Raw genomic sequence first — 72089 nt, forward strand, 5'->3', positions numbered from 1 at the left:
ATCAACAAGTAGAGAGATCATTCGTACATGATCCATTAATAACCTTGTATGTCGACAAGAACCTGAGATAATTTGTATAGGATCCTAACTAAACCCTATCTCACGATAGGTGCTTCTAACCAAACTCCATCTCTCGATAAGTACTTCTAACCAAGCCCTATCTCTCAATAGGTACTCAAACAAAAACCCTATCGCTCGATAGATACCTAACAAAGTCCTATTTTTTTGATAGGTATTCTCATTCCCATTCACGAATACACAAACCTATATGTTATAGTACCATGATCATATGTATATTGTTAGGATCGGGATCGACAATGGAGACGGGGTCTCACAAAGTTGAACGCTTACACACACTTCGTTTGATATTAACTCTGTTAGAAATTAATATTCGTTTCTATTCTACGCAAGCCGTCACAAACTCTTGAACCAAGTTCAAGTGCGAAAATGTTTGTTAGGACGTGAATTAGAAAATAAGAGGAAATGAAGGAAAGAAACACAAGACACAAGAGATTTATGGATGTTCGGAGTAAAAGTTCCTACGTCACCCCTTCTTCTCGACCTCGAGAAGGATATTCTTCTCAACCTTGAGAATAATATTCACTACAATATTTACTTTGTTTGATTACAACACGTATACAAACCTAGTCGAACAACCAGGACTTAGTTACTTCCTGTTTTTAAACTCCTAGCACACAACACTTGTTGAATATATATTATCTATTCAACTTGCAAATAATCACACAAATTTAAGGATTAATACAATGCTTTGTATGAACTGTCTCTCACAGAAAATTCTAAGGCAAAAGCTTGAATATATATTTGTAGAGAGAGTTTTTAATTAGTGAAGGTGTCCAGATCTCAAAGTCTGATTCTGTTTTTTTCCTTTGATCTTCTTTTATTTCCAAAGTACAACAATGATCATATCTGCCTCACCAACGGACATATTGACTTCAAAGGAATGGAGCCTATTGTACTAGAACTTTCAGTGCAGAGGATTTGAAATAATATTGGTATGTGGCAGTCTTATTTAGTTCTGTCTCTACTACTGCGTGCATCAGACTGCCCATCCCAAATTAGCGAAACGCTACAACAGTCTTCTTTAGTTCTGTCTATGCTGCTACGTGCGTTAGACTGTCCATTCCAAATTGGTGAAATAATGCTGTTAGAAAAATTAAGTAAGTTAATTTTAACCGCCAGAGAACTAAATTAATCTCAACTTTCATGTACAGGAACAGATAAAGCCGCATAAACCGGCTGGAGAATATATCAAAGTACTCTGACTCCAAACGATCAAGTCATGATCAAGAGGAACCGACTACAACATGTCAACCAGACCGACTAGCAAGAAGGTTCTTAATCCCAGCCGGACCATATTACGAGAAGATCAACCGGAAACTTCGAAATACAAGATGACGTAATATGACGAAATAGATGCTTCTTGGGAAAATGCAAGAAGATAAGATCCGGATCAGAAACATGCAATAAAAACAATGATGATCTACTTATCTGAAGATCCAAATCAGACAGCCGGAACGTGCATGTTTGACATGTGTTCAAAACTGCAAGCCGCTTACGTCATCAGAACCTGACCAGTGGACGCTGGCTTGCCAAGTATCAGAAAGATGAAACGTGCACGCAACATCTCTAAACCGGCGTGGTTTCAGAATGACCAATCCTACGGAGAGAGAAGAAAATGACCGTTAGGATAATGTTCACTATAAAAGGAAGACGAAGGGACTTCATTTAACACGTTCTAAAATCTTAAGAGAGAAAAAGAAATCTCATGCGAGCCTAAATAGCAATTCTAAATTACTGAAAGCATTGTTGTATTGAGTTATTTGTATTACATTAGAGTGAAGTGGTGTAACCGGCGAGTAGCGAGTTAGGCTCGTCTGGCATTCTGTGTGTGTTGTAACATTCAATTTAGTGGAGATCCTTCTCATAATTTGAGAAGAAGGGGTGACGTAGGAGGGTTTGCTCCAAACATCCGTAAAAAATCTGGTTTTGTGTCTTTTACTTATTTCCTGCTTACCTACTCTAAAACCGAACTATTACTAACCGAAACATAATCCTTAACCAAAACCGATCTATCGATCCTCCTTAACCGACTCCATATAAACCTCATTCAAATCAAACGTTGTGTGTTGCTTCAAGCTGAAATAGACATTTCCGCCCTTGAACCCGGTTCAAGAGTCTGTGACAGCTTGCGCAGTGTTAAGAAGCGATTTTAGTCTCTAACCGGACTATTACCAATCAGTGTGTGTATTGTGTTGTTGTAAGCGGTCAACTCCTTCCAAACCGGAACCCCGGTCCTCCAAGGGCGACTCCGATTCTAACAGCTGCTTTGCCAGACTGCTCATAAACGTGGCAATTTCGGTATTTGCTCAGCTTTCCTGAAATAATAAAACTCCAATTATTATTTGCGCTTAGTGAGATTCGAATCCTGATCACCTGTGTGACAGACGTAAGTACTTACCATTGTACTACAACACCTTGTTGTTATCTTTAAATATATTAATATACTTGATATGACTTAACAATTATACATATATATATATATATAATTTAACTTATATAATTGAACTTAGTTTTATTCATTCATTATTAAAACCTTTTCATGAATTATATTCTAACAATTTATCCCTTTTTGATTATTTAAAATAAATATTCAAAACCTGGTAGTTTTATAATCGTTGACTAATTATCATAAGTTAATTAACTAATTTAATCTAACAATTTCTCCCTTTAAGATTATTTAAACTAAATTATCAAAAACAAGCGAGTTTATAATTAAATTAGTTTAGGCATTATTGTAATCTAACAATTCTAAAATATTTCTAAACTAAGAAAACTTAGACTCGAGAAGTGGCTTCATGAGGATGTTAGCTACTTCATGTTTGTTTCCTTCATATGCTATGGTTGTCAGCATCCGACTGTCCATATGTCATGCATAATCTTCCACGCTGTAGTCCTGCTTTATCTGCATTCATAGACAATAACAAATATGGTACCCATTTTTCTATGGGTCTGTGATAGATTAGTCCCTTGAGAATCCATAATTTGATTATTTTGATGGACTTCCTGTTGTGTGTGTGCATACTGTATTTGGCAGATTTCTCTTAGCCTGCTGATGATTCTTTAGCTTCAAAGGATGATTTTTGGTAAACATTTATTAACTTTCTATCAAGTTTTTCCTTGCCATACCAACTGACTGTCATTCTCAGGTTTCAGCCAACTTGAAGTTGGCTTTACATAAATCATTTCATCCTTTAAAGTCAAATCATCACAGCTTGGATCAATTCTTTTATCATTTAAACTACCCCTGACAAAACTTATTGTCTTAAGCTTGTCTTTCGTCGGGTTTAACTTTTCACAAGACTTGTCTGGGATGGCATTGTTAAATCCTAAACCGGATTTGCATCCGGCAGGCCTCATCATACTTATATGATGTCTGACTGCATCTCCAGACCTTGTCCAGGAACTAACCACATAAGTCAACCGTTGGTTTTCAGACGAAAATGTTTGAATCTTTTCCTTGAGCTTCTCATTCTTAGATGAAAATTTAGCTACTTTATTTTCAAAATCTTTTGATTCAGAAGTTTGAGATGAAAAAAAATTATCAGTTTCATATTTCAATCTCATTTTATTAAAAGAGTTTAACAACTTCTTGTACTCAATGACCATGTCATTAAGTGCAGCAGTTAAGTCATCTCTTGTAAATTCTTCAGAGAAGAAATCAAATACATCAAATTCTTTCTCAGCCGTGAAGTAGATAACAACTTTATCATCACTATCACTGGATGATGAGTCGTCTGAATCGCTATCGACCCATTTTCCCTTGCTTACAGCAACCATCAGAGCCTTTTTCTCTTTCTGGTTCTCCTTTATTTGGTCGTTACACTCACACAATGGGATTAACTTCTCCCAAATTTCTTTAGCAGAGGAGCACGACTTGATCTTACTGAATATTTTTGGCAACATTATCCAGGTTATTCATCTTCTTTTCTTCAGTCGTCCATTTGCATCTTGGCTTCTCAATTTTTATCGGGACATTAGTGATAACATAGCACATGTCTTCGTCTTGTGAGGTCAGATGCATTTCCATGCAAATATTCCAATCAATATATTCTTCAATGCAGAACATGGGGGCTTATTGAATGAAGACATGATGATATTCGAATGCTTGAGAATAGAAACGGGCTGCTCTGATACCACTTGTTAGGATCGGGATCGACGATGGAGACGGGGGTCTCACAAAATAGAACGCTTACACACACTTCATTTGATATTAACTCTGTTAGAAGTTAATATCCGTTTCTATTCTATGCAAGCCATCACATACTCTTGAACCGAGTTCAAGTGCGAAAATGTTTGTTTGGACTTGAAGCAACAAATAAGTGGAAATGAAGGAAAGAAACACAAGACACAAGAGATTTATAGATGTTCAGAGTAAAAGCTCCCACGTTACCCCTTCTTCTCGACCTCGGGAAGGATATTCTTCTCAACCTTGGGAAGAATATTCACTAGAAGATTTGGTTTGATTACAACACGTATACAAACTCAGTCGAACAACCAGGACTTAGTTACTGTCCATTTTTGAACTCCTAGCACACAACACTTATTGAATAAATACTATCTATTCAACTTACAAACAATCACACAGATGTAAGGATTAATACAATGCTTTGTATGAACTGTCTATCATGGAAAATTCTAAGAAAAAAGTTTGAATATATATTTGTAGAGAGAGAGTTTTTAATTAGCAAGAGTGCCTAGATCTCCAAGTCTGCTTCTGTTTTTCCTTTGCTCTTCTTTTATTTTTAAAGCATAACAATGGTCATATCTTCTTCACCAACAGACACATTGACTTCAAAGGAATGAAGCATGTTGTACTAGAACTTTCATTGCAGAGGATTTGAAATAATCTTGGTGGACTTCAAAGGAATGGAGCCTGTTGTACTAGAACTTTCATTGTAGAGGATTTGAAATAATCTTTGTATGTGGCAGTCTTCTTTAGTTCTGTCCTGCCCATCCCAAATTGGTGAAACGCTGCTTTGCCAGACTACTCATAACGAATGCTCAATTTGGAGCTGAGATTGATCAGGTAGCGGAAAGCATTTATTCAGATGCCACATCTGATCAATTACTGGACGCCTCATTTAATACTGGAGCACCTCTTAAATGCCGAAGACATTTAATACCGGAACAAATAACTGACCGGCCGCGCCCTTGCAAACTACCAGACGCACATAATACCGGATACGCCCTTGCAAACTACCGGACTCGCCTACGTGGCAAATTCGGTATTTGTTCAGCTTCCCTAAAATAATAAAACTCCAATTATTATTTGCACTTTGTGAGATTCGAACTCTGGTCACCCATGTAACAGTTGGGAGTATTTACTACTGTACTACAACACCTTGTTGCTATCTTTAATATATTAATATACTTGATATGACTTAACATTTATATATATATATATATATATTTAATTTAACTTATATAATTAAATTTAGTTTTATCCATTCATTATTAAAACCTTTTCATAAATTATATTCTAGCAATTTCTCTCTTTTTGATTATTTAAAATAAATATTCAAAACCTTGTAGTTTTATAATCGTTGGCTAATTATCCTAAGTTAATTAGTTAATTTAATCTAACATATATGTTCTCTTTCAACCATTCCTGTTGGTAACACGCGTGGCAAGTTTGTTAACCCCCACGATAAACATATATATTATAGTACCATACTTATTTATATATGATCTCCCCCAACCTTACCTATTGGTATGTGGCAAGTTCGTCAACTCCTACGATAAATCTATATGTCGATAGTACCCTAATCATTTGTATATGATCGCTCAATACATTACTTGTTAGTAAGTCCTATAAGAAAGCTTGTCAACTCTCACCAAGACTCATCTATTGGTAGTCTCACGATCATGCACGTATGATCACCTTAAAATGTTACTTGTTATTAACCCACATGAAACGTTACTAAAACTTTCATGTTCCCCTTATGTCTCACGACCTTAACCCTTAGCCATTTATATATGACTAACTTGAATAATCTATTGATATTCATGATGAATAGGAATTGATGTTGCAATACCTATGATTATCTCTTTATCATTATCCCACAGATTTTAAGGGTACTTTGTTGAGATATATAAAATAGGATTCCCAAGAATTATCCTTGTTAGGATAATCACCAAGGAAGGATCCCTAAAGAAACATTTGGAAGCACCTCGACAAAATATTTTACATAACATCACAAGATCACTCCAACATCAGCACGCTACATGTTCCATCTTTCCAAACATCAGCACACACAAGATAACTTAGTGTTAGATGTCATACTTGAATTAGTGTTTTCAAAACCAGTTTGTTGTATTCAAACTCGATTCGAGAGGGGTACTTTGTAAACAATAAAAATCTGCACACCCAATTTATAAAATTAAAATAATTATTTTGATATATTTTCAAATAAATAAAATCGAAATAATTAACCCTGAGGCCAAAACCTAATTAAAACAATTAATTAGATTAATTATTGTGATAATTAAAATCTAATTAGTTAAAGAAAATGGCCAAATAAAATAAATAAAATTATTTGGGATAAATGTTGTACAAAATTTATCTCAAAATAATTTTAGAAAAATCAAGTGATAAAAATAAATAATTTAGGATGAAATGAGGTACATATTTCATGCCTAAAAATTATTTATTTAACCTAAAAATATTAAAAATAAAAAATAAAATAAATTGGCAAAATATTTGCCATATTTATTTTAATATTTGGTGTATTTTAAGAGATTAAAATTAAAGTCAAAAGGGTGAAAGAAAAATCAATATTAAATAAACCCTTAAGATTTAAAAAAAAATAAATCAATAATTTAGTGCAGTCGAATCCCGAATGATTCGATGCAGAAAGAATTCTCATCCAACGCCCAGAAGCAGCCCGCGTATTCCGCTGTAACAAAGAAAGTGCGTGCCCGCGCCTCACATGGTCGACTAATGTGCGCCTTAGCGCCGTTAGTCAAAACGTGACGGAGCACCCGAATCGTTGATGGAACGCAATGGAACATCAACGACGTATTCTGCGTTCACCAAATACGCTTGAAACGACATCGTTTAACCCTGATTCGTCGTCTTCCTCGCGTTCGCCGGAGGGTAAGAACATGTCCCAACCTTTGATTTCTCAAAGATGGAACTCAACCGTTAGTCAACCATTTCGGCTGATTCAAAAGGTGAAATGATCACTCTACTTCGGTGACCATTATCCATACATCTATAAGTATTAATTATACCTATTTCGACAAGTTGGATGAAGAACAACAAAAATACCATAAATAGATTTTGGCTTATTCAGTCCACTTGAAGCCATCAACCGACTTCAGGAGGCTATAAATAGCTTCCCTCAACTATTTTAAAGTCGAAGAATCCAATCTCTTGCTTCAAATCAAAAGAAATCAAAAATCCGCCAGTAAAGCTCAAACTTGCTAGATTTTCAAAACTCTGTATAAGTTCTTAAAGCTTAGATCTGAGCAATACCAAAGCTTTTCTAAGGTATAAGGAGTGTTCTCTAATCCTAGGTATGTTTCTAATCATCCTTTAATTCATATTTCTAGTTTCGAATTTGAAATTTTTATATTTTAATTTTCACAAGTTTGTATATTGTCTGGTTGATGGATTTTAAGATTGGAAATCGATCCTATGATCATTTCGAAGCTTTCTATTTAGGTTAGAATCAATAAATCAACCTAAAATAGAAAACCCAAATTTGAAATTTGAAAATCCAAAAATCGGATTTGCATTTCTTGGGCTAATCCTTAATAACAACAGCTTAAAAAGCTTCCCCACATGTTTCTAATGACGTTTGCCAACTATTTGGATCATGTTTGATCCATCCCGATAATGTTTGATCAAAATTAAAATTTTCAAAATAATTAAAAATTTTGAGTTCTTGAATTGGTCCAAATGAACAATTAGTGTTCATGCTTTGGTACCAATCAAGTATATGAAGTATAAGGAAGCTATTGGCAAGCCTCTTACACTTCAAAACAACTTTAAATACCAAAAACCAGTTTTTAACCATAAATTGTTTTCAATAAATTGATCATCATCCATGTCGACTGATACCTTGGGATGATATTCTAAATGTTCATAAGAGCTTTGTGAAGTTATCTAGGCCCTTGGATCAAAGAATTCATGCATCCATCAAAATTGCAAAATCTATAATTTTGATGTTCTTAAGGACCGAGAGGTCCAACTAAGACTTTTCATCTTGGACAGAGAGGTCCGATCGATGTTCTTCATCTAGGACCGAGTGGTCCGGTCGAGGATTTTTCATCCGATCATGAAGTCGAACATAGAAATAATGAGTCTCGCACCCGACCGAGAACTCCTGAACTTAGGACCAATTACTTCCACCTATGACCGATAGGTCCGACCGAGATGTCAGACCTAGGACCGAGGAGTCTCGCACTTGATCGAGAACTCCCAAACCCACGACTAATGACTTCCACCCAAGACCGAGGCGTCCGACCAAGAATTCTAACACCCGACCGAGAGTTTTAAACAAGGACCGAGAAGCCTTAGCACCCCGACCGAGGGACTCCCGCATCCCGACCGAGGGTTTTCCGACCTATGATCGATGACTCTTAGCCCTCGACCGATAAATGAACCCAAAACCTAGGACACTGATCCTAATACCTGTTTGGTTCCCATTTTCAAGCTCCAAACTTATTTTTGTAATTTTAGTACCTCAAACCATTTTATTAAAATCCTAAAAATTTTGAAAATGATTTCAAAATATTTTTGGGATATTTCAAAAAAAATATATTTTACAAAGGCTTATTTATGATTTATTTTTAAATCTTAATGCCTTCTAAACTGATATTCTTCAGGTATTTTTCTCTCTAGTCATCATCAACAACATGTACCAACATTTAAATAATTGTTTTAAATAACGTTAAAACCTACGCACGCCTAAGGCTTGGAGAATAATCAGTTAAAATAAAACGTTATACAATCGATTTTCAAAAGTCAAATTTATAAGTAGAGATCATTTTCAAAACGAGTACGGAGGATGAAGCGTAACAGCTATTTTCCAAGTATCACCAAATTACGAACTAAAAGAAACTCTAGCTAAAAATACGTTTATACACGTATGCAATTTTTATTAATTTTCAAAAATCAATTGGGACTCTTTCAAATAAATAATTTTTCAAATTAATTATTTTATTTTATTTAAACAACGGATTTCTAAAAAATCAAATTTTAATTTGATTACTGCAAATCTTCGGATTATTTAAATTTAAATCCAAATTAATTATTTTTAATTAATTTCAAAAACTGTGATGAATTATTTAAAATCTTTTAACATAATGTTTTATTTTAAAAAGATTTCTGACATGCAAAACGAGGTTGAAATTCTCGAACCTTAAAGTTCCACGTAATCAAAGAATTTTTTCGGGGTTACATGGTGGTGTTAATCAATACACACCTAACACATTTTTGTTTGTTAATACACAAACAAATATTTTAAATTATTAATCAATACACAAAAAATATTTTGGTGAGTATTAATCAATACACAACAAAACACATTTTGATTTGTATTAATGAATACACCAAACATATTTTGATGAGTATTAATAAATACACCAAAAAAAAAAACATTTTGGCTGTTAATGTATTTTCAAACAGAATTTACCGACTAAATACAAATCAATCCTTGTAGGTTAATTCAGACCAGAATTTGATATATCCCGACCAAAATTTGGTATATCCCGACCAGAAATTTGGCCTTTTTTTTCCTACTAGTCTTCCTCATAGCAAGACATGCAAGAGAGGCGCCTCTTGAAAACTCTCTTGGCTTTCTCTTTACTATCGAATCCATTTTCAAAAAGTCTTAATGCTAGAAGGTACAGTTTGGTTGATTTATAAACTGAAATGCAAAACCAACCATTATAGTCGGTTTGAGAAAATCTCATTATGTCCAGATGATTGTTTATTCGTTTCAATTAGTGGTGTAAATGAGCCGAGTCGCTCGTGATCTCAGTCAAAGTTCAATTTAAATTTAGTCAAAATCAAATTCGAGCCGAGCTCGAGCCAACTCGTTTAAGATTCAAGTCGAATTCAAAATTAGATAAGACTTGCTTGATGGTTCGTCAAACTTTTTCGAGTCTAATCATATAATTATTTTTTTATTACAATTTTACTTTTTAATCAAAATTTGAAATATACTCATAAAATTATCCATGGACTTATTGTCTATGGGCCTCCACAAAATATACTCATAAATTAAAAAATATATGTTATATAATACTTATAAAGAAATAAATATATTTAATATTAATTTAATTACATAAACATAATTTTTAAAAATCAAATTAAAATTTAATTATACTGTAATATTATTTAATATATGCAATCTCAATGTATTATATTTTATAAGATATAAATTTATTTTTATTTCACTATAAAGGAAATACATAGATTTGATATTAATTTATTTACATAAACATAATTTTAAAAAATTAAATCAAAATATAATTATATTGTAATATTATTTAATATATGCAATATTAATATATTATATTTTATAAGATATATAATTATTTTTATTTCACTATAAAATGTTATTTTTCAAAATAAACATAAGAAAATCTAACATGTTTTCAAGTTAATCTCAAATACAATACATGACTTGAAAATATTCTTCTCAAACTTGTTTGAACATGAATAATTTTTTTTTTATGTATTCTTCTACGTGTATTCTTACGCAAATTAATATGTTCATTCTTACGTGAACCAAGTCCTTACTAAGGAATAGTTACAGTGCGTAAGACAAAAAATACACGAAGAGTTGTACGTACATTTCGATGAATGAACTCTCGACTTCCATTATGTTTTTCTTAATATATAAATATATTTAAATTCGAGTCTTTCGAGCCGAACTCAAACCTATGATTATATGATCGAGCCGAGTTCGAGCTTAATATTTGAAAACTCGGTCGAGCTCGAGCCAATAAAAAACGAGTCGAGACAAATTCAAGTCAGGGCGAGCTCGATTCGTTTACACCCTTAATTTCAATAGTTTCATTACATCAAATTTGTTTATTTTTAAAAACTTATTTCACCTGTATATTAGCTTTGAATAGAAAAAAAAACTATATATTATAGGTTAACTGTTTTAAAAACTTAATTATTAACCAAAATTTTAAGTATGTTATAAATAAATTATATATTTTTAATTTTAATTATGATCTGGTTTGACAATTTGACCACCCCTAAGCAACCGAACAAAAAGTTTATTTGGCCATTTTATGAACGGTCAATTATTCGGTTTTATCAGGTCATTAAATTTTCAATTCGAATTAGACAGATTGGACAATTATGTTATTTTGTTTACATCCATAGATGGGGCCACAATCACTAAGGCCTCGTTTGATTAAAATATTTTTGAGATAAAATTTAGTTTTTATCTCAAAATTTAAATATTTTATCAATTATTAAATTAAATAATTTTATCATTTAAATATTAAAATTATCCTATAATTAAATTTAATATTATTTTTATTAATTACTTTAAATAAAAATTAAAACTCAATATAAATTTAACTTAACACACTATAATATCAAATATAATATTTAAATTTTAAATAATTCAAAAAAATAAATCATTATACTGAAAAATAAAATTAATATATTTAACTCACAAATAATAATTAATTTATAAATATACCTTATTTCTTATATTTATTTGATTACATTATAAAATTTATTTTCATATAAAATAAAATGATAAATTATTTCATTTAAAAAAATTATATTAAATAAAAATAAATTTAAAATAAAAATAAAATTATAACCTAATATATTATCTAATATAAATATAAATTTTAAATAGTTTAAATAAATAATTATACTAGAAATAAAGTTAAATATATTAAATAAAAAATATTAATTAATTTATAAATATATCTCATTTAAATAAAATATTTATTAAAAAAATTATTTAATTTTATTTAGGTATAAACTAACTTTAAATAATTATTCAAAATAAATATTCTAATAGTTTTTAGTTATTATCTTATAAAATTTATTTCATGTAAAAATTTTATATTAAATATATTAAATAAAAATATATACACAATATAAATAAAATTATAATATAATATATTATCTTATATAATATTTAAATTATAATAATAGTAATTTATAAAATTAATATTTATTTAATTTTTTATCTATGTATTAATAAAAATTAATATTAACATATCTGTAGTTTTTTTTATTAATTTTTTTATTATATTTTAAATTTTAATTTAATTTAATATAAATTAAATTAAATTATTTCATTGAAAAAATACTATTAATTATAATATATATATATATAGAGAGGAGGGTATAATTGAAAAAAAAAATTAAAAACCTAGTTTTTTTTATCAATTCTATCGAACAAATATTATTTGAAAAAATAAAAATAAATAAACAAGCTCTAATCTACTAGGTCTCTTCAACTTTTACAAAGTGAAAAAAGTCATAAAAAATAATTTATATACTGTTATCTAAAAATTTATCAAAATAACAATTTAATATATTTAAAAAACATGAATATATATATATATATATATATATATATATATATATATATAAAATTATTTTTTCTAATTTAATCACATTTTAAAAAAAAGTTTAAAAAAAATTGGTTTCTTTAACATATTTTAAATGTGATTGTGTTTTTTCAAATATGTTCAATTTATTTTTCATAATTTAATCACTTTCTAAAAAGAAAATTATTTGGCAAAATATTATCATTTACAAAAGTTTATATATCATGATAAAATATCACTTTTTATATAATTTTGACCGATTAAAGTTCATCAAGTTTTAACTACACATTTTATGTTTAATGTCTAAAATTAATTTCACTTTTTATTTAATTGTTTTTAATTTTTTTTAATTGATGTTAATGTGATTGTTATACGATCAATTCATTTTTGACATGTAATTCTGTTAATTTTTCAAAACCAAAATTGCAAAAGAATTATCATTTCAAAACAATTATGTATTATTATTCATAAGTTTATCAAAATTCACATTTTTATACATATTTTATTTCATTTGTCAATTCTTTAATATGACCCATATTTTTGCAGAAAAAATCAGTATTTACTTACTATTATAATATATTATGAGTGTGTGAGGCAACATAAATATGAAGAAAGATAAAAAAGAATATATTAAATGAATTTATATAATTAAAAAAATTATCTAACTTAATTAATTTCATTAATTTTAGTCAAACAAGTTTAATATGTATCTATTAAACAATTTTTTTTAAATATATAAATAATTTATTGATTATTATGTTAATTTAATTAGTTACACTTTTTTTATACAAAATTCAGAAAAGATTTTAAAAATACTTTTTGGGATTTTCAAAATATAAGTGATGAAATGTCGCGTCATGGGTTTATGGCACCTCACTGGATCTGAAAAATATAAGTACCAAAGACTCCATCGCTCATGCTTGTCTTCGTCGTTGTGTGTCGTTTTGTCTGTCGTTGTGTTCGTTTGTCGTTGCGATCGTGTCATGAGCAATGTCATGAGTTTATGGCACCAAAGACTCCATTGCTTACCAGATTCTGGGAAATTTGACGGAATGAGCACCAAAGACTTCATCGCTCATGATATTTTTCGCCGTTATGTGTCATTTTGTCCTTGTGTTCGTTTCCATTGTGTTCGTCGCTCGCCGTTTAGGGTTTAGAGAGAAGGAGGAGAACACCGAGAAATGAGAGAACGACGAATAAGAGGGGAAGGGAAAAAAATGAAAAAATAAAAGAAAATATAATAAATATTTAGGCCATTTTGTCAAATTTCGGTCCTTTCCCAAAAATGGGTATTTAGACCAGTTAGGCCATTTTGTCAAATTTCTGTCATTTCATTTCATTATTAGGCCCTTTAGGTCACGGGAATGATTCGGTAGTTTCATTAATAATAGGCCATCTTGTCAAATTTCTCCTATAAAATCACCAAATCATTTTCTTACCAAATGAATTTAGAAATGAAAATGTTGATTTCCTTACTCCATCCCACAACCGCCATTCCAATGGCGATCAAATCTCCATCTCCCCTAAATTTGAGAAGCAAAATTTCAAAAACCCATTCTTTTTCCAAATTCAAAACTATCAATTGCTTAACCAATAGTGATGAAGTCCCAATTACTCATCAAGGGCCCGACAACCGTTTGTTATTGGACCCATTCCGACCGTCGCAGTTAGAAACAACTACTTTGGGTCGGCATATTGCTCGTCGGTTGAAAGAAATTGGCGTTAGCGATGTTTTCACAGTTCCGGGTGACAGTAATCTATTGCTCCTCGACCATATTATGGATGAACCGGGGATGAATTTGATAGGTTGTTGTAATGAATTGAATGCTGGATATGCCGCGGATGGATATGCTCGAGGCCGTGGAGTTGGAGCTTGCGTTTTAACGTTTACAGTTGGAGGTTTAAGTGCGATTAATGCGATTGCAGGAGCTTATAGTGAAAATGTTCCTGTAATTTGTATAGTGGGTTCTCCTAATACAAATTATTATGGGTCCAATCTTAATCTTCATCATGCGGTTGACAAATTAGATTTCAGTGAAGAGTTTAGCTGTTTCAAGCATGTTACTTGTCATCAGGTTATTAATACTATTTATAAGTTCATAATTTTGGTATAGTTTTATACTTTATATTCAAATTATCAAAATTGTGATTAAATTAAATCAACAAGTTTGATTGTTATAAAAAACCTTGATTGATAAAAAAAATGTTATTTGGTTTTTAGTTAGTTTAATATTTTAAAATTTAAATTGAATAAAAGTTAAGTAAACATAATTTAGTTGATGAAGTGATTAGAAGGTTATGACGATAAGTTTTCAAAGAAATCTAAAAATCCCATATCAAACAAGCTTTTGTATATGATTAAGTCAAAAGTTGATTAGTTGCTAAATGTAAAATATGGGTTATTTTGTGAAATTACTAGTAAGACCTTTTGTTTGGGTTATTTGAATATATTTAATTTATTTTAAAAAATAATGAGTGAGTGATTTTGTTAAGGTGGGTATTTGATTTTAGTAAAATATCTAAAAAGTATAATATATAATGTAGATTTAAAAAAAAGAAATAGAAGATATATTAATATTTTGTTTAACTAATTGATTGATTTTATTGAACAAATTAAATGGTTTTTGAATTTTTAGAAAAAAAAAAAACTCAACTGAATAAACTCTAAACTGTTATTATTATTTAATTTATATTTTAGAGGATGAAATTACAATGCTATTGTATTAATGCTTCATTAATCCAATAACATGTTGGCTACAAAATTATTTCAACAATTTTGAAATTGAAAATATTTTAGTATTTTACCTTATCACGGATGAATCCGTGAATTTTTTTTTTGAAAAGTCACGAATTTGATTCCGATTATAAACCGATAGACATAACTGTGGGGTGGGGTGTTATTGTGTTATGAATAACGATAGTTCTCATAATTAAACAAAAAAATATTTTATTATTTTAAAAGTTTTGTTCATCGGAGGTCCTAAACACTCTTACTATAAAAAGTTGTCACCTACCATTCCAGTGATAGGGCGCAACAAAAAGTATTAAAAAAAGGTGCCTCCAACCCGAATTAGACAGTAAGTGGGATAAAATAAAAACACTCTTTATCAACATGAATGTATCAACAAAACTATAGCCGTAGCGATATAAACAATCATACTCATCATGTAGAGCTACATGAACATGTTACCGAAGACTTAAGAATAAAATGATATGGATTTGTTTGAGATTATTCGAACAATTTCAAAAAACATAAGATGAGTATTTTCAATCATCACATTTAAATGTGAATGAGCATTAACTTGTTCATTTTTTTCATTGAATCTTGTCTATTAAGAACATTGATCATGTGCAAGATTCTGATAATGTCTGTTCTCTTGTTCAATAGGCTGTGGTGAACCGTTTGGAAGACGCGGAAGAAAAAATAGACCAAGCCATAATAGCTGCTCTTGAACACTCTAAGCCTGTTTACATAAGCATAAGCTGCAATCTTCCTACAGTCTCCATCACTAAACAGAACATCCCTCTGTTCTTCTCTCCCAAGTATGTATATATATTAATTCTCATGTGTTTCATTATTTAGAGCTAAAATTGTAACCTTAATTATAGGCTTAGCAATCCATTATCACTAGAAGCAGCTGTTGAAGCCGCGGCAGGGCTATTAAACAAAGCTGTGAAGCCGGTTTTAGTGGCTGGTCCTGGCATAGGAACATCGAAGGCTTGTGATGCATTTCTAGGCTTAGCCAAAGCCTGTGGTTATGCAATTGCATACTTACCTTCATCAAAAGGCATTATCCCTGAAAATCACCCTCGTTTAGCTGGATGTTATTGGGGGGCTGTAAGCTCGCCAGCATGCAAAGATGTGGTGGAATCAGCTGATGCCACCCTTTTTGTAGGACCTCTTTTCGATGATATTCTTTCAGGTGGGCATACAATGTCGTTTGTTAAGGAGACTGCAATTATGGTTAAGGAAACTAATGTTGCTTTGGGGAATGGAGTTGGGAAATTTGGAGGTGTTATGATGCGTGATTTTCTTGAGGCTTTAACTAAGAAGGTGAAGATGAATAATGGGAGTTATGAGGATTATGTTAGAAGGAGGAGGAACATGTTGGATGGAGGAAGTAACGAGCTCCAGGTAGTGGCGCCGGGGTTTATAAAGACACGGGTTTTGTATGAACATATACAGAAAATGTTGTCGGATGAAACAATTGTTGTCCCTGATACGGGAGATTCTTGGTTCCAGTGTATAAAACTTGCTTTGCCACATGGTTGCGGGTAAACATACTAATTCCATTTAATTAGTTCGATTTTTATTTAAAAATACTTTAAATTGAAATTGAACATAAATAGAATGGATTGTGTTATATATTAGACTCATTTAGATACTTTAGGAGTCTTAGAGGTGATATAATTATCGGGACAATACCGTATAAAAGAATATCAAATTTATCGACATTTTTTATACATCCAACAAAAATGATACGGTACGGTGGTGACGTTATGAGTTTTTCAAAATTTTAATATTTCGGTATATGACGAAAATATCAAAATAATACTTATGTTTATTCATGTCAAATTCAATTTTTATAACTTATAAGTTTAGTTTCAAATCATTTGCTTGTTTATTGAAATATTAGTCTAAAAATAATATATTTTATTTTATGATAGAATGATTTAACTTTCAGTTTTGTCTATCAAGTTTTATGTAGTAATTATTTGAAATTGTTTTTCTCATGTAAATATGTTTTTCTTTTGTAAACGTTATAATATTGGTAGTACTGAAATCTCGATATATCGTAAATATTCGGTATAATCGGTATGTTACTCAGATCATACCGAAATTTCGATACGATATTGATATAATATTTCCTAAAACAAAAATTTCGGTATGTATAAAATTTTTAGTATACCATATTGATCCAATCCAACCCATGGTCTTATTTCTGTCTTGATAAAATATTATATATGAAAATTGTTAACTGGATTTCTTTTTAATAAGTGAGATTATTAAAATATTAGTAAATGGATTTAATAAAATATTTAATCATATTAATTTTTGGGTTTTCTCAAACTATTGTATTAGGTTCCAAATACAAATTCATTATGCATCATTAGGTTGGTCAATTGGGGCAACACTTGGGTTGGCACAAGCTGCACCAAACAAAAGGGTAATCACTTGTGTCGGGGATGGAGCCTTTCAGGTATGTGTTTAAACTAACCGCCTTAAATCAAAGTATTTTAATAATTTGATTAATAAATTGAGTGATTTAATAGTTGAAAAAATTCGTTATGAATTCTTAATGTTTGTGAATAATATTGACACATATATAGATGACGGGGCAAGAAGTATCATCAATGATTCGTAATGGACAAAGGAACATCATCTTTGTCATAAACAATGGTGGATATGGACTTGAATTCAAAATCCATGATGGTCCTTATAATGTCATCAAGAATTGGGACTACACACGCCTTGTTGATGCCATCGATAATGGCGAAGGAAAGTGTTGGACTGCCAAGGTAATTTCAACTATAAGTTATTTATGTTTCAATTATGTCTATTATAGTATAAAAATTTGAGTATTTCATTGTAACAGATAAGATGTGAGAATGAGCTAACCGAGGCTATTCATATGGCTATGGGGGAGAAGATGAATTGTCTATGCTTCATTGAGGTTATGGTTGAACCAAGTGATTTATGCAACGAAGCGGTTCAGCTTGGCGCTTTTTTAGGGTCTTCTAACAGTTTGCCGCCCCTTCAATCTTGACCTAGTGTCGAAGGTAAATATGGGTAATTCACAAACGGTTTTGTTCAAGAATTAGTGAGGTTTTTTTGTTTACTAATCTCTTTCCTTTTTTCTTATTCTTCAGACAAGTTCCTCGGCATTATCAAAAAATTCTAAGAAGGAAGGAATTTCAGATCATATGCTTAACTTATTATGTTGCTGGTTGGTCTCTAAGATATTTTACATTGTCTTATTTAATTTGAATTCAAAATTGAACTATTTATAATTTCTATGTTACAAGTATTACCAATTTTAAATAATCATTTTCATGAATTTATCAACTAATAAAATTATTAATATTTTGTTCATCTGTGTAAGTAAACAAAATTTATGATAAGTTTAATATATTGTTCATACATGTAAGCAAACAAATTTATGGCTGGTTTAATATTTTGTTCATTAGGTAAGCAAACAAGTTCAATTTTACTCACCTAATTTAAGCGACACCATTAATTCACAGTGTTAATATCACGACAATTTTTAAATTTTATTTTGAAAAGTTAGTAGAGTCGGTCGGAAAACTAATATTCTCCTTAAAAATATACAAACGTGTTTTGTAATTTTTTCTTCTTCTTATTTTCGTGTGTTTTATTTTTATAATCTTATGTCATGTTTGAGCAATATGTTTAAACAACTCTTATAATTTATTATCGACCCCTCTTTCGCGATTTTATGTGGAAAAAGTCTTTTTTGGAAAATGACTTATTGTCATTTTATTAAAAATCCCAAAACGGGAAAAGTCGGGCGGACATTGTCCGTTTGTATCATTGTAAGTACCTAAAATGATAACACAAGTTCGGAGTAAATGAAAAACGTACAAAATGCACATGTCTATTACATTATTACAAAATAATCAAAATAAGCTATTTTTCTCGCCTTAAAATCATTAAGCTTTGTGACTTTGTGTCCCCCACTTATCGCGACTTCTTTCATCCTTGAGAACTCGTCTCCACGTACTAATAAGAGCTCGGCAATCAATCATAACGTCTCTCCACACTTCCTCCACGCATTTTCGAGCTCTTCCGTACACTCTCGCATTTCTTTCGGCCAATGTATGGTAGAAGATCGAGGCAAAACCGCATCTAAACACACTTGCTGGAGAATTTTGAAATTTCTTTCTCTTTGTTTTACTTAGGGAAACTTCTTTGATCTCACCACATTCCCTCGAAAATGTAAACAATCCCATAGCCATGGCAAACATACCCCATATCACTAAGTAACGGCCAACCGCCTCGCCTAATAGGTGATCAATTGACTCCTCGTTTCCCTCGCATAATAGGCAGCTAGTGTCTTATATGTACATGTATCACTTAATTCTATCACTTGTATTCTACCTTCCTCGAAAAATTAACAAAAGTATAAAATGATGCCTCGAGATAACATTCAAAGACCAAACTAATAGAGCCCACTCAACAACCTGCTCCCTTTCCTAAATTACGTTCCATACTTTGCTGAAAATTAGTCTCCCATCTTTTTCGGCCTCCCATGAATGTGAATCAACTGTATCATGAAAGTGAATACTATTGAGCTGCTCGAGAACCCGTTACCCTTCTGGTATACGCCTTAGGAGTGAACTCCATTGCCCATCTCTAATGTCTCTTAGCGTGGCAGCCAAGCAATCTTCTTATACGAATACCTCAGAACTCCTCTTTAAGAACAATGGGATGGTTTTCAAACCAATGATCATGCAAAAACTTTTTTTAACGACCAGTCCATTCCATCTTTGATCTTGCTTTCCAAATGTTCGTTTCCCGTTTCATAAACTATGAGTGAACTCATTTAACCCAAAGAGGATCTTGCTTTCGTTCTATCACCCACAAGTGCTTAAACGTGAGCGCTTTGTTCCACTCGATGCAACTCTTTAAACCGATATCGCCCTCTTCTTTCGGCTTATACAAAGCTTTCCACTTGACTTTCTTACCCCCTCTTCCTTGACTGCTCCAAATAAAATTAAGCATCAATGAATCTAACTCTTTCATAATCTTTTTCGAAAGAATCATTTGTTGAGACCAATACCCGATAACCCTCATAACGACACTCTTAACCAATTCAGGCCAGCGTACGAGAGCTTCCTCGCTGCCCATTCCAAGATAGTGTTCTTGACCTTTCGATTAATGGACGACACTGTGTGATTTTAATATGCTTCGCTGTCAATGGGATTCCCAAATACCTAACCGGAAAACTAACCTCCATAATGCCCATAATACCGTAAATCTCCGTCTTTGTCTCCTCCTTAACTCCTCCGTAGAACGCTAAACTCTTATCCTCGTTTATTGTAAGACCTGTGACATCAGAAAACAAGGTTAGTGCATCCCTTACAGTTTTATGGATTCAATGTTCGCGCGTGCAAGAATGAACACGCCGCCAACAAAGCAAAGGTGTGTAATTCCTTACTCCTCGCAGAACGAATGGTAGATGTATGCGGTTCTTTTGGAACATTGTAAAGATTTTCTCAAAGACCTCATGATGAGGACAAAGGTATACGATTTGCCTCACCCGCTTTCATCCTTGAAATAACCTCTGTGGATTCTGTTAACAGTGACTACAAAATGAGAGGTATAAATACATTGAAAAATTCAGTCAATATAAATGCATGAAAAAACATAAACAACCATGAAATCTCGAACGATCTCCCATCTAACGGAGTCAAAAGCCTTATGGATGTCTATTTTAAAAGTTACTCTCAGGGTTATATTATTCCTCCTATAACATTTAAGAATGTTTTACATGAGTAGAATGTTGTGAGATATAGTCCTACTGGGAATAAACGCAGATTGGCCTAGGATAGTTATCTTATAAATAACACTTTTAAATCGTATTGAAAGAATTTTGAAATTATTTTATCGATAACATTGCATTAGGAAATTGTCCTAAAGTCTTGTATCCTTTCAGACATATCACTTTTAGTTATCAAGTTCAAAATTGTAACATTCCATTGCTTTAACATCTTTCTATTCTTAAAAAACTTCAAAACCCCCTCGTTAACATCGTGTCCCACAACAGACCAGTTCTCTTTGAAAAACTCGACATTAAACTCATCCTAACCCGAACTCTTATTCCCATTTATGCTGAACAAAGCTTCCTTAACATCCTCCCTTGTAACAACTTTGATCAAATCCCGACTATCTTCTGCTAAAATTCTTTTGTTTATAATATTATAGAGCGTATTTAGATAACTAGGATTTTTTTTGTCCCCATAAGGTGTCGATAGAACTGGACATCAAGATCATGAATCCTCTCTTGCCCTTGTGCATACTCCCCATCATCATTTTTGAGTTTGTACACGTTGTTTTGCAAGTTTCTGGTAGAGCATTTTTGAAAGAAGAAAAGTGTATTTTTATCACAAAGGGACAACCAATTATGTCTCGATTTTTGCTTTACAAAACTTTCCTCTAACGAACTCAAGTTTCTGAATTTGCTAAGGGCAGCCTTCTCTTATTCATTTAGATAAACCACGTCATTACCTTCAAGCAAACAAATTTGGACATCTTCCAACTCAGTTTTGGCAGCCAACATCCTTTTGGATATTTTGTTGAATTTTTTCTTGTCAAATCTTTGGAGTTAATTCTTGAGAAGTCTTAGTTTTTCCGAAACCCGGAACATATTCGAGCCATCAACATGCTTAGCCCACACATCACTCAATATATCTTTAAATCTATTACTCTCCATCCAAAACTTGAAGAACTTGAATGGTCGCCTAAATCTCTCTTTTTTTCCCCAAAAGAGTTTGACCGGACAATGATCTAAGTTCCCCGAGTTCAATACATTCACATGACTCTTTAGAAACTGGACTGCCCATTCATCGTTAATGAGCCCTCTATCAATTATGCTCATCCTTACTTGCATATCCCCTCTAGTAAATGACCAAGTATAGAAATTTATATAATTCATAGGTTCAATGTAGCCAATATCTCTTACGCAATCATTGAAGTCGATCATATCTTGTGTGATATCATATTCTGGGCTTCGATCTTTTTCAACCCTTGTGACATTGAAGTCGCAAAGGACTGCCCATGGCTTACCATTTCCCACTCAATTCCTTACGCAGTCCCATAAAAATCTTCTTTCCAAGCTAGAGTTGCTTCCATAAATAATGGCTAGATGAAAACAATTTCCAACAACCTTGTCTTTGACCTCCACCACGATGACTTGGTCATTTGAATTCAACAATCTAATTTCAGCAGCCTTAGGATCCCAAACTGTTAGTATCGGGATCGCCTTTGGAGGATCGGAGTTCCGGTTTTGAAGGGTTGACCGATTACAACAACACAACACACACAATTGGTGATAGTCCTGTTAGAGACTAAAACCGTTCTCAACACTACGCAAACTGTCACAGACTCTTGAACCGGGTCGAAGGGCGGAAATGTATATTTTAGTTTGAAGCAACACACAAGATTTGGATGATGTTTATAAGGGATCAGTCAGACAAGATAGATGAACCGGTTTAATTAAGGACAAGGATTATGTTTCGGTTTAATTTGAGATGAGTGATAGTTTAGTTTAGAATAAGTGAGCCGGAAGTAAAGAAAATAACACGAGACATAATTTTTATGGATGTTCGGAGCAAACTCTCCTACGTCACCCCTTCTTCTCGGATTATGAGAAGGATTTCCACTAACTTGAATGTTACAACACTCACACAATGTCGGACGAGCCTTAATCGCTACTCGCCGGTTACACCACTTCACTCTGATGTAATACAATAAGTCAATACAACAACAACGCTTTCAATAATTGAAACAACTATTTAGGATCGCGCGTGAGATTTCTTTCTCTCTCTTAAAGTGTTCAGAACCGTATTAAATGAAGACCTTTCGTCTTCTTTTTATAGTGAATAATGTCCTAACGGTCATTTTCTTCTCTCTCCTAGGATTGGCCATTCTGAAACCACGCCGGTTCAGAGATGTTGCGTGCACGTTTCACCTCTAACACTTGGCAAGCATGCGTCCACCGGTCAGGTTCTGGTGACGTGAGCGGTTTACAGTTTTGGACACATGGCAAGCATGCACGTTTCGGCTGCCTAATTTGGATTTTGCCTTGGATCTTGGATAAGCAGATCATCATTGTCTTTGAGGCATGCTTCTGATCCGGATCTTATCTTCTTGTATTTTCCCAAGGAGTATCATATTACGTCATCTTATATTTCGAAGTTTCCGGTTGATCTTTTCGTAGTATGATCCGGCTGGAATTGAGAACTTTTCTTGCTAGCCGGTCTGGTTGAGATGTTTGAAGCCGATTCCTCTTGATCATGACTTGATCATTTGGAGCCGGATTACTTTGGTATGTTCTCCAACCGGTTTATGCGGCTTGATCTGTTCATGCACATGAAGATTTAGATTAATTAAGTTTTCTGGCCAGTTAAAATTAACCTAGTTAATTTTTCTAACACAAACTACCCAAATTCTGTCCGTTCTTGAGTTTGAGTTATGTATTAAATCTCAACTAATATTGACACAAATCATGCAAACTTTCTCCATATTTACATTTGACATTAGTTTCAAGAATCCAATGATAGCCACATTTTGATTTTCAATTATTCTCTTGACTTTCTTGCATTTGAGTGGGTCATTGAGACCTCTAATATTCTACGTCATAACATTCATGAATGTATGTAGGGGTTCAATTCATGCATTTTAAACCTTCCTCGAATTCTAAATTTCCCCTTTTGCAATATTTCTTTCACCCCATTATCATTCTACATCTCCACTTTCTTACAAATGTAATGATGCCCAACCTCAATGTCATCTTTCTCATCATATGAATATTCATAGGCTTCAGTCCTTGTTGTCCTCAATGGCGACCAATTGATTTGTTTCCTAGGATGATGACAATTTAATCGGCTCCCTGATGTTAACTCCCTGATGTTAGCTTCCTTAACCTGGTTACTATAAGACACATCATTTCACTTACAATTAAAGAGGACTATGTTCCCTGGATATCACTTTCATCCGTGATCGAGTCTGTTGCATTTAGGTCTTCATTATTTTCCAAACCGATGTCAACTGCCCTGTTCAGACCTTCCCCAACATGAGTGGCATTTTCCTTAATCTTATCAGTTTTAACTCGACCAACAACAGAACCTAGGATTAGATTTCTAGCACCAACCACAACAGATCGAGTTTGGCTTCCAGCACTAATAGCCTGGCCCAAAATCAACTTGTCACCCTGAACTAGACCCATATCATCATCAGACCAATTCTGCCCTGCATATATAACTATTTGACCCAATAATCAAATTTTCCTCTAAATATGAACTTCATCATTCATATACCTTATTCTTTTCCTCTTCCCAGCCTAACTCAGCCTTTTTCCAGCATTCCTATATATATGTTCATCATTTCCAACACTAGTCCTCCAGCTTTTATAGCAGAAGGAGGATAACTCAATAGTCTTTTTCGAATAAGACACCAATGCTCTCAATTAATACAAAAGGACTCTTGGGCTTTTGGACTTCTGGGCTTTTATACTTCTAGGCTTTTGAACTTTGGGGCTTCTTAAACAATATAGGCTTTTTACTACATAGTTTGGAGCCTAAACAAATAGTCCGACGGAGAGGAGAAAAGAAAAGAGATTGAATTGAATAAGCATAAGCCGTAAGAAATTAGAAATTAGGATGAATAATATGGAATGTGATGGGAGGAGAGAATAGATGAACAATACATGTTGTTTGGGTATCAACTCTAGTTTCCATTGTAGTATCGTGTTTGGGTTTCTTCTTATTGCTCATACATACTTAATAAGTTCATACAACGTGACATCGTAGTTCATACAACATGACAACGATGTATATACAATATGACATCGTAGTTCATACAACATGACAACGATGTATATACAATATGACAATGATGTATATACAACATAACAACGTAGTTAAATCAATATGACAATGTTGTATATACAACATGACAACACTTTATATACAACATGACAACACTTTATATACAAAATGACAACACTTTATATACAAAATGACAACACAGATAACGCAACATGACAACGTAGTTAACGTAACATGACAACGCAGTTAAGACAACATGACAACGCTTAAGAACTAATGTAGTTTGAGAACTAATACAGTTTATACAATAATGTTTAAGAACGGTTCAACTTTATAATGATTCATTAATAACGTAGATTGAAGAACAAAGTTTCATTTCTTACCTTTCAACATCGACTTCGACAACTTCCTCTTCTTCACTTCGGTGTTCTTCGATTCGTTATTCTTCAATGCATTAGAGAACCATATAGAGAGAAGACATTGGAGAGACAGAAGATGGGAGCTTGCTAGGAGAAGCCATTGGAAAGATGAGAGACGTAAGATGTCAACCGACCGGGAAGCCCATACACACGTAGAAATCAACACATTCAAGAGATTCATGATGCTGCAATGTGTGTCCGACCCAGAAATCTAGCCAGACTCCGCATCTGGCTAGGTTTGCTAACACTTAGGACCGATAAAATTAACCCTGGGCTTGCTACTGGTTTTCACCCGACCGAGAATGTATTTCCTCTTCCCTTCTGATGCTTAGGACCGAGAGTCTTTCCTTAGCCCCACGATTTCCCCATCCGTTAGCCAACAGTTTCCACCCGATCGAGAGCCAAGTACCTTAGCTCATCTTCCCGTTGCTTCTGACCAAGAGCTATATGCTCCCATTGATGTTGTCCTACACTAATGACAATTGCGACCAAAGTTCCTACTACAGGCTAACTTTCTGCACCTGATAGATGACATCTGTTGTGACCGTGCGTTGTTGTTGTTGTGCGCCCGATCAAAGTCTTGAAGCACGTTGTTGTTGTGCGACTGAGGGATACTTGTTGTTTCTTTTGTGCGTTCAACCGTGGGAGCGACGGAGGGATGTTGTTGGATGTTGCATGCGACCGAAGGTTGTCTGCTGCTTGAAGTTGTTGTTGCACATTCGATCAAGGGGCTACATTTCTGACCCGATAGAGGACCACGACCGAGCGATGGCTGAAGATTTTCAACCCCGGCCGAGAAGCGACATGACATCCGATCGATGGCATGGTACTGTTCGACCGTGGATGCTTAGCCACAGTCCAACTTTTTTATTTTGTGTTATATTTTTGCACTTTAGATTAAAGTTTATTTTTGTTGACTCTTTGTTTGTTTAGATAGGTTTGTGATTTACTTGATCCTAGGTTAGAATAAAAAAATTAAAATCAAACCCATAACTAAAAATTCAACATAGCCTTAATTTAATAATTAAGATTTTTTTTATGCACTCTCTTGAACTCAAAATTTTATAAAATCCAAAAAATCAAAAAAAAAAATATGAATAGAGCTTCCACAATATTTATTATTCACTTCAACAAGATTCATAAAAATAAAAATCAAATTAAGACTTAAGCCAATTAAATTTTTAATCAATAATGTGCTAATTAATTTTGATCATTTAGGAAAACTTTACTTGTGAATTATTTTTCTAGGCTTTTAGGAATGTCTTTGTCTTTATTTTTCCTTGCCTTTTATCTCATGTTATCTTTAAAATGTTGAAATGAAATTTTCTAAAATGTAAAGTGTAAGAAATTTTAAAAAAACCAAAATTAATTAGTAGAGACTTTCGGGGTGTTATATGGGACATAGCATCTAAAACTCTTTCTCACACGTGATCTAACGTCGATCTCACATCTCTTAATTTCCTAATTTTCAAAAATTAGGTGGTGACTCTCTAATTGTGAGGTTGGTTAAAAATCAGAAGAAAAAAAATCTAAAGAATGTATATGACATATTTCTCATTATATATCCCAATCTTTCTCAGATTGACGGGATGGTAAGTTATGAAGTTTTCTAAAAAATTCAATTTTTTAAAAATTTAAATTACTGATCCCTTAAAATTAATTTTTCTTCCTTATTTTTTTTTTTCAAAATCAGTTTTAAGAGCGTTCCAGATTATTAAACATGACAATTTTTAAATCGATCACACAAGTGTGTCATGGCAGTTCTAAGAATAACTGAAACTGTTAGGACACAACGAAGAAGAAGAAAAGAGACATATCTAGGAGAATTTGTGTCTGACCACTAACATTATTCTAGTTATGTGAATGTCCCAACAGTTCTTTCTTTATTTGCATTTCTTAATAAATTGAGACTTACCATCTTTTCCTATTGTAACAACATTTCAATACATTTTGAAAATAATATTTTAATTGATTAGTTAGTAATTCCCAACTCGGTTTGTTTTCTTTGGAATCATTCTGTTGTCCAATCCCTTTCTCCGGATGACTTCCCCAACCCTAATTTAAGTGGCCATTTTTATTCTCCTTTAAAAAACTCAAAATAAAAAATTCAAAATTAAGAGCTAAACTAATATGACAAAGATGGTACATTTGTGTAGGTTTGTTCGATCGGAGATTTTATCTAAGAACATAATTATCATATCCCTTCTTTTTTTCATTAATTAACAAAATATCAAATTAACTCTTATTTAAATATTTTATTATTAAACAAAATAAACCAGTTTTTTTTCAAGTCTTATTAAACTGAGTTTATTTTCAGTTTTTATCCCAAAAAACTAACATCAGACGAGCTCTTCAATATACATATATAAGTCAAAAAAAAATGGGAGGCTAAAGTGTCGGTTGTCGTGATTGAAGTGACAAATATTTCTGGGGAATCTTTTCTTGAATAAAGCTTCCACGGAGTGCAAGAATGTTTGTTTTTACCCAAATTATAAAAGAACCATTAAAACAGGATCTCTAGGTTTTAGAAAACCAATGGGATGACTAGATAAACAGATTAGTATAATCATAACTTAATAAGTAAATCTAAAATATATTACAATTATTTTTTTAAATTGTCAACATTACAATTATTTTTTAAAATTGTCAAAATAAAAAATAAAAGTAATTTATTTTTAATTAGTATAAAAGACATGATTGAATTAGATAAACTTTTTTAGGTAAAAAAAAAAAGTAAAAAGGGATTATTTTTTTAATTAATATAAAATTAAGATATGATTGAATTAGATAAACTTTTTTAAGTAATAATTAAATAAAAATTTAGTTAAGCTACAAACAAAACAAAGTTTATTAGGATTACATTTTAATAATAAATAAAAATAAATATTTGTGAAAAAAATAAAACTATGACGTGGTCAGGATTAATTTATTAGAATAAATATTTTGATAGAAAAATTAAGTAAATATTAATTTTTGGAACCGGCCAGAAAACTGAACAACTATCAACTTTCTATGTGCAGGAACAGATCGAATTGCACAAACCGGCTGAAGCATCACAAACCGGCTGAAGAACACTTCAAAGAAATCCAGTTCCAAGTGATCAAGTCAAGATCAAGAGGAACCGATTTCAACATTCTCAAAGAGACCGGCTAGCAAAGACAAGTCTACATTCCAGCCGGACTATACTGTGTAAGAATCAACCGGAAACTAAAATCTACAGAGATGACGTAATATGACGAAATAGACGTGTCTCGAAGAGATAAAAGAAGATAAGATTCGATCAGAAGCATGCGAGAAAAACAATGATGATTTACTGATCCGACTTCGACAGCCGGAGGGTGCATGCCTGACACGTGTTCGAATCTGCAAACCGGCTACGTCATCTTTACCTGAGGAGCATCTGCATGCTTGCCAAGTGTTAGGAAGTTGAAACGTACAAGCAACCTCTCTGCACCGGCGTGACTCTGGATTAACCAATCCCACGGTGAGAGAAGAAAGTGACCGTTGGAACGCTCCTCACTATAAAAGGAAGACGAAGCGACCTCATTAATAACAAGTTACTGAAATCTTAGAGAGATAAAGAAATCTCACGCGCGACTCAAAACCGTTATGTCATTTACCGAAAGCTATTATTGTGTTGTGTTATTGTATTACATCAAGAGTGAGTTGGTGTAACCAGCGAGTAGCGAGTCAGGCTCGATCGGCTGTGTAATTGTTGTAACCTTGAAAGTTAGTGGAGATCCTTCTCATAACCTGAGAAGAAGGGGTGCCGTAGGAGGGTTTGCTCCGAACATCCATAAAAAATCTTGTCTCGTGTTATTTCCTTTATTTCCTGTTTACTCACTTAACCTCACCACAAACCAAAACAATCTTACTCCTTAAATCAAAAACCGGTTCATACACTCCATCTAACTGACTCCTTGTTAATCTCATCAAAACTAAGTCGCATACGTTGCTTCAGACTGAAATAGACATTTCCGCCCTTGAACCCGGTTCAAGAGTCTGTGACAGTGTGCGAAGTGCTGAGAACGGTCATAGTCTCTAACCGGACTATCACCAAAGTGTTGTGTGTTGTGTAAGCGGCCACCCTTTATAAAACCGCAAACTCCCTGGTCCTCCAAGGGCGTCCCCGATCCTAACATATTTGGCGAAGGTTTTCTACGAGCTCGCTTCTATCTCTAGTTGTAGAGATTCATCGTTCATAGATATATGTTTGACATTTAGTTTAAATCCGTCTTCTCGAGATTTTAAGCGGTGACGTGATCTGAATAACTTTCATGTTGGACATTGTTACACTTTGTTCAATAAGGTTAGTCCGATTGATTTTTGTTGAGAAATTTTATGGGAGTCTAAGATGCCTACTAAGATCTCCGCTTTTTGTTGGAGTGTTATTCACGGAGGAATTCTCATTGACGATAGATGTATGAAAAAATAAATTATTATTGTGAGTCGTATGTGTTATAAAGAAGTTGAAACAACTTCTCATCTACTTTTACATTGTTACGTTGTTGCAAATATATGAAGTCTTTTATGCAATTTGACTGAAATACAATGAGTTATACCGGAAACTGTTAGTGGCTATTGGGAGGCATGAATTTGGCCGACTAAAAATGCGAGACTTAGAAGATGAGTCTCTATCTTTATAGTTTTCTGGTGAATTATCTAGTTGGAAAAAAATCGGAAAACTTTTAACAACGAAAGTAGACCGTTAGGAATTATTCACAATGTCATTATCATGTCGATGTCGAAGATTAGATCCGAAAAAACTGTAGATTTGTGTGGAGATCTTATTGCCCTTCTTGAAGATCTTCGAGTCAATTAATTTGTAGACCGTTAGCTTTTATCGTTGTGCTTAAACGTTTTTTTATTAAATGAATATTTTTTAAAAAAATTAAATAAATAAACTCAATTAATATGAATAATTTTGAGTAGTCTTGATTTCATAAAGGTAAATATATTTTTTATAAAAATATTTAAACAGTGTTAATATAAAATGATAAAATAAATTTTATTATATTTTAAATAAAATGTATTTTAACATTTTAATTAATTGAATGATAGAATTGAAGAGAGGCTGAATAAAATAATATTTAAGATTGAATTTTTAAAATAAAATCAACCAAAAAAATTCCCTGATGAAATGAAATTTCTAGGGTGAATCACTTAATTATAATTCAAAATAACAAATTTGCATTTAATTAGAATTTTTGTTCAAATTTTTTTTGAGTAATTTTATATTTTTAGTCTTCTTTCAAAAAATTTTTTTTTCTGGATTTGTAACTACATCTTCTTTCTGACTTTATAAATACATATTGCAAACAAATATTTATACATAACCAAAAAAGTGTTTTTTAATCATTAGAAACATAATTTTTCATAATTTTTTAATTAAGCTCGAGCTATATATATGATATAACTACAATGTTAGAGTTTTGAAAAAAGAAGTGATCAAATATATATATATATATAGAATACATATATACAACTAAAAGTTCATAGGCATATTTAACTAAAAGATACTTTTAAAAAAAAAAAACATGATTGTCAAAATTAAACAAGTAAAAAATAAAATACTAATTAATTTTGCATAAATAATAAAAGAGGACCAAATTGATGTAAATCCAATTGTGTTAGAGAGTTCACATTAATACTTTTGGATTATTTAAATTTGACGACTGATAAAAGAATACATTTCACATCTTAAGTGAGTCTCAATGACAATAAGCATTGGACATTATACAACATTATCCATGATGTATATATTATTATTACTATTCACTTTCTGGATCACAAAGTTTGGATTAAAATTGACAGATTAAATTAATTATTTCCATGTTTTTTTGAATTAATTAATTTCATAAATTAAAAACTAAATAGAATAAGTAATTATTATTATTGGGTCTGTTTCAAATACCTCTAATTCTGAAGTTACAGTTGAATTTGGGTTTGCTCAGAAACAGATAAATAATATTTTATATGAATTGGATTACAATATGAACTCAATCATTATGAATGGAGAAATCATGATTAATTTCAAAGTTGAAACTTAAGAAATATATAAATTCAATTTCATTTCATTATAATTATATTTTCAAATTTAATTCCTTATTTGAAGTGATCAAATAAATAAAAGATTTAAAAGTATACCCCATTTCAATTATATATATTTTTTTTGTGCAAGAACCAAATATATATGGCCTTGAGGCATTATAAACCATAGGCTAATTGTGCTCCCCCTTCAATTATTATTCAAATTGCTTCACATCTATTAATTTCTTCCTCATCTCACCAATCACAAAACATCATAAGTATCAAAGACTGGAAAATTAAGACATTGGAGAAGAAAACAAGAGTAATTGACATGCAAATGTTAAATATTTATGAAGGTAGAAAATAACAAATCTCTATATTTAGTCTCTAGCTATGAGCAAGTACCTCAAGATCTCACTTAGAATATTTGATCATTCATATAGTCAGATCTAGAGTACTTGCCCTTCTTGCATACTCGACATCACCTTCTTTCAACCTTCTCGATTTATGACCCGACTGCGAGAACAAAGACAACGACAAATTACCATTGAGTTCTTCACCACCTTCATCATCCATACCGCCTTCTTCTACTCTCGACTTTAATCCAAGGGAGAGATTCAAATCAATACTAGAATTAGAAGCTTCTTTTCTCTTCAAATTCATCCTATCAAGGAATGTTGATCTCGTAATTTCAAACTCGTGAGGCAAACAAACAGTAGTAGTAGAGTTTGGATCTTCTTTTGCTCGAGATTCGATTAAGGGGCTAAGTTTGATAGAACTTGGGCTAGATTTTAAGACATCTGCAAAATGGGGAATACCTGTGTGGGAATTGCAATTGTTCGCGGTTATAATGTTACCAATGAATTTCTCTTCGAATGTTTTATGTAGCCATGACCTTTGATCGTCATTAAATGAACTGTTTCGATCAATATAAGGTTTGTTCGTCCAACTTGTCAGATGATTGTATGAAACATGATCCCCATATGATCTTCAAAGTGCCCATAAAAGATTGTTACTAAATCAAATAGTGGATAAACCATATAATTGTAAGAGTTTCCATGGCCAGTTTTAGTACCTGAAAGTAGATAGACCCCTTGAATAATTAAATCCTTGCAGCCCAGGAAGTCTATCAATATTGTACATTTTCTGATTTCCTCCTCCTAGATAATTTTGATAGAATATACCTATACCAAAGAATTACAAAAACAAATAGTGATTAAGTAATAGATGAACACATAATACAATAGACGAACCAATAAAGAGGCAACATCACATAATTGATGATACCATTTTTGTATTTTCATTCCGGAAACTATTTATATGTGTAGGGTACTTTTCATGTTTGAATCTAGGGTAGATTCAACATTTGAATTTATTGTAGGTCTCTATCAAAAAGAAGCAACTTCTCCAATATTTCTCCCATCAATTATGAAATTTTGCAATGATATCAAACACATCAAAGAACTAATTTATTTTATTAAATATTGGAGATATTCAGATACATATATACGTGAATTCATTTACATAATTTTTTTATAATTTTGATATATATTTCATAATCACATTCTTAGCGATCTAATACTAACCTTTAAAAATGTACATATTTTAGTAATAAAATCCTAGAAGTTGTATTCTCTTTTTCCTATGAAAGAAAATAACTTCTCTAAATTTGATAATTGTACAACCCACATAACAATGCAATGAAAGTTTGATGCATGACATTGTTTTGATTGCGAGCTAAATCTGAAATTCTATTGTGATTGTTGTGGTTAACAATGCTATACAAGAGATTTCTCCTTGCAACGACAAGCGTTGCATCGCTAATTATAAGAGGATTCCCTTGTGGGGACCGATTTTCATTGTTATCATCAATCCTATCAAAACAATGGTGTTGTTGTGATAGAGTAGTGGTAGTATGTTATGAGGGAGGAGAGCTTATTTGTTGCATGTGACTTTAGACTTCCTTAGATGAGGCATGCATCATTACCCCCGACTAAATAGTGTGAGTTAACAAAACGACATAATCAACACTCTTACAACATAGGTTAAATGGTAATAGTTGAGAAGAGTTGTAATTTTGAAGGATCGACATAGAAATCGAACTAATTGACAATTTGTGTGAAATGAGAAACGAAAAGGGATTGTGAGAACATCTTTGAATCTAAAATCATTTATTTATACCCTATCACCCTTGTAATATCCTCATAAATTGGGAGATTGTTAGTATCCACTCTTCCTTGAATTTCATGTTATTTATTTTGTTTTATTTTTCACCTTAAGTTTGCGATATTAGCATAGATAAAATTATGAATTAGTGAAATAATTTTAACCTTTCAAAAATAATTTGTAAAAGATAGTCACAATTCTAGTGGATCTCTAAACATTAAAGATAAATGACATACTAAATGGACCTTAACATATTATTGTTGTGAAGACAAAGAAAAAAAGGATGTTTTGATTTTCAATGGGCATCAAAAGGATTAATAATGTAAAGGAGTTGGTGATCGCCTCATATTCGACGATCAAAATTTCTAAGTTTATGAAAGTTGTAGGTACAAACACAAATCAAGTAATGGGGTGCATGAACATCATACATTCCATCACTTATATTTGACACTTTTGTAATGTAAACTTCTTTTGATGTTTCATGAGACAAGTACCTAAGAAGCTTGTGCTCACATTTGGAGGCATAATTGATGGACACGCTAAAGAGAAAGAACAATGGGTAGATGAAGTTTAATTTGCATATATGGTGTCTAAAATAATCAATACAAGGAAATAGTCAAAATCAAAAGAAGGATAGCTAGAGTGTTCAATCTATTAAAATGTTAACTAATTTTAAAAAATAAACAAAATTCAAAGTTCATCTTTTACAGATCTAGAAGTTAATATCAACAAATTACATTAACCTTATAATGAGCTAATTAAATCACATTTCATAATTTGTAACTGTTTGTTTTTGATAGATTTTCACCACATATTAAAAGCGCTCTTCAAATATATGGATTAATGAAATGTTTGATCTAAACTTTAAACAAATTTGGATTCTCTCCCATTACTATTGGGACACTTCCCCTTGTCATTGGAAATGATATTTTTGTACTCAATAAATGCTGTCAGATAAGCTTGTCAAAATTTTCATTGATAAATCAACCATATTTAACCAATTTCTAAGGTATTATATATGATTTGAGTATATAAAATATATTAATACCTTTTGTAGGATCATCTATCTTCTTGCTTCTATACATCTACACCAAATAACCAAAGAGAAGATCCAATAAAAAAGATGAATAATCAATCAAAATCAAGAAGAATAAAAGGATATAGATATATACATGTAAGGATTAATTAGATCTAGTAATTTCAACCATAATCAACCTGTAAATGACTCTTAACATGAGCAATATTAAGCCCTTTGATGTCCAATAGTTGTAGAACTAACTTGGGAGTTGCTCCTGTCAAAAAATAGATCATGAACAAAACATTCCAACTAAAGAAAAGTAATCTTTCGAGTTTCTATATCTTTATTTAAACTCACTATCATGACCACCCAATCTCTCGACTGCATGAACAAATCGAAGATGGAGCTCAGGCGTCCATCGAAGCCTCGGTAACTTGGATCGGACATATGGTCTAATCGTTGGCTTCTTCTCATGACTCTCTTGATCATCGCTCTCTTCATCATCGTTCTCTTCATCGTCTTCAATTGAATCTAATTGAGAAGTTCTAGAGCATTTTGTATCCATAATCGCCTTTTAGAACCGGGGATTGCAATGAAAATGGTGTAACTGATAAAATATCGATTTATAATCTTATAAGACTGCTGAATTTGACTTAGTCTTGGTACAAAGACTTATGAATGGAAACCCTAACAAGAGTTGACAAGAGAAAGAAGGAAACTCACTCTCTCTCTAGATTGAGTGGTTGGTTGTGTGAAAGAAGTCAGGAACATGCAATTATTTGGGTACATTTTTTTGTTTATTTGTGATTTTTTATAGCACGGTCTCTATATGTGTATATAATAAAAAAATTAAAAAATATATATATGTGACCCATGATGATGTGCATGAAGTTTGATCAATTAGGGTTCACATGTCATGTTGCCTGATGGTGTAGATAAGTTAGATTCTCTCTTTTTTCTACCGTTACAAAAATTCTGGGATAAAAAGTTATTATGATTTCTGTTATTAAATGGTTTAGCTATATAATAAGACAAATTGTATGTGCATGGCTCAAAGTAAAGTCTACTTGGGAAGAGAAAATTCATAAATAAATCTTATTTCTAGTTTTTATACAAATACAGCTTGACTTTTATTTATTTATTTAAGTTCTTTAATATTTATTTTTATTTCTAATATTTTTAAATGGTAATTAATACAATAATATTACAAAATGGATAGTAGTCACAACAAAAACATAACAATAAGAAGGGAGTAAAAAAATCAATCAAACAAATAAATAAATAAATATAAAATTATTATTAATATATTTGTTTTAATATACAAAATATATAATAAAAATGGAATATAATATAAGTATACATATGTGGCATTATAAATATAACTTAAAATTATAATGTGACGTTGTGTTAAAAGTGTTCGGAGTGGATGCGGTGTGCGAGAAAATGTAAATAATATCATTCCAACTCACATTCAACCGCCAGTTAAATCAGGGGAAAATTGTCTCAAATGGAGCAATTTGAATCCTCACATTCAACCACCAGTTAAATTAGGGGAAAATTGTCTCAAATGGATTGAGGACGATTAAATTTTCCTTCCTAGTTTATATATAGATGATCTTTATGAATGACTAATTAACATATATTACTAGAGGTGTAAGTAAAATCAATCTAACCATATAAATTGAACCAGCCAAATAGAATGATAAAATATAGTCAATGATCTTATTTTATATGTTCTATCACCTAGAAATGATTCAATGAAATGTAGAAACTTTTAAAAATTAAAAGAAACATAAATAAATAAACAAGATATTGAATGCATGGATTCGCTATTATAAATAGAGATAATTGTTATTTTTTTGTCAAGTTGGACATCAACCAAGTTTATGAACATATTAATTGAGAATTTATCATCGTTATTATGCATAGAATGACCATGAGAGGCAAATGGATTAGTGGGTTAAGATTTTGTATCTCGACTAGAGATTTAGTGATAGCCAATAGGTTGAGATTTTCTCGAGAGGACTGGGGAAATGTTATATAGTGTCTCCACTCATACTTTATATGTCATATATAGTAGTGTTGTCTAAGATGTTAATCAAGACTTAATGCGATGGTTTAATAATTGTGTGGTTTGTGTAAGTCTCACTTTATAATTTCTCGCATGTTGCTTGTCGAGGGTATCATTAATTTCTTACACGTTGTTTGTCGAGGCGAGGGTATGGTGAAGGCAACTAGGTTTGGGTTCAAGAACACTGAAATATGTTGAGACTTGAGATTATATTTGATGTTTTTCGAAACTCAAGATTAACATTGATAATTCAAAGTTTTTCTTAAATATTAATTCATGCCCTAATCTAGAAATGTTAAAGATATTTTATGTTTAAGCGATAATTCAAATAAAATTTTTTAACCATTTATGTTTACATAACAATGAAAACTAAAATTAACTAAAATTGAATAAAAAAATTGACCTATGTTTGATTTAGATATTTTCGTTTTAAAAGAATTTTTTGGTGAAATTTTAGTCCATGAAAAATTGAATTATTTAGTTAAATGATTAAAATATTTTTTATATTAATTAATATTTATATTTTATATAAAAAATGATATTATAATTAATTAATTATTTGATTGATTGATGATAAAAATAAGAATATATCAAATCATGTTGATTTAACATTTTTAAACATGTATGATGTGTTGGGGATATGTATGTCATTTTCAGGGATTAAGAACATTTTTATGTCAATTATTTGTGAGTTTGTTTTAATGAACTTCCATTCTATTAACTAATAAGTTTTAATCATATTAGTTAACTTATTCATTAAAATAATAAATTATTTTATTTTATAACATTTAAAAATACTACAGATATATATTTGACATTTTACCAAAATAATTCAAATAAATATTTTTGCACAAAACAAGTTTTTTTTCAACTTTATTAAAACCTAAATTATTTCCAAATAACCAACAACATCAAACAAGATCTTTAAGCTAGCTAGTAATTGATTCATGGTTGACAGACGAAGCTCCATCTTAGATGGCCAAAACTTTAATATTATTTTAGTATAAATAAAATACAATTTGTTTATTTGGAGGGATCTGTAAATTTTGAACATTACAAATATTTAATAATGTTGGCTTGAAAATTGACACAATTTTACACTTAAAACGTTATCACGTTAACCAAATTCGTAATATTAGTATTTTAGGCACAATATTTATTACTCGAACTATTTTAATATATATTTTTTATCCATATTTTCAATACAACATTTTTTTTAACATATATATGTTTACAAATGAAGACATAACAATCTAATAATTCAATTTTTCATAATTGAAACAAAACAAAAATTATTAAAATATAATTCTATATGTCCAAACTAGGCCTGAATTTGCATTATAAAAATAGAATTTAATTTCTTGAAACTATGAGAATCTCTCTAGTTTCTATGTAGTTATGTCTGTGTGTGTGATGCTGACCCAAACCCATCTTTGCAGCTTCGTTTCCGTCGGGAATCGCGGGGTTTGTTCTTAATTAAACTATCAACAAATTTAACCCCATTTCATACAAATATTTAATTATATATATAGCACTATTTCAATAATTAAATAAATAAAACTGTCAGTTTTATAGCTTGTTTGATATGGTCATTAATAGTAAGGAACTAGCTAGCTAGGGGAATGGTTTGAACCAAAGTTTTTCAAAATTAACACATTTATTTGTTTGAAAATATTTGTTTTAGTTAAAATAAGTTATTGGATTACATGGACCATGGTCAAATACTTTAATAATTTATAATTATTGAATTAATTATATTTTGGCATTCTAATTGATTAGTTGCTCAATGTATTAAATCGAGTCCCAGTTTTTTCTTGTTTTGAAAAAAAAAATCATTTGTTTTGATTCAAAGTTAAAATGATTTTAATATTAAATCAATGCATAATCATAATAAAATGCTAAAGAAAATAAGATATGAAAGGAAATGAAAAGGGACAAACAAAGGGGAAAAACATTAAGGTGAAATTACCATCTTAATCAACCCTAATATCTTTCAACTCATTCAAGCATTGTCTGATAATGGATGAACAAATGAGACATGATTCTCTATGTTCAAACAATGACTAACTATTTGACTTTTTTTTCATTGATTTGTCAAAAAATATATATGATGGTTTTGAGTTATCCTTATTTATTAAAATAAATTATTTGAGTAAAAACATAATAAGATAGTTGAAGTGATAAAAAAAAATTGATTAATAATTAAACTAAAAGTCATCAATTTAATTCTCACTTAGAACTATTATATTATTAATTTAATACATAAATTACATCCAACAAATCATTAATATTTTATTTATGTCTACATATTAAACATAAAAACAACCATTTTATTTATATATTAGTTAAATAAGCTATATAAATAATTTTTTATTTTTTTTTCAGAAAGTTGGATTCCGTAACTCTTTCGAAGTGTGACTTACCTCAGCGAGTTAAGTGTATAGCCCAAAAAAAAAAGACTTGTTAAATCCAAAACATAGAAATATAGTAAATATTGTAAAAATATACAATTAACCTCAATAACACTCGGGATATACACTTATTTTTACTACAGGAGGGAATTATACCAGCAATCTCCTAATATATTATATATCAAAGTAGATAATCAATCCTTAAAAGAGGAGAGAGCACACAAGATGAGAGTACCTCAATGAAAGTTGTAACCCCTAAATCCACCTGTTCACAATGAGGATTGTAAGAGTACAAGACCTTGTTCGATTTTAGATTATTTAGATGACTATTAAAATAATGTTTTAGGTTTAATTTATCTCAAATCGAGTTAATCCACCGTAATGATAAAGTGTCAAGGGTCTTATCTAACTCATCAAGAAAATTAAATTTGATTCCGAAATTTGAGATGCTTTAGGGAGAAAAAAAAATATTTTTTTTAACATTCTGTATTTTAGGTTATATTAAAAACATAAAATAGTTGTATATTATAATTACAAAAACAATTTAGTGGATCAAATCAATGGTAATGTAGTATATGGTCACAAGCTCAAATTTTATCATTATAGTTTTTTTTAAAAAAAAATTGGGTATCCGAGGCAGTGACCCTAAGTGGTTGCCTTATAACCCCCATCATGGGTCATGCCAATCACCTTGAACTAAACCTATGGAACAAAAAAAAATTGATTTATTAGAGATTATTAAATTAGTAATGGACATAAATATATGATCAAAATTAGTTTAAAAATAAAGGGTTAATTCCATGTTTTAATTTTTTTATTTGATTATGAACAAATAAATATTGGAATAACTATTGAGTTATTGAGTTTGTTTTGTAAATCCGAATAAAATATATCTTAATTATAAATATTAATAAATTAATAATATTTTTTCGTTCAAACTCAACTCTATCATATTTTCAAATATTTCCAAACAGTTTATAGAAATCAAAACCATGCCTAAGTTATAGGGATGGAGTTGAAAAGATTCTTTTGGATCGAAGCCGTGAAGTCAACCAGTTGATCGATGAGCAGTAATTTGTTTGATTGTGTTTCTTCCAATCTTAAAAACTTGCCATTTACCATATGGTTAAATTGGAATATGTATATGTGTGCCTTAGCCCCTATTAATGCGGATCTACCACTATTATATAATATTAATTTTGTTACTTTCAGAATGAGTATGTCTGTTCTTCTATGATTCTTTTTCTTTCTTATCTTACCTCCTTAATAATATAATAATAAAGTTGTCAGTCATTGCAAATAAAAACAAATGTTGTCAGCATGCATGATCATCACAGTGCATAGTATTCATACCATATGCATGTTATCAATGAATCATGTGCTATGAGGAGACACAAAAACATGAAAAATTATATTTGACACAAAAACATGAAAAATTATTAATGGTATAAGATGTTTTTAATGAAAATAAAAATTTTAATCCTTTTATATATTTTATCACTAGCACAATTAAAAAGATTCTTAATTAAAGTGTGTGGTTTAATCTTTGTGTTATTTAACATGGCTTAGAAGATAATCAAATTAGGGGATTGTTTTCCAAGTTTTAAGGCTGTTATATTGTTTTATATTAGTAGTTTTTCTTTATACTTGATTAACATGTTTTTTTAGAGGGCTAGAATAACCCTTCTTTAAATCTGAATTTTTAATTAGAATCGAAATTGAAATATTTATTTGTTTTATAAACTTTTGTCACTCAAAGTTTTTTGAATAACTAAATTGTAAATTTTAATATTTTTTTTATTACGAAATTATCTTCCAAAGTAGAGTACTATATATATACTCTTTTTAAATCATGTTTTATATGATACTTACTCTACTTTAATTTTATTTTTCTAAAATTTAATGTTAGTTTTTTTAATTTATTTTATTTTAATTAAATTAAATTAAATTAAATAAAAATATATATTTTAAACAACACACTATATAGTATATTACAAACATTTATAAACTTAATCATAAGAGATACTTAATTCTTAATTTTATATATATATATATATATATATATATATATATATATATATTTGAAATTGCCCACTTATTAACCATTAGTGAGAGAAGAAGAATAATTTTAAATATGAAATTAATTTTAGTGTATTGTTTATTTGTAAAAAAAATAGAGAATTTAACTCAAAAAAAGAAAAAAAAGATAGACATGTTTATGAATTGGGAAGGTTTTGAAAATATCACTTGATTCACGGAATTATTTTATTCTTTAAAAATGGGCTTTAAGATTAGACAGCTTGAGTAATATTTCAAGAATATTGAACAAACATCTCTATATATATAAATAAATATATATATAAATAAATATATAAAGAAAGAGAAGAATAATGCTTATCCCAATCCAATCCAAATAAGCTCGCCTAAAATAATATATTTCATTTGTTCTAATTTGGGCATCCAAATTACACATAAAACTCATTTAATTTTAAATCAATTAAACTTATTCAAATTTAAAAAATATAAAGTAGTTATACCAAAATTTATATTCTTTTTTATTTTCTCTAGTCATTATATAAAATAAATCTATAAATAATACCAATCATTAAAATAAAATAAAATATATTTATTGATAAATAATTTTAGATAGAATATTATCATTTATTAAATTGTTATATACTAAATGAATAACTCATAATTATAAATTATTACCTTTTATTATTAATAATGTTTTTTTATAATAAGAACAGAAATATAGATACAAAATCAGGTTAAAGTCCAACAACCAACTAAGGCCCAAGGCTGAAATTGGAATCGTCCAAGTCCAACAACCAAACATTGAAGCTTTCCACCAAGAGAGGTTAAGAGCCTAACTAATGGAAATTTGTAATGAAATTGGTTTTATTTTTGGGTTTATTCAAATATATATATATATATATATATATATATATATATATATATATATATATATATATATATATAACATTTATATATAGTTATTTAAAATAAAATATTTGGAAATCCTATATTAAGTTTAAACACCTAAATCTAATTTTAGCTTTATTCATGTGTATATAATATAGGATAACTGGTTTTTGCAAGGTAAAGGATTAGGCCTAAAATAGAAAATAAATCTCAAGTTGTTGTTAAGGAAACTCAAGATGAAAACACCCACAATTTCAAAGTTGAAACAGATAATTTTAAAGCCGATAAAGAAGATTCCAAAACCGATGTGTAGTCTGAAGCTAAAGCTGAAGATAAGGAAGACAAAAATACATAAATTCAAGTTGAAGATAATAAAGGTAAAAGTCCTGAAATTCTCAGAAATAATTCTTTCTATCAAATCAGAACGGGCTCGTACAAAGAGAGAATTCAAAATGAGAAACAACAATACTCATCATCCTCTTCAATACAATCTCCTTTTTATCGTTAGAGGGAGAGAAAAAAGGAAGAGGTAGAGGAAGAGGAAGGGGAAGAATGTCTCTCAATGAAGATAAATGACATGCGAAAATCTCAGGCTGAGATGATTAGGTTTGAACGTAGTCTTCTCTATTTATAATCTCTGTTTTTTTAGAATATATGAATGTTATTAATAAGTTTTTTTAGGGTCTTTTTATTGTCATTTTTAATCATAGTTAGGGTTTGTCTATCTTTGATTTCTGACCCTCTCACTTTTGGGATTTTAATGAAATAATTTTAAACGTTTTAAAAAAAATAACAATCGGAAGAAAAACAATTTTGTTACAATAAATTTTTTCATTTTGTCAAAAATAAATAACAACTCATGTTTAGTAGAAAAGTTGTACCATCAAAATTTATTTAACTTGATTTAAAAATTTAACAAAAAAAACATTTTTTTTTATATTTTTATTTATAAAAGTTTCATTTAATTCAATCAGAGTACTAAAAGTACTAAATGAAAACAAAATTATTTTTACTTTTCATTTTAACCATTTTCAAAAGTGATTGATTATTATGACAAAATATTAATTTTCATTAAAATGGTTGGAGAAGAGGAAAATAATCTAAGTTTATTTTTGAAAAAAAATGAATAAATTTCATTAAAAAGAATCAAATCATCTTGGATCATTCTAGGTGGAGGAGCTGGCAAGTTTATTTTTGACAGATAATGAATAAATTCCATTGCAAAGAATCAAATCATCTTGGATCACTCTATGTGGAGGAGCTGAACTGATTTTTCATTCTCCAGATCATCCAATTCTTATCTAAGATAAGAGCAATTTTGAAGAACATTGACCTGAAAAAAGAAACTGGCCATGTTTTTCTCATTATTTTGATATCTTTTGGATCGAATAATGAACCATTCCATTCCAAGTAAACAAACAGCAATTGTGATCTTCCCCATATAAAAAACTATGTCAAGCATGTGATCCTCTTATGTTGTCTATCTTTTTATTGAAAATTTGTTTAGGAAATGTCTAACCCACCACAATTATCTTTCTCATGATTCCAAAAGGGCTTGATTTTCCAAGTTTTTCCCATTCTAGCTAGTACCCAATATTGAATCTCCCCCCTTGTTCCACCAAAACTCTTGCAATTTTGTAGTTAATCTTGTGACAAAATACATTAGCAAGTCTATAACTAGGCATAATGCAACTTTTCACAAGAATCTCTTTACCAGCTCTTGATTTCTATACCAAGACTTTGTTATATCCACTAAACTAGTTAATGCAATCAAGAAGAGCTAAAATATTCACATTCGAAATCCACCACCCTAAACCTGTCTTTTGCTTGTCACATATTCTGTATTCTGGAGCACAAAGTCATATACCTCATCTAGCTTATACTTTGAATGTTTACTGTCAATAATCAAACCCTCTACAAATAACCATGTTCGACAACATAATCTTCAGCATCAAGTAGTTCCTAGGGCTAAAAAGCTCGCATACAGCTTCAACATCTTTCGGTTTAATGTTTTAAGGATTTGGATCCCAAAATTTGACATGTTTAAAACGATTTACAGATTTATAGTAATTCACTAAAATGAGTTACTTTCACTTCGACCGCCACCAAATTTCACAATAAAAAAAATAATTACAGAGTTTTTCCTATACACTATCTCTAGAATTATGTTTCAATGTACCCTTAATAATAAAATATAAATATGGTGTACCCTTCCTAATAACATATAAATATGGTAAACATTCAGATAATAAAACATATATTTATCTAATTTAGAGTTATTGCAAGTGTAAGTTTCATATCTTTATTTCAAAAATATTATGAAGATGCCCAGAATCTATATTGAGGTTCTTTAAATAATCAAACCCTAAGATGATACAGAAAACCCAAAGATCCGATGTTGTCGAAGCTGGATGCGGAAACGTTGAGAGAAGAGCTGCATGCATGAATCTGAAGAAATGTTGTCGATCAAAAGACGATCGATATGCTCTCCTTTCGCCGAAGAACACTGACAGATTCCCTGCCTGCAAAGGTTCTCTCTGTAAAAGCCTGTTGAATTGAAAAAGACGGAACATAAAAGGAAAACAATACACCTTGGAACTCCTCGAAATTCAGCCTCCAATTTGATTCATTCTTTCCAAAAACTAATCTATTTTATTTTTTAATTCCTTTCTCTGCTCCTACAACTTAACATGTTAATTTAATTAAATTATAAATTTATTTATTTATATATATACATATTTTATATAAATATATATATATATATTTAAATTATTATTTTTATAAATTTAATTATTTATATTTTAATATATATATATATATTTATACATTTAAATTATTATTTTATATGATATAATAAATATTCAATTAATTATTTTCATAAATACTCATCCCATATTAATTAATTCAAAATATTTTAACCCAAACAATATAACTTAATAATTAATAAAAGATTACTTTTTTTTAGTTATTGACTAATGACAATAGGACAAATAATTCATTTTTCATCGATATCCTAATTTCTTTTATTATCATTCTTTCCTGTTCGATTTTGAGGAATCTATGCGAAGCACCGTTTATATCATATTTTCTAAAAATAATTATATAAATTAATTTTAATATAATATATTAAAATTTTATATTATTATAAAAATATAAACTTAACTCTTATAAAATATAATAAATTAATAAATATATTAATTATTTATATATTTAATTGTATTTGTAGTGTTCGAGACCGAATCAAGGTGAGATTGAGATGGGGACACAAATATCATTCACACCCTATACCTGGTCAACTACTAGTCAAACCAGGGAAAAACCACCCAAATAAGACATTTCAATTCGATTATCGCGGGGCGGTTTCAAATTTTCATCTTTATTGGCGGTCTTATTTAAGACATAATATTCACAAATGATTTTTCGTGAGTTATTTATCTTAGGCCTTGTTCTCTTTGAGTTTTTTAAAAAACTCATCCAAAATCAATTTTCCAATCAATCACTTCTCAAAAATCACATCACTCATTTTATTAACTAAAATACTAAAATATCCTCTATTTTAAATTATTATTTTTTATTTTATTCATATATATCAATACCCTTTAAATCTTTTTACCAAAATTAATCATCACTTCCTCAAAATCATCACCAATCATTATTTTTTTTCCTCTTTAGGTTTTTTCAAAAAATCCAATCCGAAAAAAGCCTTAGTTTAAATACGCTAGTTTTGATCACATTAATTTTTTTTCTCAAATTTTTACCGACGGGATTACCATATTTCTTCCAATCATATAGTATTCGAATATCCGATTAGTTAAATCTATATATTAAAATATAAACAATTGAATTCATAAAAAAAACAATTAAAATATAAATAATTAAGTTTATAAAAATAATAATTCATATATATATAAATAATTAGATTTAAATGTATTTAATTATAAGTTATAATGTTAATAAAAATGTTAAATATTAAAACAAAAACTAAATTCAGTTTGAATAATAAATTAAGTTAATTTTTAAAAAAATAAAATGAAAAATAAATTTGTTTGAAAAGTTGATTTACAAACCAACCTTAGTATATAAACAGTGTTATATCCAAACAAAATAGTTTGGTTTATGACTAACTAAACAAGATATAAGATTGAAATAACCTCATATTGATGTCAGATGTGGAATTAACCTATTAACCACTATATAAGATTCAAATATTAATAAAGAAGAAGAGATACAAATATTTAGGGTCATAAATCAAAGAGAAGAGAGTTTCTTTTATACATTAAGAAATTTCTCAACTTCATCATCTTCCGATGTGGGTTCTATTCTAATTGTGAATCTAGTTTCTTTTATATACTAAGAAACTTCTTTCACTTCTATCCTCTTTCGATGTGGGATTTTAATTGTGCCAAAAACAATAGTGATAAAAGGTAAAAGTAATAATATTCAATAGTACTGTATTAAGATAAGATAAGTATTATTATTATGATTTTGTCCTAACTAATTTGTGAGTTAATATGTGCAAATTATAAAATTTAAAGATAATTAATTAGTGTAATAAGTTTAATACCTTAGTTAAATAAGTAATATATTTTTAAGGACTAGTTTATATTTTATTGTAACTGAAACAATAATTGGGCAAATGACCCTTGTTATGTAACCGACATTGATGTTAATCACCATTTTACTTTTCTATCAATCACTTTCTACCATTCTTGATCTTAAATCATCAAATCCATGTTAATTCTTCAAGTTTTATTATGCTATTAGAGCACAAGGGGAAACAATCTGCTAGAAAAGATTTATCAATCTACGATCTGTTTGATTATGATAACGATGATCTTTTAAACGAACACGGACTGGAAGGAGATCCGAGCCCTATATCTAAGGTACAACATTTAACTATTAAAGATTCTGATTCAACACTTCATCAAGACTAAAGTGACGACGAATAACTAGTGGAGGATCAAAACCCTAACACAACTATAGAAGAAATTATTCAAGATCCATATGCTCTTCGCTTTCAAATGGAAGAAAAAAAGTGTGATCGTATTGATCCTCTATATCTACATGGAGGAGAATCTTCTTCAATCGTTCTTACGAGGCTTAGCTAGTGGAGGATCAAAATCCTAACACAGATGTAGAAGAAATTGTTCAAGATCCATCTGCTCTTCGCTTTCAAATGGAAGAAAAAAATGTGATCGTATTAATCCTCTATATCTACATGGAGGAGAATCTTCTTCAACCAGTCTTACGAGGCTCAACTACTTTGAGTGGAACACGAGTGTTCAATTAGGACTTTTGGCCAAGATGAAGACATGTTTTATAGATGGTTCTTGTAAGATCTCAAGTTATAACAAAGAAGCTATACTTTGGAGGTTGGTCGACGCAACTATAAGAACTTGGATTATGAATAATATTGATAAGAAGAAGAATGTCCATTTTTAGAGCACTCTTACATCACAACAATTATGGGACGAAATAAAAGCACGCTAAGAAGGAAACAATGGGTCAATATAGTATCAATTGATGAAGAACATCTACACAATTCAACAAGGTAATTTAGATTTAGAAGAGTACTATTCGAAAACTAAGCTTTACTAGGATAAAATTATACATTTACAACCACACTTAAACTACACTTAAGATAAAATTTCCATAGACACGTGTTGGATGTAAACTAGAAAAATAAGTGATATTATATTATGAAAAGAGCAATTTATACTTGTTCTTATTAGGCCTTGATGACTCATTTGAGAATATCAAGGATTTTATACTCATGATGGACCATCTATCAAATATTTACAAAGCCTTCACCATGCTACTCAATGTTGAAAAGAAAAGACATATTAATATTCAAAATCATGAGCATCATTCGGGCATGTTCGTGAATTCAAATGGAGAACCTATGAAGAAGACAATGAGACTTGATGATGGAAGCCATAATAATAAGAACACATTGTGTAATCACTGTAGGATGAGAGGGCATACCAAAGAATAATATTTCAGAATTCTAGTCTACCTTAATGGTGAAAAAAGAATAAAAAAAAAGAATTACAGTATATGCAGCAAACACACCATTTTCGGATGATGAAAATGCACTAACTGAAATCTGTCAAAGAGAATTTAAAGAAATTTAGAGGTTGATTACAGAAATGAGAATGGATGTAAATGGAGCATGAACTTTAAATAGAGCATGAAATTTAAAAGAAAAGAACATAAACTTTGAAGCAGGTAAGTCTACTAACTCTTACGTTTTTATAACTATTGAATTAAACATTAGTCTAAATAATTTAGAGAAAGGAAAGAATAAGTGGCTAAGTTTGTGCTAGCAGTCACATATTTAATACTATGAATCTTTTTATACAAATACATGAGTTGGAGAAAAACAAATCTTTATACTTTGCAGATAGATATTTCAAATTCATTAGTAAAGTTGGAAATTTAAGGTTAAATGAGAATTTTAACTTGAAAGAAGTACTTAATATTGCACCAGATTTTAAATACAACCTTATTTCAGTAGCAAAACTAATAAGAGATAATAAGATAACCTGCACTTTTTCTGAAAATTTTTGTGTGTTGTAGGGCCATGATCAAAATGTAATCTATGAAATTGGAGAGAGAGTTGAAAATCTTTTTTTCTTTTATTCTTTAAATGATTTCAATAATGTAAGAGTAGATATTGTTTCTGAAAACTTCTTCAAAATGTTAGTGAGTTTGCGATGATGCACCAAAGATGTGGGCATCCATTTAATAAAGTTTTGAAAATAATATTTTTTTTAGCAAATGAAATGTCCAATTACAAAGTTTCATATAATGCATTTTCAAAATAGTTTGTCTTTTTCAAAAGACAGGTTTGATCTTATACATATTGATTTATGGGTCCTTATAAAGAAGAGTCTTTCATAAATACAGCTTATATGCTTACAATAGTAGATAATGTTTTCAAGATGCACATGGACTTTTCTTCTTAAAGACAAAACACTTGTATTTGATAAGATTAAAAAAAATTCTCATGGTTGAAAATCATGTTAATAATAGTGTTAAAACAATCAGAAGTGAGAATGAAACATAATTTGTTAATGCTAAATGTTCTGAACTTTTTAATAGTATGGAAATAATTCATAAAAAGACATGTTAATACTTCACAACAAAATGGAGTTATAGAGTGTAAACACAAACATTTAACACAAGTTGCAAGATCCTTACTGAAATATCCTAGTGTGTCAATTAGTTTTTTTTGGTCATTATCTCTACTTACTGCTACATATTTGATAAACATAATGCCTACATAATTTTTAAAATGGAAAACACATATATATGCTCACTCAAACTGAATTTGACTATAATAATCTAAAAGTTGTTGATAGTCTTTGTTATATTGCAAATCCTTTACCGATCAGGTCACAGTTTTAAGATAGAGGCATAAAGTGTGTTTTATTGGATATCTTTCAAACCAAGTAGGATATCTTGTTTATCAACTTGATTTAGGAGAAATCACTACATATCGAGATGTTAATTTTTATGAAGACATTTTTTCTTTTAAAGAGAAATCAATAATTTCAAATAATATACCTCTAAATAAAGATCAAATTTCTATCTCCTCATCAAAAGATGAATCTGAAAAAACAAATCAAACACCAGTCAATGAAAATATTTTTGAATTACCTTCACATGAACACATCACTAAAGTAGATCATAATATTTTTCAAATAGAAATTGAACAAAATCAGAATGTTTCTAAACTAAATTGTAAAAGAAGTCATTAACATACATACTCCAACTTGGATGAATGATTTTGTAGTTAATCAAGTTGAGATTTCACACAAACAATCTAGTAATATACACCAAAACATTTATCCTTTTAATTCTTTTTTAAAAGATGATGAATATATTATTTTTTTATCTAACATTGATCATACTTCAACACCTCAAACTTATTTAGAAGCCTCACACAATCCAGATTGGGTAAAAGCTATGCATAATGTTCATTAAAAGTTTTAAGAGTTAATAGAACTTGAGAATCTATATATATATAATGATGCTTAATTTTTAAAGTGTCCGGATTGTCGGATCGAGAACTGTGGTTAATTTGGATATATATGTGAGAGTAAATAAATACTTATTTTTTTCACGGTTTTTTATATTATTACTCGTGCAAATGCACGGGATACATGCTAGTTAACATAATTACCTAAAGGAAAGAAAGTAATTGGATGAATGTGGTTTTTAAAACTAAATTTAATGTTAATTGAACATTAAACTTGTAGTTAAAGGCTACCATCAAAATAGTGGAATTGATTTTAATTAATGTTTTGCACTAGTTTCCAAAAATGTTACTATTAGACTCGTTATTGTCTTAGCAGCGTCTAAAAGATGGTTTTTACACCAAATAGATATTGATAATGTTTTTCTACATGGATCACTTGAAGAAGAAATTTATATGAAAATTCCAGATGATTTTCAATCTGACTATAAACACATTGTTTGTAAGCTAAATAAGAGTCTATATGGACTCAAACAAGCTTCCAAACAATGACATTCATAAATATTATCTATTCTGAATCAATTAGGTTTTCGAAAATTAGAATAGGATCATTGCTTATATATAAACATTGTGATCCATTTAATATTGCCCTACTTATCTATGTCAACGATATATTGATAGCTGGAAATGATATTGATCAAATTTCTATGCTTAAAAAATCATTTGATTCAAAATTCAAAACTAAAGATCTTGAAATTGCAAAAACAATTCTTGGTCTAGAAATAATACATGTTTTTTTTTAAATATCAACTTTTATTAGAAAGAACGCGAGATACGTTCAAACGTTACAAAAGAGAAGGAAATAAACAAAACAATAAATAAGAAAATAGCGTAAGAGTTTTAAATACCAATAAGATCAAAAAATTCTTATCTCACACAAGCCCCTCTTTTACGGATTGAGACGAATGCGTGTATCCATAAATCCTTTGAGACACTTGTATCCATAAATTTTCCGTTTGAAAACTCTTCTATTTCTTTCTTTCCATATTCTCCACCACATGATGAGGGAAATTGGTTTTTAGTCGTCCACAATTTTGTTGCTAGAGCTCAAATAAATCTATTTGACCCAAAAGTCAACGACTTTTGATGGTGTATTTCATTGAAAATGAAGGATGTTCTACAGAAGAGCCCACATGCTCTTGGGAAGGTCACAATGAATAAGAATGTGATCAATGGATTCTTCACTCTTTAAACAAATATTGCATTTACTAGTGAGATGTTTTTTTTTAGTTTGTTAGATGTCAAGACTCCTCCATTGCTATCTTCCCAATAAAAAAACGAGATTTTTGATGAATTCATTTACTTCCATACCTCTTTCTAAGGAGAACGTGATGAAGTTCTTTGGAGAGACACGTGATAAATGTAGCTAGTTTTAAAATCGAGATAGTCTGATTGAGAAAACTTGTTGTCAGTCTCTAGGTCAATCAAAACGTTGGTAAGAGCATCTATAAGGAGATCTCGTCTCGACTCCTCTTCGATGGAAAGCCGTCTATTTAAAGGAATTCTCCTAACAATTTGATTAGATATGAGACAAAAACACTACTTTAACCTCCTTTTTACTAAAGATCTCAAAAAGATCCCGATAAGAGTCTGGCAATTTTCCACTATGATATCACAGATCATTCCAAAAATTGATTATTTATAATTACCAATCGTAAAAATGAGAAGGGGTGGAGTTTCTCCCATGTTTTAGATGTACGTCCATATAGGCTTCTACCCAAAAGAGGCATTCATTCATTATCTCGAAGTTTGTACTTGATGATGATTTTTTTCTTCGAGAGACTTGTGTTTTCGTTGAGAAATCTCAACCACAATTTACAGAGGAGCGAAGTGTTGAAAAGGGAGAAGTCCTTGATTCCCAAGTTTGCCGTCAACAACGTCAAGTTTTGTTGTGTCCCATCTCAACAAGTGAGTGATTTTAAATTAGTTGAAGTTCCCCCCAAATGAAATTCGTAATGATTATGTATATTCTACTGACCATCAATGTAGGGATAGGAAAGAGTGACATAAAGAATGTTGGTATTGTGGCGAAGGAGTTCTTAATGAGGACCAATTTGCCTCCTTTAGAGAGACGTTTTCTCTTCCAAAGAGCCAACTTATTTCTCATTTTCTCGATGATAGGATTCTAAATATCCTTGCAACTGAATTTGGCACTGAAAAGGAAGTCGAGATACTTTAATGGGAGAGAACCAATTCGAAACCCATAATTTCGGCCAATGGCCTGTGTTATGAACGTTACCGATGAAAAAAATTCAGACTTTTCTCTATTAATCTTTAACCCAAGCATGACTCAAAAAGAATAAGAATATTCTGAAGAGAATGAATGTTTTATGTTGTAGGTATAGTAAGACAAGGAGTGTCGTCAACAAAAAGTAAGTGAGATATGTAGTTGGATCATCTCGTCATTCCTATATTAATTCATGTGAAAATACTAGCGTTGATGACTCTCTCAAATAGTTTTGACAAACCTTCCATAATCATCATAAAAAGGAGGGGTGATAAAGGATCCCATTGTCTAAGTCCTCTCGAGCTCTTGAAAAACTCAAACACTGTGACATTGATAAGAATTGAGAACTTATGTTAAGTAACACAAGTTTTGACCCACCTCCTCCATTGCACTCTAAACTCATCTTCTCAAAGAAAGAAAAGAGAAAATTTCAAATGACGTGATCAAAAGTTTTTCGATATCAAGATTATAAAGGTATCTTGTCCCCTATCTTCTAATAATAGAGTCAATGCACTCATTTGCAATGAGAGAAGCGTTGATGATCTGTTTATCTGTACGGACGTCATTTGGTTATGAGAAATGAGGTCTAGCAAAAGAACTTTGAGCCTATTAGCTAAAGTTTTTGCCAAGATTTTATAGAAGCTCGTCACAAGGCTAATAAGTCTAAAGTGTTTGAGCTCCTTGGTCCCTTAAATCTTCCTAACAAGGACAATAAAGTTAGAATTCTAACAATTCTTAAATAAGTCGTAGCATGAAAGTGCTTGAACGAGCTCAAATAGTCCTCCTTAATAAATTTCCAAAACTCCTTAATGAAAGCGTTTGTGTATCCATCCGGACCAGGTGCTTTGTCTCCATCATAACTTGTAATAGTTTCCCAAATTTTCTCAATTGTAAAATCCTGCTCGATGGAGGACTTTTGTTGCTCCCTAATTTTTTTAAAGTCATTTCCTCCCAAAATCGGTCTCTCATAAATTGGCTTTGTGAGAAGACTCTCATAGAAAGAGAGAATGAAATCCCAAATAGAGTTTGCCTCGACGATCTCAATCCCGTTCACCTTAAGGATAGATATCTGATTATATTTTGTTGATAGTTTGCAAAGTTATGGAAGAATATATACTATTAGAATCCTCCTTCTTGAGCCATTTACACCGTAATTTTTTTCTTGCGTTATCTTCTTCCCATTTATAAAGAAACTTGAGTTTTTCCATGTGGGTGCACCTACTAGATTTTTTAGCTTCAGTTAGATCTCGTTCTTCTTCCAACATGTCAATGATATCAATATCTTGGGAAACGTTAGTAATGTTGGAACGAATGGAGCCAAAGTTGACTCGCCTCCATTCTTTAATGAATTTTTTGAGATTTTTAAATTTAAATAAAGGATAAAATATTGTCTCTCCACAACCGGTGAGTGATCCACCCACGACTTTCTAACATCCGACACAAAATTATGATCCAAGAGAAGAGCGTTTTAGAATCTGAAAGGTGTTTTAGGTCAATGACATTCATGTGAATCAAAGAAAGTATATATTAGATCTAATAAATGATATTGGTCTAATTTAATGTAAACCAACTAAAAACCCCATGATTAGGGGTATCAAACTACATGAAGAATTCCATAAATCCATACTTGAACCAAGTAGGTTTAGGAGATTGATTGGAAGATTGTTATACTTAAATTATACTCTCGATATTACATATGTTGTGCAACAACTATCTCAGTTCATGAATGAACCATCTATTAGTCATTGAGAAATTGCTCTTCATGTGGTAAGATACTTTTTTAAAAGGTACTCCTTCTATTGGGACATTCTATCCATTTGATAATAAAATTAAGTTACAGGCTTATGGAAATTCATATTGGTGATCTTGCCCTCTTACTCGAAAATTACTCACATGTTACTGCATTTATCTTGGGAATTATATTATCTCTTGAAAAACAAAGATACAGTCAACAGTTTCTAGATCATCAACTAAAGTTAAATATCATTGTTTGGCGATTATATCTAGTGAAATTAAATGGATTTCATATATGTTGACATATTTTTAAATTGAAATGTCAATTATAGTTACATTATATTGCGATAATCAAGTTGCAATTCATATTTCTGAAAATATTATTTCATGAACGTATAAAGCATATTGACATTGACTATCATATTATTAGAAATCATTATTTGACTGGTTTTATCAAACTGATATATATTTCTACCAATAATCAAATTGAAAATATATTATTTAAAGTTTTAGATTTTCTGATTTTTAATTATCTTCGATTCAAGCTATTTCTCCAAGATGTTCATCTTGAAGGAAGTATTGAGATAAGTATTATTACTTTGTTATTTATAATTTTATACTAACTAATTTGTGAGTTATTTTGTTCAGATGATAAAGTTTAAAGATAATTAGTTAGTATAATAAGTTTAATACCTTACATAAATAGAAAATAATATTTTAAGGACTAATTTATATTTTGTTATAACTGAAACAATAATCGGGCAAATGACCCTGGCTATATAACCGACATTGGTGTTAATCACTATTTCACTTTTCTCAATAATATTTTAGACGATTTTCTCTCCGTCATTTTTTAGCATTCTTGATCTTGGTACATCAAATTCATGTTGATTCATCAAGTTTTATTGTATTTTTCACACCATTATTAACATCCCCAATCAAAGCCTAAAAGAGTTTGTACAAGAACTTGATCCATCAGTTCATGGGTAAATTTTGATCCAACAACTTTATAGTGAAAGACGACTTTTTCACTAGATCTAACTCATATGTCTTACATGCAATGCGACTAGATGTCAACATTTGAGCCTCACAAACTATCATGCGACTAGAAGCTCGTGTCTCGTATCACTTATTTATATTTGACCCCAAATTTTGTTGACACATTCAACCCTACCCAAATTTAATTGGACAATACAAGACTCGGATGTCACAAAATTCACCAAAACATTTTTTGAGCAGTAGTCTTTTATTTTAGAAGGTTTAATGCCATGAGAAAATTGTAGTTAATTATGTCAGACAAGGATAAGCATGTGTTACATGTGTAAAAAAGATCATCAAAGGCATATAATGGACTTGTACTAACCCAATGCATATGCATATGAATATGAATAGGAATAAGAATAAGAATAAGAATAGATACCCAAATTCGAACCCCACTGACATTTATATACTCAACCGCTGGATCTATATCTTTGTTTGATTAATAACATACTTTAATACATGATATTCGATATATAAATTTATATATCTTTATTATTTCTTGAATATACTATGTATATTAAATAGATGAATATGTGATAATTAAAAATTCACTAAAATAGTTCAAGTATTACGAATTCGATTCTCACTTAGAATGCTTTAAATTGAAGTGTATGTCATGATCATAAATATTGAAGCGATTAACGTATAGAATGACGAAGAACATATAAAAACTAAATCAACATAACTTAAATGAATAATCAAATCCCTTCTTCTAGCCTAACGACAACCAAAGCATCCCTTCTTCTAGCCTAACGACAACCAAAGCTAAATATCCACAACCTCCATGAGAGATCCTGGGTTCGAGCCCATCAGACGACAAACTTTGCGCCTGTTTAAATAGTTAAGTGTGTTTGCGGGCTATGTGCTTAACCCCTTTGTGGTCACATATACTGAATGATAGAAAAACTAAATCAATTAAGTAAATACATTTTTTACACTTATTTTATAAAATAACTAATGATTCGATCAACAATTCGCATATTAGAGAAATTTTGAAAGTCGAATATTCCATCAAAGATCTTGTTTTTTGGATTAAACTATGTTCACGGTGAAATTTTTACGATTGATATGTGCATGAAAAAATATTGAATTATGGTAAGTGATTGTCACATGTGTAATTTGCATTGTCGATGGTGACTACAATCTAGAGTCTTTTGTTAAATATGATTAAAATTCATTGGGTGATACCCGAATCTTTGGATAATTGCTCGAAAGTTTAAATTGAAGTGAGTAATATGTAAAACTTATATATTTTGGTTACCATCCCGATTATTTTATATTGAACTATTTGGTTTGAGAGAAATCGTCAAACCTTTATTGATTGTAGTCGTCCAACTCATATAATTCATAATTCTATTACTATAATATTTTTCTGAGATTCGTTTTGGAAAGTCAGTAAAGTCGATCTATGAATTAATTAAATAATTGTTTCTACATTCTTATTCTTATTTCTATTTTTGTATGATACTTTTATTTTATGATCATACTTTTATTTTTTTTAATCAATTTTTAATATATACATACACCATTTTCCAATATAAAATTAATGATACTATTAACAATCTTACATGCCTCTCATTGGGCCTAGTAGACTATAGCAGTGGAGTTTTTTTAAGAATATAATCATTTCTTTTGATTATATTTTTAATAAGAAGGGTTAGAAAGAAAATGTTGAAAACTCTAATAAAAATTAAAAAAAATAATATTTAGTTAAATTTTAACGAGATATATGATTTATCATAAATTATTTAAAGTAAACATAATAAATAAATAAATAAAATCACTAATTAGTACATATAAATAAATAAAACTAATCGGGAGTTAATCAATTTTCTCGAGAACTTACGAGCTCGAGAACTTATTGAGTACCGTTTTTTATTTTATTCTTCATATAATTCTTTTATCGTTGTGTTCAAACATTTTCATTATTTTTAATATATATGAACCTTTTAAAAAAAATAACTACTACCTACGTGTTGTTATGAATCCAACTTTCTTAAATTTTTCTTCTAGTCTAAATGTAATAATCGTCCTAAGAATGTTTTCATCATTATTTTTATGGGCTGAACCTAGTCATCCAACATATTTTTCAGGAATATCTAAATTAAATTTCATCACCATTGTTCTCAAAATTGTAAAAACCCAATAAAAATGATCCTCAAATATGAGTTCACCTCTTAAATGTAAGAAAAAAATATTACTATTTTTTTAATTTATAAAAATAACACAATATGATCCTTATTTTTTTTTCAATTATGACATCACTTTCAACTTAATTAAAACCAATTCAGATCTAACATTGTTTGGTTAACTTTATTCAATTTATTTTATTTCAATTTGTACTTCTTTTTATTTCAATGAGTAAAATATATGTTTGATATTCGGTCTAAGGGTTTTTGTTAACCTATCAAATTAATAAAAGATTGAACAAAGAAGAAATCATGTCCATGATAAACTATTGTTCATGATTAAAAATAAGTGGTTAAACTCGTCTTTTCAAGATTTTAGGTAGTGATGATCTAAACAACTTTTATGTAAGACATTGTTACACTTTGTTCAATAAAGTTAGCCCAATTGTTTTCAAGGGCTAGAATGAATGAAGGACAAATCTGGAGTGATATCGTTTTTGATGGTTTTGCTCTTATTCATACATGGAAGAGTATTCCTTTAACGTCGGCTAATTGGGATCTATGTCAACGATGGAACATCATATTGGAGGAAGTCGTAAAAGCTCATTCGTACAAGGCTATATGAAGTAAATGAAGATGGTTGGCGGTTTGTTTGTGTGTATTCAGGATTACTGTAATGTTGATTCATAATTGTTTTTTTTTTAAATATTTCATTTAATAAAAAATCGTTTATGCACAACGATAAAGGCATGACATGAAAAAAAAGTTATGTATAAATTGATTACATTAGAATAATTAATTGACTCGAAGATCTTCAAGAAGGGCAATAAGATCTCCACACAAATCCGCTGGTTTTCCAGATCTAATTTCCGACATCGTCATGATAATGACATTGTGAATAATCCTTAACGGTCTACTTTCGTTGTTAAAAGTTCTACGATTTCTTTCAACTAGATAATCCACCAGAAAATTATAGGAATAAAGACTCATCTTCTAAGTCTCATATTTTTAGTCGCCCCAATCCATGCCTCCCAATAGCTACTAACAGTTTCTGACATAACCCATTGTATTCCAGTCAAATTCCACAAAAGACTTCATATACTTGCAACAACGTGACAATGTAAAAGTAGATGAGAAGTTATCTCAACCTCTTTATAGCACATACGACTCACAATAATCATATATTTTTTCATACATCTATCGTCAGTGAGAATTCCGTCAGGAATAACACTCCAACCAAAAAATGAGATCTTAGTAGGCATCTTAGACTCTCATAAAATTTCTCAACAAAGATCAATCGGGCTAACCTTATTGAACAAAGTATAACAATGTCCCACATGAAAGTTATTCAGATCACGACACCGCATAGAATCTCGAGAAGACGTGTTTAACCCTTTATTTCTAACCATTAACAAAAGTCTATCATTGGACATGCTTTCATCACTGTTCAATCTTCTTCTATATCTGATACAATTAAAAAAACCATTAGACCGAATGTCAAACATATCTTTGACCGATGAATCTCTACAAATAGAGATAAAAGAAAACTCGGGGAAACCTTCGCCAAACATATACCACCACACCAAGTGTCATCCCAAAAACTAATCGAACTTTCATCACCCACAATAAAAATCGAATGCTCCCGATAAACCTTCCAAATGACATAAATACCACCCCAAATGTTGTAACCCACGGGTCTATAAGAGTTTTTAGTGAACCAGCTAGACTTATCCTGTCATATTTACATTTAATCAATTTAGCCCAAATACTAGCTTCCTCAGTTGCAAATCTACTACACCATTTGGATAATAAGGCTTTATATTAAAGGAAATAATATCGCGGATTCCCATCCCCCTTGCTCTTTTATTAATTTAACCTTATCCCAACTCACTAAATGAGAAAATGAAGAATCAGACGATCCCCATAAGAATTTACACATAATTCTCTCCATCTTCACGACCACAGACTTAGGGATGACAAATAGAGACATCATATAAGTTGGCATTGAAGAAAGGGCGCTCTTGATAAGAACTAATGGACCTCCCTTAGAAATCATCTTACTTTTCCATATGGGAAGCTTCCTCTCCATCTTACTTATGATTGGGTCCCAAGAAGTTTTAGAGCTAGCTTTAGCCCTTAGAGAGAGCCCAAGATATATAGACGGAAAAGTTCCAATTTTAAATCCCAGAATACAAGCCAATCTAATCTTTCTCCTAGACAAAACTGAATTAGAGAAGAGTATATCAGACTTACCCAAATTAACATGCAGTCCTGAACACGCTCTAAATAACTAAAGAATATCATGAAGGTGTTTGACATTTCTCTTAGTAGCCTGAATCATGCAAAGAGCGTCATCTGCAAATAATAAATGAGACATAGAGAATGTAGATCGTCTCGCACCGCACTCCACCCACGAAACAAACATGCATCCTCAGTAAACGACAACATTCTAGAAAGGCCTTCCATGACAATAACAAATAAGAAAGGGGACAGAGGGTCCCCTTGTCTTAAACCCCTTGAACTCTAAAAAAAATAATGAGAACTCTCATTCACGATAACAGAGAATTTCGTTGACGATACGCAAAATCTATTCCATCCGATCCATTTCTCCCCATACACATTCTACCAATAATATCAAAAAGTAACTCCCAATTAACATGATCATATGCTTTCTCGATATCGAGTTTGACAAAAGCACATTTATCGCCTATAGAGTTAGCCGAATCAATACACTCATTTACAATTAGTGCCGCATCGAAAATTTGACGGCCTTTGATGAAAGTCATCTGATTTTCAGAGATAACCATACCTAAAATTTCACGCATTCTGTTTGCCAAACATTTAGAGATAATCTTATAAAATAATGTAACCAAACTGATGAGTTGGAAAATTTTCACGTCGATAGTACATGTTGCCTTACAAATTAGAAAAATCAACGTAAAATTCCAACTTTTCTCAAAAGATGAAAATCGATAGAAGTGATTCATAGCTGCCATAATATCAGCCTTAAGGAACTCTCATTCCTTTTTTTAAAAAACAGGGTAAAACCGTCACTCTTGGGGGACTTATCACTACCATAGTCCATTATTGTTGCCTCCACCTCCTCGATAGAGAAAGTAGCTTCCAACATGCATTTCACTTGCATTTATAGATGCAAAACTGATGTTATCCAGTTTTTGTCTAACTCGAAATGGTTCCTGAAACAAATCTTTGTAAAATTGAATAATACTATTAGATATACATGGTTCGTTCTAATGCACGACACCAGCAATGGATATCGAGTTAACAACGTTATTTATCGCTTGTGCTTTAGAGATGCCATGGAAATACTTAGTGTTTTTATCACCTTCCCGCAACTAAATCGCTCTACTGCGTTGTCTCGCCCCAATTTCCTCCTCTTTACATATTTCAAGCAACTCGCTCACTAGATGAATTCATGCAGAAATTTCCGTACTAGAGAGATCACGAACTTCCTCTACACTATCAATTGATAAAATTTCACGACTTAAAATCTCAACCTTGAAGCGAAACAATGCACGATCCCCTACAAACCAACTCTTTAGCATCTTCCGTAGATTTTTAAGCTTAATAAATAGTCTAGATGATGGAGAACCAAACACGACCTCCCTCGCCCACCAACCTTCCACATTCGAGATAAAATCATCTCTTGTCAACCACTTGTTCTCGAATCTGAAAGGTCGACTAGTTGGAACCACCTCCCTCCACTCAATGAGAATAGGACGATGATTAGAACAACTCCACGGTAAGACCTTCTGAAATACATTAGATACATCATGGAAAATCAAGTTACTCACAAGAAATCTATCAATGCGGGATTGCACATTCCCACCGTGTCTGTTACCTCTTCTAAATGTGAATTGCCCTCCTTTCAAAGGCAAATCAACGAGCTCCAAATTTTCGATTGTCTTAGAAAACTCACGCATATGCCTTGTGAGTCTTCCTGCTCTTTTTTGTCTCAGTAGGAACCCTAACTTCATTCATATCCCCCGCAAAAATAATAGGTAGATCCCAAATATTTGTCACCTCCACAAGCTCATTGAAAAAATCAGACTTAAGGTTAGAAAGCACAGGTCCGTACACCGTAGAAAACATCCAACGAAAATTATCCTCGCGGTTACGGCGCTGAATACTAACGGAAAATCGACATATATTAATGTCCATTTTCTCAAATAAATCTTCATTCCAAGTTACCAAAATCTCACATGATGCCCCGATATAATTAAGAGCCTCTCAACCACAAAATCTCCAATTACATAGGTCACGAATAATCCCAAATATGTATATGAAATGACATGTTTATTGTGAGTTGTTGTCGTATTTATTACAATGATGTGAATCCGATTGTCCATATATTTTTACATTGTCACAATCTTGCAAATATATGAAGTCTTTTATGTAATTTGACCGGAATCCAATAAGTTATGTTGGATACCATCGATAGCTACTAGGAGGCATAGATCGGGGCAGCTATAAAAGCGAGACTTACAAAATCTATCTTTATCCCTATAATTTTCTAGTGGACTATCTCATTGAAAAAATCAAAGAACATTTAATAATCAAAATATATCGTTAATTATTATTCACAATGTCATTATCACGACGATGACGGAAATTAGATACATATAACCCTTCTTTTTTTAAGACTTTTGAGCCAGTTAATTGTTTTCACGTTTTTTTATTTTTTGTTTTACTTTTTAATTACTTTTTAATTTTATGTTTTTATCGTTATATTTTAAATGGATCATTTTAATTTATTTTTTTATCAATTTATTTATAATTTTTTAAAATAATTGCAAATTCTAAATAACTCTAATAAATATTTTGTAATTCAACATTTGCAACCTAAATAATAATAATAATAAAAATGTAAACGGTGTCATTCTAACGTAGTGACGGTAATGGTAACTCGAACACTGAGAAAACGTTAGGCCCATTAGGGTTTTTTTACTGGACGGCGGGCAATTCGGGCAACAAGCAACCTGCCCGTTAATTTTCAATTTGGCGATTCAGCCCTCCCGCTTCTTCACAGCGTTCGAAACAATCATCTGCGCTCTTCTTCCTTCTTTCTTCACTTCTCTGCGTTTTCACTTGTTTTTAAACCCTAAATCCTGATACCCAGATATTGATAAGCTTTCAAATCACTAAAGTTTTGTAGAGAGAGATTGAAACCCTACTTTGCTCCGTCTTCCCTTTTCGTCTACTGTTGCTGTTTCAACTCATCTCTGGTGCACCAAGCTTTGGTAAAGGTTTATTTCTCTTTAATCCAATCTTCTTTGCCTTTTCTTATCTATTTGAACTCAGTTGATTGGGAATTTCCGCATTTCTATGCTGATATTCATGTATTCACATTTACAGTAGCTAAAATGAGCGAGTTTTGGATTAATTTGTTTGCTTCGATTTACGAATCTCGCTATTTTTTGCTCACTATCATCTTTAGTTATATCTTGTCCGATTCTCTCTATAGAATGATTCGATTTATCTGAAGACTTTTAGATTTTATTATTTGAATGAAGCAATGCTTCCATGTTTTCTCGTGTTCGTTTTCGCTATGAAAGTTTTCTCCTTGTCATGTTAATCTTATGACTGAATAGAAGCCCACATGTATTGACAATCTACTGATTAATTTGAACCCTTTCTGTTATTTTCTCCTCTATTATCCTCTACTGAACCCTAGATTGATCCCATGATTGTTGTCAACTAATAACTGACCGTGCCTTTCTCTTTAATCCTAATTGAAGCAGGCTTTTGAATCATTTTGTTTATGGAATCTACAACATAATATAGGGTGTGTGATAAACTTTTCCTTGTTGCAATACAGGAGCAAAATGGCCATGGAGATCACCCAGTTTCTTCTGAATGCTCAATCAGCAGATGCAAATGTCAGAACTGAAGCTGAGGGTAAACTCAGGCTTTTCCAGGAACAAAATCTACCATCATTTCTTCTATCCTTATCGTGTGAGCTCTCAAACAATGAGAAACCAATTGAATCTCGTAGATTGGCTGGTATTGTGCTTAAGAATTCATTAGATGCTAAAGACGCTACTCGGAAAGAGAATCTTGCTAAGCATTGGGTATCAATTGACATTTCTATCAAGGCAAAAATTAAAGAGCTGCTATTGAGTACTCTTGGTTCATCTGTGCTTGAGGCTAGGCATACTTCTGCACAAGTCATTGCAAAAGTTGCAGCAATTGAAATTCCACGAAAAGAATGGCCTGAACTCATTGGATCGTTACTTTCCAATATGACTGATCCAAACAAGCCTGCACCCTTGAAACGTGTTACATTGGAAACACTTGGATACGTTTGTGAAGAGATATCTCACCATGATCTTGTCCAAGATGAAGTCAACTCGGTTCTAACTGCCGTTGTTCAGGGCATGAGTGTAGGAGAGTATGGCCCTGAAGTTCGGCTTGCAGCCACCCGCGCTTTATACAATGCTCTGGATTTCGCCCAGACTAACTTCGAAAATGAAATGGAGAGGAACTTTATCATGAAGGTGGTATGTGAAACAGCCGTAGCTAAAGAGCAAGAGATTCGACAAGCAGCTTTCGAGTGTCTAGTTTCAATCGCTTCAACCTACTATGAAGTTCTCGAACCCTATATGGAAACCATCTTTCAACTCACGTCAAATGCAGTAAAAGGAGATGAAGAAGCTGTTGGATTACAAGCAATTGAGTTTTGGAGCTCAATCTGCGATGAAGAGATTGAACTTCAGGAATACGAAGGATTCGAAAGTGTTAATTCTACCCCAGCTCACTCATGCTTCATTGAGAAATCCCTTCCTGTTCTTGTTCCCATGCTGCTTGAGACATTGTTGAAACAGGATGAAGATCAAGACCAAGATGACACCATTTGGAACGTGTCCATGGCTGGTGGGACATGTCTCGGTCTTGTCGCGAGAACTGTCGGTGATCGGATAGTATCTCTTGTAATGCCGTTTGTGGAGGCTAATATATTGAAGACCGATTGGAGGGCTCGTGAGGCAGCTACTTACGCGTTCGGTTCGATCCTCGAAGGGCCGAGCGTAGAGAAGCTTACTCCGATGGTTAATTCCGGTTTGGAATTCCTTCTTAATGCAATGAAGGATGGTAACAGCCATGTGAAGGACACAACTGCTTGGACCCTTAGCAGGATTTTCGAGCTATTGCATAACCCATCGTCTGAATTCTCCTTGATTTCTCCGGCGAATCTCCAGCGAATTCTCATGGTTTTGTTGGAGAGTACGAAAGACGCTCCCCATATTGCTGGCAAGGTCTGCAGTGCCATTTATTTCCTTGCTCAAGGTTACGAAGACGATGATGCTAGCTCTTCGGTTCTTACGCCTTACCTACCTGATATCATAACATGTCTTATCGCAACTGCCGATCGGCCAGATGGAAACGAGTCTAAGCTGAGGATTTCTGCGTACGAAACATTGAATGAGGTGGTCAGAAGCGCGAAACTCCCAGAAACTGCCCAGATTATTACGCAACTACTGCCCGTCGTTATGAATAAACTCGGGCAGACCGTCGAATTCCAAATTATATCGTCAGACGATATTGAAAAGCGAGGTGATTTGCAGGCCCTTCTTTGCGGAGTTCTCCAGGTCATTATACAGAAACTCAGCAGTGCTGAAGAAACCAAACAAGTCATTCTTCAGGCTGCTGACCAGATTATGCTGTTGTTCCTTAAGGTTTTCTCTTGCCGGAGCTCTACAGTTCATGAAGAAGCAATGCTGGCTATTGGGGCATTGGCTTATGCGGTTGGACATGAATTTGGAAAGTACATGTCTGAGTTTTACAAATATCTGGAAATGGGTTTGCAGAATTTTGAGGAGTACCAGGTTTGTGCTGTTTCGGTTGGGGTTGTGGGTGATATTTGCCGTGCATTGGATGATAAGGTATTGCCGTATTGCGATGGAATGATGACTCATCTTCTTAAGGATCTTTCGAGCAACGAATTGCATCGTTCTGTGAAGCCGGCTATATTTTCTTGTTTTGGGGATGTTGCTCTTGCGATTGGAGAACATTTTGAGAAGTATATTGGTTATGCCATACCTATGATGCAGGGTGCTGCTCAGATATGTGCGCAGATTGATGATAGTGATGAGGAAATGGTGGAATATGGTAACCAACTTAGACGAAGCATCTTTGAAGCTTATTCAGGAATTCTTCAGGGTTTTAAGAGTGCCAAACCAGACCTTATGACGCCTCATGCCACTCATATTCTTCAATTTGTGGAATTAGTTTCCAAAGATATGAGAAGGTAATATAATCACCTGTTATTTTGTCACAATTTTAGGTCAATTTGGAAACACTTTCTTGATCTTGATCTAGATGAGAAACCTTTGCCTAACAAATTCTGTTTTCAAACGTGATCTCGTATGTATCCATGTCTAGACGAGATACTTTATAGAAAATAATGTTTCCAAAGAAATTTATGGACGATTTTTCATCTAGATTCGTACCCATATCCAGAATGTGTTTTCAAATGGGCAAATTCGCAAAATAAAGTTTTTTTTTTTTTTTTTTTTTTGCATTTGTTATGAAAAGTGATAGAATTGTTGGTGGGGTTGCTTGTGCAGGGATGAATATGTTACAAGGGCAGCAGTTGCAGTTCTGGGTGATTTGGCTGATGCATTTCGTTCAAATGCTAAGATACTGTTTAAAGATCACTCATTCTATAATATGTTCCTAGAGGAGTGTCTTGAATCTGATGATGAACAGCTTAAGGAAACAGCGGCATGGACTCAAGGGATGATTGTAGCGGCCTTCTCTCTATGAGGTTAGAAGTTTTTTGTTTTATTTTTTTCTTCGTTTTAAGGGACGTTGTTGGCCACCTACAAAGATATGTGGATCCTTAAAAAAGGGTTGAGTTTTTCGTATTTTTTTTATTTTTATTTTTTTAGGCTTCGGCTAGTTTTATCAAAGTCTCTAATTAGACACAGGTGGTCTGTCGGGAACTTGTACGAACACGATCCATTTTATGCATGTCGCATGTGGTTATTTGTGTTTGTTTCTAGATACCTTTGTGTTTTTTTTTGGTTTCTTATGCCATTAAGGACCTAGAATCATGTGTTTGACAATGGCAATTTTGTGAATGTACAATGAAAGTGCAGCAATCTTTGAATCATAAGCATGCATGCATAAAAAAGGGTATTTATTTTTAAGGTTTGTTTGTTTTCAAGGTGTCAGTTCACTTCTAGAGTTTTTCCTGTGGAGAAGATTATTTAAATGTTAGTTCTTGAAAATATAAGTTTGAGGTCTACTAAATGACTAGGAAAACAACACTCCATTGATTCCATCACTGCCTGATAATGCACTAAACAACCTGTAAATACGAATAAAACGACAACATCTCCCAAGAATCTCCACAACGGAATGCTTCTACACCATCTTGATTTTGAGAGAAATACTCCAATGCCATCTTTAGGAAGTTTTGATTCTGTTCTTTATCCCCACCCATCTCAATCATGAATTGTGCCCCTTAGATATGAAATGAGCCAACTTCCCTTGTGGGAATATTTGGTAGAATGCCATGAAAGCTGTCCAGAAGTTCTTTCTTGATTCTTGTGTGAGCTACTTTGTTTGCTTGTCTTCTTGTTGCCGTTGAAGTCAATAGTACCACCATTCTTGTCTGATTGTTTTCTATAAATTCGCCACAAGCCTTTGATTTGATGTATTATTCGGAGCTGATTATCTAGCTCCCTTTTGTCTGTCGTCCTAAGTGCTGCAACTATGAATCTAGTTAGAAATTGTCATGATCTGGTAATGAGTTGATGAGTTTGCTTTTGTGAATCTAGTAAGATACTGTTTGAATTCAATGATTATACAATTTAGATTTTGTTCTATTTTCCACATGTCAATCCTTTTGAGATTAGTCACAAAAATTCTTCCAACTAAAACAATAAATCAACATATTACAATACCAACTACTCTCTTTTTATATAATTGGGCGTGTTCAACCTACTTCTTCGAACATTAACTAATCCCCGGTAGTTGCAAAACAATGTTGTCATAATCACACACAAACTTGCAACTCTCAATGAGAATTGAAATTAAGAATTCAAAAGTGATATTCATCTTATCAAATAAAATACTTGGGTTGGGTTATCCATCTAGGAAAAACCCATCTTCTCTTGTTGTAAAGATGACATCTTTGATATTGAATTTGTTGATTTGTATAATTTCCAGCAAGAAACAGTCACAAGTGGAACATCTTTCCATCTCAATCTCATCTCATTACAATTTTCTCCATGGATATCCAACCCATATAAACCCCCACAAACTGACAAAATTTCCATGGATTCCATAACACAATCTTCGCTTATTCTCCAACCCTCCAAACCATTCTTTACTCCGACATTACATCTATCCAATTCACGCTTGAATGAAAACGACGATATCAAAGGCGCCACAAAGAGGCATTCCAATGCAGTTCGAGCTTCACCAAGATGTAAAGGGAAATTCCACTCAATTGATTCCAACATCGATTGATAACAAGTTATATGTTTATCAAATAACAATGAATCTTCCGTTTGATCGTCGCAAGCAGCTATATCGCCATAAATAACAATACCTTCATTACGTGCTAGCAATAATTTGGCCACACTTAGAAATCCAGTAGCCTTATAATTGCTATTCATAGCCTTCTTCCCCATATGTGGAAGTCCAACCATACAATTAAATACCAGCCATTCTACTTTACTACTTCCTTCTATCATAATCATCAAATCATTTAGATTCATGATAGTCACTTCCAAATTTAAACCAAACATTTTAGCATGGTCTTTTAGCAATATCTTAGTCTCCTCCAGATCCCATTGCCAATAACCACCATCTTGATCAGAATATTCGTCGTCCCATTTGATCATTGTCAACTTAACGTGCCTTGTTCGATATCCAATGGTTTCGAGTAACGTGGGCCATTGGATTCCAGATCCGACATTGAAATCGACAATATGTACAACCTCCAAATCATGAGTAATGGTTTCGAGAATTGTTCTGTTAGCGGTTAAATGAGCAATCTTTCCATAAGGAAAATTTTGATAGAATGTCTTGAAAGCTGCATGGAAATTCTTCATAGATTCTAGCCAAAGATAGTTTTTTCCATTTGTGCTCATCAAAGGACGAAAAAGGTAATACAACAACCGGTCCATGGTGGTTCCACCAACCGGACTAACTACTTTCTCCTTTGCCCGGTTCATAATGACATTAGAAAGCTCTAATTGTTCATTCTTCATAGCATCTCCATAAGCCTTTGCTAATTGAACCATACTCAATTCATGATATTGATCTATCTCCACGCCTTCAATTGGAAAAGTGAAGAACCAATTGAGTGATGGACCGATCTGATTATCATTGCCTAAGAGAGTCCCGGAATCTTGAATGATCTCAATCGATTCATTTGAGGAGAAATTAAACATGTTTGAGGAGTGATTATTATCGTGGTTCATAGGAAGAGGATTGAAATCTGAAGGGTGATTCGTTAAGAATGTAGTGTAGTTGTTGAAGAACAAATTAGGATTAGTATTGAAAAATGGACTTGAAGGTTGCATTTTTGTTTGGATGAAGTAGTTTAATTGTTACAACATGTCTAAAGAGAAGGGGTCAATTATATAGAGATTTGGCAACATTGTAAATCATTAAGAGTAGGACAAACTTATCACTTTCTAAGATATAATACCAATCTTGCAAACTTCCTTCCTTGAATGTTTTATTAAACTATTATTTATTATGATAACATTCAAACTTATTTGAACACTCCAAATTGTTATACCCATCTAACTTGAACCGAAATCATTCAATTAGTCGGTTATAGGGTCTTCATTGAATATATATATATATATATATATACGTTTTTGTTTAATAAGAAAGTTTATTTGAAATTATTATTATAATGATATTCTTGTACTTAATTTTATTTAATAAATCTACCAAACTAAAATAACTAAATGAAAATATAGATTTAAGTATAACAAATTTGTTAAATTAAAATTTTAATGGAGAAGATCCAATAATATTGTAATTTATTGAGGGCGACTCTAAAGACAAATCTTTTTAAGTTCGAAAAGTATAATTGAATAAGTAGAGCAGTCCGAAACAACTTAATCAGGAATCGGGAAATTTTCCATAAAATATTTTGAAAAGTAATAAAAAATGACTTTTTCCCGTGATTGAATTAATTATTTGCCAAAATGATGAGAAATAATGAACAAGTTTTAGCTTTTTTTTTGTTGTAATATTTTGTTTATAGAACCAAAGTCTTAGCTTTAGATGATTAATGTAAGATAGTACTAATTTTCTAATTAAAAAAAATAAATAAAGGAAATTCTTAGTCCACCCAAATGTACAAGAATTACTCTTAAGGATGAAAAGGTTAAATTTCATATTACAAATTAAGGATGAAAAGGTTAAAATAATAGATAAAATAATTCCCAAGCCTGCATTAACATCAAGAATGATAGCATGACACATCGTCAATTAATATTTTAAACATCTTTTTCATGATATTATGAATAAATAAAACATGGTGGAAACTTACAAGTCTCTTCCAAGAAACAACAATACAAAAAACTCATCCTTATTGAAAATAAATAATACTTATTTTCCCCATACAATAATTTACTGATTACTACATTTTTGTATTGCTCCAACAAGCAAGGGTTTTGGAATATTTAGTTAAAGACAAAAGGGTGATTTTTTTGGACAAATGGTGGTGGATGGAAACATACATTTAGTCAATAGTAGTATTTTTTTTTAAGGTTTTTTGGTTTTGTATTGTTGACATTTATATTGTTTTAATGTTGTTTTAGTTTTTTTAATTGTATTTTTTTATGGTTTTGATTGAAAATTGTATTCCCTCTTAGTTGTTTGTTATATTTTGAATAAAGTTGTGTGGAATTTATTCTGTATTTGAGCTTACTTTTTGGAGTCTTAATTGGAGTCTTTTATATATATATATATATATATATATATATATATATATATATATATATATATATATATATATATATATATATATAAAACCTAATTCTATTTGATCATTAATTATTTTTTTTATTTTTTTCATTTATTTAGAATTAAATTTTGTTTCACTAATTTAATATATTATTAATTCTATATCAACAAATTATTTTCATTTAAATTTTTTATATTTACTTTTAAAATTCGAAAAAGATAGAATCACTTATTATTTTTTCTAATTCTCGCTTTCCTAATATTTATCTTCTTAATTTATATATTAGTTAACTTTATCATGTTTACAACTATTATGTGATTTTATTATGTTGAATTAATATTACAAATTAATATCATCTCATTTTTTTCAATTAATTTTATAATTTCACTTTAACTGTTTAATAAAATATTTATTTAGTTAAACTTACAATTTTTACTATTACAGAGCAAAAATTTCAGCAATTTGACACTCTATATTTAACGAGAATTATCTAAAGATGTAAATATATATTTTATTATAGATGAATTTAATGTTTTTAAATTCGGTAGTGTTTAATTTATTTAATTATTATAATGTAATGTCTTCTTTTGATATATTATTTATTACACAAAATTTAAGCTCACCCCAACGTGAATTATTGGATCCGTCCATATATATATATATATATAACTAAAAATGAATCTCAAATTAAGTTATCCAAAATACATTGATATAAAATAATCTGAACATATAAATGAAGGTTGAAAAAATATGGACCTAGACACATTATTAATAGAGAAATGACCGGGTATGGAAATCAATTTATTAATCCATTAATTCTTTTGTAGTACATTGTTATTTGAGATATTATAACGTTGAGGGATGAACATAATTTCAGTTTTGTAATTTAGAATTCTCATTATTCATCTTTTCACAATTTGTCAAGCATTTGACTCTATCGGATCAAACATGAGATACTTTAATAATGATAGAAAGAATGTAGAAATCAAAATAAATAAAAATACTAATGAAAGAAGTGAAAGAACCATATACAAATGAATTAATTCAAACTGTGAATCTTTTCAATTCTTCATATAGGAATCTTTGTTAAGCCCATTTGGTTTGGGTATTTTTATTATAATCTCCTACATCGAATGTTAGTTCAATCCGAATAAAATTTTATAAATTTTATAAAGCTATACAATTAAAATTGATCCGATCGAAGTTATATGCATATTAGGTGATCCTTTCATCGTCAAATGCTCTGTCTTCTACGAGGGACATCTTTTGAAAACAAAAATAAACTAAAATTAATCATGTCTTTGGTGTGACCACACTATCACTAAAAATAAAAATAGCACTAACCAAATTTGATTCCTAAATAATTATAGGTTAACATATCATTTAATCAACTAAATTATATGTTATTTTTGTTTAAAATAATACAAACTTATTATATTTATTTAATGAGAATAATACCAAATTTGTCTACAAAACTTTGAAGAAGGTCTCAAATGTACCCACGTATTTGAAAAATTCTATTTAAACTTAGAACTTGTCAAAATGTGTCGTATTTTAAAAAATAAATATTATTATATTGCCACATAAATTTGTACATGTGTCATTCAAATTCAAACAAAATAAAAATATGCATGAGCAAGATATAACATTAAACCTCACATACAAAAGGACATACAAAAGGAAGCTAGACTTAGAAACCTCTACAACAATCCTCGAATA

The 72089-nt window shown here is 31.1% G+C and overlaps 6 protein-coding genes across 7 annotated transcripts; 3 read left to right on the plus strand and 3 right to left on the minus strand.

Moving 5' to 3' along the window:
• The first annotated feature begins 14126 nt into the window (after positions 1-14126).
• Positions 14127-17840, plus strand: LOC124938959 (pyruvate decarboxylase 1-like). The gene is made up of 4 exons (XM_047479479.1): positions 14127-14702; positions 16016-16170; positions 16237-16902; positions 17711-17840. Exons 1-4 carry the CDS (start codon positions 14127-14129, stop codon positions 17838-17840), a joined length of 1527 nt encoding a protein of 508 aa, XP_047335435.1.
• Positions 17841-17961: 121 nt separating this feature from the next.
• Positions 17962-18414, plus strand: LOC124939768 (pyruvate decarboxylase 2-like). Its single transcript, XM_047480210.1, has 2 exons — positions 17962-18147; positions 18225-18414. Exons 1-2 carry the CDS (start codon positions 17983-17985, stop codon positions 18393-18395), a joined length of 336 nt encoding a protein of 111 aa, XP_047336166.1. The 5' UTR covers positions 17962-17982; the 3' UTR covers positions 18396-18414.
• Positions 18415-32081: 13667 nt separating this feature from the next.
• Positions 32082-35395, minus strand: LOC124938960. The gene is made up of 5 exons (XM_047479480.1): positions 35188-35395; positions 35028-35104; positions 34861-34897; positions 32722-32830; positions 32082-32634 (listed from the first exon to the last, which is right to left on the minus strand). The coding sequence occupies exons 1-5, from the start codon at positions 35393-35395 to the stop codon at positions 32082-32084; spliced, it is 984 nt and encodes a 327-aa protein (XP_047335436.1).
• A 25448-nt stretch (positions 35396-60843) lies between these two features.
• Positions 60844-61353, minus strand: LOC124938961. The gene has a single exon (XM_047479481.1). The coding sequence runs from the start codon at positions 61351-61353 to the stop codon at positions 60844-60846; it is 510 nt and encodes a 169-aa protein (XP_047335437.1).
• A 1108-nt stretch (positions 61354-62461) lies between these two features.
• On the plus strand, positions 62462-66542 carry LOC124938273 (importin subunit beta-1-like). Of its 2 annotated transcripts, XM_047478692.1 has the most exons (4): positions 62462-62670; positions 63249-65675; positions 65995-66194; positions 66319-66542. In XM_047478692.1, exons 2-3 carry the CDS (start codon positions 63256-63258, stop codon positions 66191-66193), a joined length of 2619 nt encoding a protein of 872 aa, XP_047334648.1. In that variant the 5' UTR covers positions 62462-62670; positions 63249-63255; the 3' UTR covers position 66194; positions 66319-66542. The 2 variants fall into 2 exon arrangements, with proteins under 2 accessions (XP_047334648.1, XP_047334647.1); XM_047478691.1 differs by having other exon boundaries at positions 62463-62676; positions 65995-66542.
• Positions 66543-67527: 985 nt separating this feature from the next.
• On the minus strand, positions 67528-68967 carry LOC124938962 (protein NODULATION SIGNALING PATHWAY 2-like). The gene has a single exon (XM_047479482.1). It carries the CDS (start codon positions 68965-68967, stop codon positions 67528-67530), a length of 1440 nt encoding a protein of 479 aa, XP_047335438.1.
• Between the last annotated feature and the right edge of the window lie 3122 nt (positions 68968-72089).

Source organism: Impatiens glandulifera, chromosome 5 (genome assembly GCF_907164915.1).
Source record: "Impatiens glandulifera chromosome 5, dImpGla2.1, whole genome shotgun sequence".
In the NCBI taxonomy this organism is placed as follows: domain Eukaryota; kingdom Viridiplantae; phylum Streptophyta; class Magnoliopsida; order Ericales; family Balsaminaceae; genus Impatiens; species Impatiens glandulifera.

Bases quoted from the DNA above. Each gene is read 5' to 3' on its own strand.
- LOC124938959 (XM_047479479.1), top strand. From the start codon at position 14,127: ATGGCGATCAAATCTCCATCTCCCCTAAATTTGAGAAGCAAAATTTCA. The intron at 14,703-16,015 runs GTTATTAATACT...CTTGTTCAATAG, and splicing joins AGCATGTTACTTGTCATCAG to GCTGTGGTGAACCGTTTGGA. The intron at 16,903-17,710 runs GTAAACATACTA...CTATTGTATTAG, and splicing joins GCTTTGCCACATGGTTGCGG to GTTCCAAATACAAATTCATT.
- LOC124939768 (XM_047480210.1), top strand. From the start codon at position 17,983: ATGATTCGTAATGGACAAAGGAACATCATCTTTGTCATAAACAATGGT. The intron at 18,148-18,224 runs GTAATTTCAACT...TCATTGTAACAG, and splicing joins GAAAGTGTTGGACTGCCAAG to ATAAGATGTGAGAATGAGCT.
- LOC124938960 (XM_047479480.1), bottom strand. From the start codon at position 35,395: ATGGATACAAAATGCTCTAGAACTTCTCAATTAGATTCAATTGAAGAC. The intron at 35,105-35,187 runs GTGAGTTTAAAT...ATTTTTTGACAG, and splicing joins GAGATTGGGTGGTCATGATA to GAGCAACTCCCAAGTTAGTT. The intron at 34,898-35,027 runs GTTGATTATGGT...TATTTGGTGTAG, and splicing joins ATGTTAAGAGTCATTTACAG to ATGTATAGAAGCAAGAAGAT.
- LOC124938961 (XM_047479481.1), bottom strand. From the start codon at position 61,353: ATGCGTGAGTTTTCTAAGACAATCGAAAATTTGGAGCTCGTTGATTTG.
- LOC124938273 (XM_047478692.1), top strand. From the start codon at position 63,256: ATGGCCATGGAGATCACCCAGTTTCTTCTGAATGCTCAATCAGCAGAT. The intron at 65,676-65,994 runs GTAATATAATCA...TTGCTTGTGCAG, and splicing joins GTTTCCAAAGATATGAGAAG to GGATGAATATGTTACAAGGG.
- LOC124938962 (XM_047479482.1), bottom strand. From the start codon at position 68,967: ATGCAACCTTCAAGTCCATTTTTCAATACTAATCCTAATTTGTTCTTC.